Source organism: Ipomoea nil, unplaced genomic scaffold, assembly GCF_001879475.1.
Source record: "Ipomoea nil cultivar Tokyo-kokei standard unplaced genomic scaffold, Asagao_1.1 scaffold0188, whole genome shotgun sequence".
Lineage (NCBI taxonomy): Eukaryota > Viridiplantae > Streptophyta > Magnoliopsida > Solanales > Convolvulaceae > Ipomoea > Ipomoea nil.
In genome coordinates, this window is record NW_017616616.1 from 656,679 (window position 1) to 727,318 (window position 70,640).

Here is a 70,640-nt window from a genome sequence, read left to right on the forward strand (position 1 = left end):
AAAATTAAATACAATATAACTCTAAACTAAATGTCACTTAAACGCATCAATTAAATAGCAACAATTATCCAGTCTGCAAGACGGATCTAATGACAGCGACTGGTAAGTCATGTGATGCTACAGCCCAACATTATTATCCAAAAGTCGTTAGAAGAAATTGTGAAACTTAGTACGTAGACGTAGACAGCGTTTGGTTGATGCGAGATTTGTCGACGTTGGTGGTTCAGGTGGGGGGCCATTTTCAGGGGCATGCCAAACACACCAACTTGAACGACTAATAACATCAAAAGACAAATGGCCTGATTATAGGATTTTAGGTGGAGACTCGTTATTATCGAGAGTTAATTAGCACTTAACACCGCACACGTGTCTTTCTCGTATGCCATTTTGATGTTATTACTGGACAGCTGGATACTGGATACCATGAACAAATATTATCCTTTTTGACTAATTTACATTTTTGTCTTACACCACTTGTATTTTATTTAATACATGTTATATATTTACTTTATTTTCAAATTTGATTTAGATAGATAATTTTTGTTTTATAGACAAAATTTCAGACTATAGTACATAAATTTATAATATAAGATACACAATATATTGTGTGTTACTTAACTACTACTAATCTATTCTAAATATATAATTCTTACTTTTAAAGGTACATAAATCTGTAACACACAATACAAAAATTCACAACACAAGACATATATACATGTTATATATTTATTTATTTTCAAATATGATTTAGATAGATAATTTATGTTTTATAGGAATAGAATTTCACAATATAAGATATAAATTCATAACATAAAATACATAATATGTTGTGTGTTATACATCTACTAATTTGTTGTAAGTATAAAATTGATACTTATAAAGTACAAAATTTCATAACAAGACAAGAAAACTCATAATATAAGAATATAAAATACATACGCATATAAGATCATCATAATCCATAATACATTGTAAATTCTGATCTACTGTATAATGATCGGTTCATATGTCGCTCTAGTAGTCTAGTGTTATATTTCGTAAAGTAAATTGTAATACGAAAAAATATATATGCAGTAAACTTAACAAAAAATGTATTAGAAATTTCATAGGCTTTTCTAGGCCAACCCACATGTCACTTTTTTCTAGCCTAAGAAAAAATAAACACATCTAGTATACACTTAAGTTCACGAAAATCTAAAGGTTTGAAAATTAAATAAAAAAATATTGTATATATTAACTTATTGACTTAACTTTTAAATTTCTTTTGAAAAATACAATAATTATTAGTGACCACTAGGCAAGCCTACTACTTCTTTTTGAGCCTAAATTGTTTGACTTCAAACCACCTCATTGCAGGCCGTGCTTATATCGTAAATTAGAATCTACTTAACATGAAACTTTGATACAAATTTATTTTTAGTATTATTATATACTAATTTTAATTTACAAACTATTAAAAATGAATATGCATTATACTAAAAATAAACTTATATATTAATATAATGGACATACTAAAAATGAACCTATATGACTATATCAAGATTCACATTATAAAATGAACTTCAAAGTGTATGATATAATTTGTCTTATGAGCAGTTTAGTGTTAGTCCGCGAGCTATCAACCACCTTGACCTCCTACTGCCCTACATACACGAAATGCCTTAATTTCAACAAAGAACAAGCTCATGACAAAATCGCTTAAAGTTCCATCACATGATTTTAGTATTATTATAATATTTTTTTAATAACTAAAAATTACTAGTGCGGTTGATCTTTCCTGTATGATTTGTAAATTATTACACAAAAATAAAATTTACCTAGTACACACTGCACAAGTGGCTTTGGACTTTCCTCATCACCCAAAAAAAAAAAAAAAAAAAAAATATCATATGAGGTAAATCGCGAGATATATCTTAACTTGCCTACATACTCTTAAATATTTATAGATTAATGCGCACAACAAAATCAAATTCATACATCTTTTACGTTATTAAACTTATTTTAGATTAATCAAGTACTTTTTTTTTTTTTTTTGTTGAAACACGATTAATTAAGTACTTAAGTTGTATCCTAACACATATTTAGAAAGTTATTCCCAAGCATTAATGTAATGGGCATATGATGAGTAGATGCTCCGTCAGCAGGGATAACTTTAATGTGTTTGTTTCCTTTTATTAGGAATATCATTCATACTTGCCAGTACAGTACAGTATCTTAACTATCTTTTGAGAAGCACAAAAATCCTACTCCGTATATACAAAACCTTTTTTTTTTTTTTTTCTGGTTCGAAAATTCCAAACTGAACAAATAAATAAACATATATTACATATTTTATACATCACCAAAAGCCAAAAGTACCAACACTGCAAAAGTGTAAAGCATATTAAACAAAAAAAAAAAAAAAAAAAAAACTTGGGCGGTGGTTTTTGTAATGAAAAATATTTAAGTATTGTTTAATTTTCCCGCCTTTCTCTTGCTAGCATTTCAAGAATGTTTCAACTTTTTAAATTTCATTGAGAAATTGTAAAATATATTGAAGAAAATTTATACTTTTATTTATATAATAAGAATTTATTTACATGCGTAAATAATATATATATATATATATATATATATATATATAAGTTATTTTTTTTAAAAAAAAATTTATAAATCAAGAAACTAATGGGGTAATGATACCCAACTTAATTAGCATGACAATAATAATAATAATAATAATAATAATAATAATAATAATAATAATAATAATAATAATAATAATAATAATAAGTGAAAAGTCATTTTTACCCTCATATTTAACAGCCCTAACACTTACTTAACGAAGAGGGGAAAAAATAGCCACTTCAAAAATAATTGAGGGGGATAAAGTGGTTACATAAACAACACAGGGGGAAAATGTGCTATTAGTAAACAACACATAGGAAAAAAGTGTCATTTTCCCTATGTTTTTTTTTTTTTGAGAGAAATTGTTATTGTTATGTTAGGATAATAAGAAACATTTGGATTGTTATTTTAATAGAGTGGCCTAAGTCCAGAAGTCTAATATTCCTTCATTATGCGCGTTTAGACATGATCATTAATGCGTTTACACTTGAAAGTAAATTGTTGTTATTACACAAGAAGTGAGATGCCGCCTTTGTCGGGTAATAATTACTCTGTATTATTCTTTAGGCAATATATTTATATAAATATAGTAGATCTATATTGTAATAAGGATTTGATTCTTAGTATTTTGCGCTATTATTATGTTATTTTGTAATAGAACATAACTATGCTATTACACAAATATATTTGTTATTTGTTGTTTCCGAATATTAATATATTCGGTCGATTTACATACTAAAATTAGTACCGCAAGCTCACTAAATATGTTAGAAACTATTTAAAATTAAGTATTTTTCATATACAAATATAATAATGGTTATTACTTAGGTAAATAATTGTAGTTATATTTCTATAAAGTAAAATATAATCTAAAATACACAAGTAAGAATGAGTGGGTGAATACTAGGCAGGTGGGACAATGGATATATACACAGTGATAGACAAGATTGGAATGTAGTGCACAGATAAGTGGGTAAATTTAAGTAGGTGTTAGGTGGATAACGTTAAAAAATAATTTGAAAATTTTAAAATTAATTGTTTTTTTTTTTTAAATGTTATGCTTTCGAGAATTAAAAATTTTCAATTACTAAAAGGCCATTACTGTGTTATTTGTTAATACATAAATTTTAAAAAATGTAAAAATCAAATTTATCAAAAATTAAATCAAAGTTAACCACAAAAATAAATGTGATAATTAAATATGGACAGACAGATTAAAAATTATGATTAACTGTCTTGAAAAAAAAAAAAAAAGAAATGGCATGTGTAAAATTGAATTATTATACACAACTTCTATATTTGTCAGGATCATATCGATTTTTATTGGAAACAAATTTAGTCGAGTTGTTAAACAATTGACTTTTGTCACAAAGTCTCAAGTTTGACTTTTCATAAAAGTTACTTATTAACCTTTATAATTTTATTTTTTTTTTGAAAAGTTAACCTTCCTAACTTAAACCATCAACAATGGACAAATAACTCGTTTATCTTATTGTGTGTTTAGAGGATTAATTTTCGTGGTGGACAAGTAAATTAGTGAGGGATTTTCTCTTTCTTGTTAGATTATTCAGGAATCCCGACAACTTATTAAGTAAATATATAGTTCTAAACACGCATAATATGTGATTGAAAAGTGCCCAATAAAAAATACATAGTAAAATTAAATAATTGAAATAAAATTTAAAAATGCATAAATCACTACTGGAAATTATGGAATTTTCGACCACCTGAAAACGATCTTAAATTAAGTTGATACCAAAAAGTCTAAAAAATGGTCGGAAATAACAACAAAGGTTTTTCCGGATACCAAAAGTGGTCGGAACAAGGCATTTGACTTGATTTAAGATCACTTTCAGGTGATCGGAAATTTCATAATTTCCAGTAGTGAATTTTATAACTATTTAAAGATAAAAATGTTATTTTTGATGATAAGAAATATTATTATTTTACATAAATTTGTAAAAAGTGGTTTAAATTTAGTAGATATTAAATTATGTTTCAAAATGGTTAATTTTTATTAGCAAATACAAATAATTACTCGTACTCATGTAATTCTCCTTCACTTTTAAAAGTGAGCCATAATGACATATCAAGTTTACAATTCATAGTGTCATGCAATCCTTATTTTAGGGAAAAGAGTTAAATATGCTCTTAAATTTTTATTAGGGAAAAGAGTTAAATATGCTCTTAAATTTTACTAAAAAAAGTTAATTAGGCTCTCTAAATTTTTTAAAATGTGTAATTAAACCCATCAATATGTTATTTTGGTGTATTGAGGCTCAAAAATTGGTTAGTGACATGTAATAACAGGCCACTAGGGTTCTGACAACCATTTGGCGACTAAGAAGGTGACCACTGGATTGGCCGAAGGTGCAATTAAACCCATCAATATGTTATTTTGATTCGAAGGCTACCGACTACCATTGCCGATCGTTGGTTGTTTTTTTGCAAAAAATAGTGCCAATGCTGGTCGAAGGATCATTGGAAGGTTACTGAAACCCTGGTGACATGTTATACTAATTGATTTTTGAGTTTCAATGCACCAAAATAATATGTTGATAGGTTAATTTCACCTTTAAAAAAGTGTAGGGACCGAATTGACTTTCCTAATAAAGTTATGAGCCTATTTGATGATTATTATTATTATTATTATTATTATTATTATTATTATTATTATTATTATTATTATATTTTTCTTTTTCTTTTTCACATTAAATTAGTGAGGGATCCATGACAACTTCTGCCAATGATGCTTACTTATGAAGTACGGAGTAATAGATATAAATAATTGCACTTTTAGTCTCTCATCTAAATTATAAGACAAATGTAAATGTAGCTTTTAATTCTCATGAATCACAATTTTGGTCCTTAATTAGTCATAGACGTGACTATTTTCATCTTTCAAAAATACATTACGAACTAAAAATACTACAACTTTCACAAGGTGTTTTTTTTTTTTTTTTTTTTTTGGTCTTTCAAATGATAAAAATAGTCATTTTGAAGCTAATTAAGGACCAAAATTGTTATAAAAAAAATAGGACCAAAATTATAGCGGATGATAATTAGTGATTAAACTTGCACTTGATTTATATCATGTGAATTGATGTTAGTGCCTGCCTTTTCTAATATGTACAATCATATATGCTATTTAAATTGTACTAGATTTTATTAACACTTCTGTATAATAAAAGTATTAACAATGTGTGGACTTGGACCGTTAAACAGACAAAAAAAGATCCGGACCACAATGTGTGATTGTCACAAAAAAAAAAAAAAGTATCAAACATATCATGTATAATTTCATCTAAATTAAAAGTCTGAATTAATATATGTATTACCATTTACATGTATCTGATATTAAATTGAAAGATGTATGATGTTTCAACTAAAAATTATACCTTAAAAAGATTTAAAAAATTAAACTAACTTTGGTTTTAAACGGAAAAAGAAAACAGCCTGTGGTATTGAAAACGATGTACTAAGATAGCGCCTGGGGCCCCTTACGTGTTAACCGGCATGCACATTGCTTTTGTCAGCATCTACCAAATGGCGTTACTTTCTACACGTTTGCAGCGTGAGAAGCTCCACCCCTCTCCCTCCCTCCGATCCCTCCTATAAATCCACTCTTAATTCCACTCCAATGCAAACCCGCTTTGATTATATTCTCCATTGATAGCTAGCTATATCGATCAATGGCCACCCTCGTTTTCCCCGACCACCCCTCCCCCGTCGCCGATGCTGAGGCCATTTACAACGCCTGTAAAGGTACGATCATAGATTTTGTGTTTTCAGTGTGTTTTGGTTTCTGGATATATATATATATATATATATATATATATATATATATATATATATATATATATATATAATGGTGTAATTAAATAAACTGTTTAGGATGGGGGACGCATGAGAAGACGGTGATCGGAATCATCGGCCATAGAAACTGGACTCAGAGGAAGCTGATCAAGCAGGCGTACCACGATCAGTATCAGGAGGATCTGATCAGACGCTTCGAGAAGGAGCTCTCCGGCAGCTTGGAGGTTCCGATCCGATACGATATGATCTACCGTTTGATGATTTCTTTGTTTAATTTCTCTCTCTCTCGATGATGATTATTATGATTTGATTATTGGTTGATTAATTGCAGAAAGCGGTTTACCGGTTGATGCTGGATCCGGAGGACCGCGACGCCGTGCTGTTAAATGTGGCGATCAGAAAGGGCGGCGTTCCAGATTATCGTGTGATCATCGAGCAGGCATGCATCTATTGTCCTGAAGAGTTTCTGGGCGTCAAGCGGGCCTATCAGGCCCGCTACAAGCGTTCGTTTGAAGAAGATTTGGCTCAGAATTCTACTGCAGATTTCCGCAAGGCATGTTCATACATTAATTTTTTCATCACCTAATTGATCTTCACTTTAATAATCTATCCTTACTAATAATTGGTGCAAGTTGACTAGACTTATTAAGTAGTTTGATTGGATTGAAGAATAACGTTATTCAACCCGATTCGCAGCTTCTAGTTGCGTTGGTGGGTGTTTACAGGTACTCTGGAAGTGAGGTCGACGCTAAGTTAGCACAAACTGAGTCTCTGATCCTCCACAATGCCATCAAGAAAAAGGAGTATAATCATGAAGAAATCGTTAGAATTCTGAGCACAAGAAGCAAGGCTCAGCTCATAGCCACTTTCAACCGCTATAAAGATGAACATGGCACTGCTATCACCAAGGTATATATATATATATATATATATATATATATATATATATATGCGCTCCAGCCTAACCTGGTTGTGTGATCTTGGTCCAATCTCCAGCCTAACCTGGTTGTGTGATCTTGGTCCAATCTTAAATTGTTTTTTTTGCAGGATTTGAAGGAAGATACTGGAAACCAGTACCTGACAGCGCTGCGTTCGACGATCCGAGCCATGGTTGACCCACATAAGTACTATGAGAAGGTAGGTAATTAATGATTTGATTATGAGAGTGATTAGATTGAATGTGTGGCTAATGGAGTGTGTTTAGCTGATCCGACGAGCTCTGACGAAGACGGGGGCGGACGAGGATGATTTGACCCGTGTGATCGTGACGAGGGCGGAGAGGGATTTGAGGGGCATCAAGGAGGTTTATCAAAAGAGGAACAGTGTCACTCTTGAGCAGGCTGTTGCCAAGGAAACTTCTGGGCATTACGAGGCTTTACTCCTGGCTCTGCTCGGGAAGCAAGAATGAATGATTGTAGGTCTGTCTTGTTGGTGTCGTCTTCTTTGGCTTGGCTTTTGAATATGTTGGAAAGTTTCAGAGTCTTTCGTGTGTTGTTAGTTTGTCAGTTTCGTGTGTTTTGAGTAAGTCCCCTGTTGCTTCGGTAATGAGACTTTTTATTTTTTATTTTTTTATTTTTATTTTATCACCTTTCAAGATTGATCTTGTGTTTACCATTCATTGCATGCACAATGCAATCATCATATAGCAATGCAATCTTGTGGGTAAGTTTCAGACAATATATGCTCAGATTTTGCGACTAAAGTATTAATCCTATTATAATCTTAGATTGGGCTAGGTCACTTAATTGAGATAGAATGCACATGAATCAAACCAAACTAATTAAATCCAACCAATTAGCTAGTTTAATCACTCATAATCTTATAAATTTATATATATTCTCTCTTACTTTATTAATGTGGGACTCTTCGGGTCATTTAGTATCTAACCTAATAGAAAATATTTCTCTATTTTGATTTCCCGTACTCTTATTTGTAGTCAAGTCGGGATCAAACGGTTCGAATTATGATAAAAATCAACGAGTCTTATATAAATGCCCTTTATTGTATGAGGCTATCCTTATCCCTGCAAACATCTCCCACTCTCAAAAATGGATCCCACTTTCACATCATTCCATTTGCAAATAATCTACTATTCACACTACATCTCTACAAATCTAATCAACTTTCAAAAGTGGACCTAACATATTAAAATAATATTATTAATTATAATAAAATATTAAAAAGTAAAGAAAACAAAATAAAAAATAAATAAAAAGTACAAAGCGGCAGCTTTTTCAGGGGTTTGCCAATTTGCTAAACTTGCAAATTTGCAAACCCCTTTCAATTAAAAAAAAAGGAAAATAATGATGTGGCTAAGCCACATCATCTTGCCAATCTAAAATTGGCTGGAATAATCCCAGCGTGAAATTTTTTTCCCCACTTTCTCTCTACTCTCTTTCTAAACATTTAATAAAAGAAGCTTATTCTAGTCCATTGTGCTCCATCTTCTCTATACATTTTCATGCATGTTCTATACACAAACATATTTCATATATACACGGGAATACACATAAAATACGCGGATCAATTAATCGTATCATAATTGGTTGAACACTTGAAATTGGACCGAACCCTCTCCTGAAACGAGAAAGTCACCAAAGTGGACCGAACAAGCAGGCTTACAAAAGCTTGGACGCCACGAATACCCATAACTGGGTGAACACAAAGTGGACCGAATAGCCTCTGATACCATGTTATAATCTTAGATTGGACTAGGGTCACTTAATTGGACTATAATGGACATGAGTCAAAACACACTAAAAGATTGAATTCAACCAATTAGTTAGTCTAGCCACTCATGACCTTATAAATCCACATATATATTCTCTCTTATTTTATCAATGTGAGACTCTTAATTGACAAGCTCTTCAATCTTATTTGGTAAATTGAATTGATATTGCGAAGGTACTCTAATCTGATCTGCTTCATGTCTTATTCTGCTCGCGTGACAATGACTCGACTCACTGCAACTCTAGCTGTACGTGTCATTTACCTATGTTCTCAATGATGCTCCCAAAAAACATGGGATAGATGTTATAAGAATCCACTAAGATGATGTCTCAGAACAAGATTTGTTGTAACAGAACTACAAGAAATGTTATGTGTTCTTTGTGATCAATCTGACTGACCTCACTGAAGTATGCCTTGAGGTGTGCAAAGGCACTGTACTGCCCATTTTAAAGCCAAACATATTATGTATTGATACCTCATCCAAGTCCTTGCCACTAATTACTCTGTAATGCTCGTATACTGTCTTGAGATGCATCTTGCTACTTGTGGCCAGAATTCTCAAAACCTCTTTGACGCAAAGTGAAATCAAGGAAAGGATGGAGAGAAATATCTTGTTTATTCATCTGTTTGTTCAAGTTCTAAACAGAAGCATGGAGCCGGAATATCTACATGGAAGGAACGGTACCATCAAATTTTGATACCTCGAATTTTGTACTTGAACTGACCATCTCAAACAATGCTTTAATACCAAGAACAAGAAACAATAATAATGGCAGAAATGCGCTGAAGGAAAGATTTACGTGGTTCGGCAATGTACCTACGTCCACGGGAGTGAAACTATTTTTTTAATTCATAATGATGGTGATAGTGGTTATTAAGCCCCTTGTTGAACAATGCTCTGATACCAAAAATGAGCATCTAATCCATGTAAAATGTGTCTATCCGCTTCACTCCTATTCCTGGTATGAGACAAACTCAAATTCCTAATTCCTATATGAGACAAACTCAACAAATACTATGTAGATATATGTATGTAAGAAAATGCTTACTGCTGTACATGTGTGGATGATAAAAAAGTATAATAAAAAATGTGTTTCGTTATAACTAAGAATCAAAACTAATAGTTGGACAATATATTTATTTGTGGTCATTGATAATCTATATATTTTGAACTTATAATTCAACTATACATTAATTATATATGCTCAACAATTAGACACAAGGTAAAAATGCAGAGATACGGGCTTGATTAGTTTTAAATACAAGAATTAGTACCATGAACCATAAGAATTCGTGAGGAAGATGGAGCATATGACGATTATTCCACTTCTTAAATTGGCGTTCATCACCGATAAACGTTTCTGGAACACTTTTCCGGTACGCTTTCCTCTGCTCCGCGTTCCATTTTCTCATACAAATGATTTCTCATCCACACCAAACCCTAACATCACCAAAATTCCAAGAAAAGTAATCTCAAGCAGCAAAACATTGACATTCTCCAAATTTTCAATAATTGTATCGATTAGCATAAACTTCGTTGAAAAAATAATCACGTAAAGGTTAAGGAATTCGTAGAAGCATACTTGAGAAAGCCTTGGTGAGAACTCTACGCTCGTCGGAAAGCGCCAATTAAACTGCAATAGTAAAAGATTGAGACTTGTTCTAGCGCGTTTCGAAATCATACTGAAGGGAGATCCGAAATGATTAGGCTAAGGGCGTTTTAGTCATTCACAACGGTAACAATCCGTTTATTTAAACGATGGAATGACTATAATTGCCCCTAGAAGGTTGAGAATTGCATTTATGTCATTTTATAAAGGACTTTGAGTTCATGTTTTAATTTAATACAACATTTTCTTTCAAATCATGTACTCCATAATTATTAAGTTAATTGTTAAACTAACTTGGTTATGGATAACCCCCTAACGCGATGTTATTTGATATCACAAATAAATGAAGACAAAATTACTATTATCAATTAATATATAATGAAAAAAAAAAACTGCCATGCCCTTTTATTTATTGATGATGAAAAAACGTATACTTATTTAAAGAATGAGAAACATAAATCGTTCTTAATTTAACTTAATTATTAGGATTAATTATGTTCTATTTTAATAATCTCTAATCTAATATAATATTTTCTATACATTCATGCGTGATGGAATAAATTAGAAAAAATGGTCAAACTAATCCCTTAAGTATAATAGATAGTGTAATTGAGCCCCTTAAATTTTAAAAGAAAAAGAAAAACCCTCCACTAAAGCCCTCTAAATTGAAAAAAAAAAAAAAAAGTTCTATTAAGTCTTAAATGATTTGTTTAGCAGGTTATTACTCCTTGGCAGACACGTGTCCTTTTTAAAATATCATTTTTGATCCTTTGAGTATAGTACATTTATCAAATTTAATCATTAATTATTAAAATTATCAAATTAGGTGCATGATTATATAATTTGTATCACATTTGACCATTGATTATTAATATTTTTTAAAATTAGGTACATAACTTTGTAATTTGTATCACATTTGGTCTTGCAGTCAAATTAATTTTTATTTTAAAAAGTTATTTTAATATTATTATTATTTTTTTTTAAAAAAAGCAAAAGCTGGCGGCAGTTGCCGGCTACCCCACTTCCCTCTCTTTCATCTCCGCCGGGGACGAAGGACCTATCTTCGTCTCTGGTTGGAAAGTCTCCAGGCCAGAGACGAAGATGCCTAACTCTCTTCGTCTCCGGTGGAGAAAAGGAGAGGGAATTGAGCAAAAACACAAAAGTCTGGGACTACATGAGGTCACCAAAGTCGTTTGACGAAATTGAAAAAAAAATCACTATAGTCAAAGATCATTTTGAATATTATCTCTTACACTCTATTAGTGACTGTGTGGTCCGCTTTGTTCGTAGAGGTGACAACTGAGCTACTCATTCCCTACCTAAGGCGAATGGTGCATGCTTGGCTCATTCTTTTTGGTCCTAGACTCCTAGGACCCTCCGAGCTTTTTAAGCTCTCTTTTTTCTCTTAATATAATGATATTTTTTACCATAAAAAAAAGAGTCAATTTTAATAAAATTCTAATTAGAATATAAAATATGGATTCATTATAATTTCAAACGCAGCAAAAGAATGAAATTAATATTCGCCATAAAAGAGTAACAGCCACTATAGGGGTATTATCATCCAACCAAAATGCAGGGGCAGCATAGAACTCAATACTCCGTATTACGTTACAATGAAGAAACCGTTCAACTTAAAAGCAGAAACTGAAACCTCTCTATTTTCATCTCCTTTTCCATAGACAAGACAACACTACGGAAGAAGAGCAAAGAAGCAAAGAGGAAGATCAGAAGAAAGCGAAAATGGCTACACTTAGGCTACCGGAACTCATTCCTTCTCCAACACAAGACTGCGAAACGCTCATGAAAGCATTCAAAGGTCTCCTCCATTTTCCTCTGGTTTTCTTACAATTTTGCATGGATCATTGCATAAATTCTCTTTTTAATGCTTACCTTTGGTATAAAGTCTAGACACATGGAAATTAGTGTGGTGTCCTTGTTTAGGACTGGGAACTGAGGAGAAAGAAATCGTAAGGGTTTTGGGGCACAGAAATGCAAGCCAAAGGAAGCAGATCAGAGAAGCCTATCAGCAGCTTTACAACAAATCCCTTATTGATGATCTTAGCTCAGAGTTATCTGGTGATTTCATGGTATCATTGGCTCTTTTCTTATCTCGGAAATGCTATTTGGACTAACATTTTTCTCTGTATATTGAATTTTGGTTGACTAGAGTTATTCATTTTTAGGCACAATCAATTTTGATTCTAAAGCTCCAATCTAAGGACATTAACTTACTAGGGTGCTGATTGTATAGGTTTTGAATAGTTTTGCGATGCATTTTTTATGCACACATTTGAAAGAGTAGAAATGAGGAATTACAATTTTATGAAAATGGATGGACTAGTTTAGATATGTATTAGGTTCTAGCTGCTTGTCTTCTTGTCAGTTGAATGGTATGTTTTGTAAGTTCTTATGGGAATTTGTAGTTGTATGCTTACACTTCTTGCTTGAGGTTCATCCTCTTGTATGTTATAAGACTCCGATCCTTTCTCTAGTTTTCCTTTTTCCGGATTTTGCTATTCAAATTGGAGAAATTAGAAATGTACAAGTGAACTTATTCTTTGTTTTTCTTTCCCCAAATTCCCGTTTCTCCATAAAATAGAAAACTTCTCCGGTTAGTAACCGTACCCTAGCTTTTTGAAAGAAGAATAAAAGTGTAAGATATAATGTACTTATAAGAGGATGCTATTCCCCGACTTTTTAAATTTTTTGCTGAGTAACAGGAAGCTGTGATTCTGTGGACATATGATCCTCCTGAAAGAGATGCAAGGCTGGTAAATAAGGCTTTGAAGTCGACGAAGGAAGGCATAGAAGGATTACAAGTAATTGTCGAGATAGCCTGTGCTTCATCCCCTGAGCATCTGGCTGCTGTAAAGCGTGCATACTGCTCTCTTTTTGATTGTTCAATCGAAGAAGACATCACGGAAAGCATCTCTTTGCCCTTGAAGAAGGTAAACCCATAAAAAACACTCAATTTTTGTTATGTAGAATATAATTTTCTTGAAAACAATGTTCTTCATTGCATGTTACCGAATGCCATATTTTGAAATATCATCAAAGCTTTTAAGGACTATTTATGTATCTAGTGAGGAACATATATGACATATTGACATTTCCCGGCACCAAATTTTCAAATGTACCACAATCTTCTGATAATATATACTCTTGTCCTGCAGATCCTTGAGAAAAACCTTTGATCTGTACTAGAACATCTAACGATGTGTTCCTCTTTTTTATTATATTCGTTTAGCTTTATGTGACGAGCTGTGCCTATGTTGGACAGGTTCTGGTTGGTTTGGTAAGTTCCTACAGGTATGACAAAGAGGTGGTGGATATTCCTACTGCAAATCTAGATGCTGCTAAGCTTCACGAAGCCATCCAAACACAACAACTGGACAATGATGATGTTGTTTTTATACTCTGTGCGAGGAATGTTTTTCAGCTTCGTGCATCTTTTTTGTGCTACGAACAAAACTATCAATATTCCATTGATCACGTTAGTTTTTTGAACCACCAATTATTTAACGAGTTCTCTCAGGAGCTAGGATTGTTTCTTGCTTCTCTCTATATATATCTCTATAGATTTGTCTTTTAATCCTTACCTAATATTGCAGCATATTAAGAGTTGCGGCGAAGGCCCTTTGGAATCTATCTTGAAGTTAGCCATCTGGTGCATTGACTCCCCAGCGAAACATTTTGCTGAGGTAACAAAAAGCTGTCTTGAACTGAATTCTTTGTCTCAAAGTCCCCCACCAATTGTGACTTTTTGGCTGAATTCTTTCTGCTGTGTTGAAGTGAACTTGTACCATATTTTTGCACATCTGTATGAACATAGAAACAAGGGTGGTTCGTGTCCAGTCACTTTTTATTCTCGTTTGCTGAGTCGAATAGACTTTGCTGTTTCGTTTTCCAGGTTTTGAGAGCCTCGGTGCTTGGGCTAGGAACGGACGAGGATTCCCTCACCCGAACCATTGTAACTCGCGCCGAGATTGATCTGGCAAAAGTTAGAGGGGAATATGACAAGATAACCACATCTTCTGGTCTTGATCAAGCTGTTGCAGATGACACATCAGGGGACTACAAAGATTTCTTGATGACCCTCCTTGGTGCCGAAGTCTAGTTTTCTGCATTTAATTTGCCACTTTGAAGATGGTAGTTGACTCTGATAGTTTATAAACATTTCTTAAACTACAATATCCTCTTTCTTGCATTTCTTACTAGCTATTCTGACCTAATTCTATACTGCCTAGAGCAAAAACAAAATTTCTGGGGAAGACACTTCTCTTTTTCTTGTGCACTTTCTTAATGCATTGCAACAGTATTTTCTTCAAAGTATACACAGATATTTTTAGGACTTGAATGAGTTGGGAGTCTTGGGCACATCCCAAATCTCGCCACATATCTAGACCACCGTCATTGGCCTTAGTATAACCCAAACATGGCCAAATACTTTGTGACTTGGCATTATTGTTGCTTTCCATAAGGAAGGTCTCATGTTCGAATTTTATTCCAATCAAGGATTAACATAATATGTTGAGCAACTACTATAGTTAGGTTAGAATGTACTAAAAAAAAAAAATTATAAACCATGAATAAATGTTCACTTTTAATGTATTGAAAGTTATTTTTTTAATAGTATGTTTTGTTTATATGACATACACTTACCGGTTACCACTATAATAGTCTCCATATCAAGGAGTTAATTCCAGCAATGGTCCTCCGATTATATTGATTTTTCACAATTAGTCCTAGACTTTTAATTTGGACAATTTAAGTCTTTTGACTTTTGAGTTCTTTCCAATGTTAGTCCTTCCGTCAAATGAAGGTTAGTGAAGGTTAAATGAAGGGATAAAATAGTCTTTTCACTTGTTTAGTGTATAATTATTTGTATTTCTCCCATTCTCCTTCGCCACCTTCTCCCACGTCTGCTTCAAGCTCAGTCTTCTTCTTCATCGTCGCCCTTATCTCTCCCTCCTTGTATTTCAGTAAAACTTGTGTTTTTTGCTTTGTATGTTCTCAGGATCAAACCCACTTGTTCCTTCGTCTGTTCTTTAACAACAAATCTCAACCTTTCGTTCTGTTTCACAACGTATAGTAACCATACAAATTAAAAAATCCATTCCCCAGGCCAATAAATAAATACATGATATGATGGAGAAAAAATAAAGAAAAACATAGATAGATTTTTACTTGGAGACAGATAAAGAGATCCAAATCCAGTTTCTGTTTCTCAAACTCGGCCGCAAGATTGAGGGGAAAATCCGGCATGAGTTGTTGGGATGCATTGGAGCCATAATATCCCAAAATTATTCTGATTGGAATTCAAGAATTCACAAGCATCATTCGAGTGAACCCCATAACGCAAGGATATGCATTTCTTCAAACTGGAAACTACCCCCATGATCTAAACATTTCAAATTATGGAAACAATATCCAGAAAAAAATCAACTGTATAGAGAAAACAAATAATATTACTACAATTTCTTATCCAGAATTAGAATGTTGAAAATAAGAATTTAAAAGAAGAAATCACTTTGGGAAAATGCGTTACTCACTGGGTCGGACAGCAGTAATGCGTTACTCAGTTTGTATACGTTTCTTCGGGTGTTGTTTGGTCCGGAAGTATTTGTTTAAGCAATTAAACCATGAACCTCCTCCTGCTGCTGCTGGTGTGGCGGATGAGGATGGAAACACATCAACAACATCACAACAACTGGACTACGAAATCCTTGAAATACGAATCTAATGTCGCTTATACAAGAAAAGGAGAGATGAGATACTAGTAATTATACACTAATTAGGTTAAAATATTATTTGGTCTAATGGTATCTGGGTTGGACTTTCATTTGGGAGATTGTGTTTTCGAGAGATTGTGATTTCGAGCCTCAGTGGAGGCGTTATTGGCTCTTTGTATATGAACAGATACTACATTCTAATAGAGCTAGTAGCATTCAAAAAAAGGTTAAAAGATTATTTTACCCCTTCATTTAATGTCCACTTAACCTTCATTCTACTACATTCTAATAGAGCTAGTAGCATTCAAAAAAAGGTTAAAAGATTATTTTACCCCTTCATTTAATGTCCACTTAACCTTCATTTGACGGAATGACCAACATTGGAAAGAATTCAAAAGTCAAAGGACTTAAATTGTCCAAATTAAAAGTCAAGGACTAATTGTGAAAAATCAATATAGTCGGAGGACCATTGCTGGAATTTACTCCCATATCAAGTTAACTAAATTATTTATAGGTTAAAACCTATCTTTTGTTATGAATATTTTAATTTATGGTCATTATCCACTCTTATTATATTTATATAAGTTTATGTACGGTTGGACTCAGTTAGTTATATATATATATATATATATATATATATATATATATATATATATATATATATATATATATATATATGGGGTGAGATTTGAGTTGTTGATCTAATCTAGATCAATGGCTCAAACTGAATTTTTTTTTTAAACGCGCTTCCTGCAAACATGCATATCAACTATTTCAAACTGGTGCACCTTAAACTAGAAAAGTGACACACCTTAAGTTTTAAACGTACACACCTTAAGCTATAAAACTATGCACCTTAACCTTAAAATTTCAGCACCTTATACTGGAAAGTGACGCACCTTAAGCTATAAAACTACGCACATTAAGCTATAAAACTACGCACCTTAAATTTTAGACTTAAGCAGTTTAAGCTTTAAACTTAGGCACCTACAACTATAAACTTACTCACTTTAAGCTATAAATTTACGCACCTTAAGTTTTCAACTTATGCAAAATTATCATAATGCCACCGCATTTTTTAAAAAGTTTTCTTCAATTTGTACTGTTAATTTTAGCTAGATCAAAGATTAATAACCTCATCTTTCACTTGCAACCTATTGATTTGGGAATATTGCCCGAATATACGTATTACACACGTGCTCGGTACCCGACTTGGTCACCATGAAGAACCGGTCCCGACCTTGATTGCCCTTATGCTAGACCGACCCGAGCGCAATACAAAGACCGAACAAGTGACTTATTAGCATATACCTTTCACTTCACCTTGAGATTGGAAGTGACCCCATGGGCTTGGGATGATCAACCCGACCGGGGCCACACGAGCCTTATTCCTCTATTTCTACCCAACTGCGGAAGGAGCAAGGACATTAGGAACCTTCACACACATGGGGGAGTCAGCAACGCCTCCGACCCTCCACCCCCTCCTTATGCATGAGTCACACGTGTTGCACAACCCGACCCCCAATATGTGTTCCCTTCACAATCCAATAAATAGCACATTTAATACCTTGTGGTGGAACTTTTGACATTTCTGACTTGTACCATCCTACGGATTAAAACCGTATACATACACTTATCTACATAGCCCAGTTTTTTTTTACTACATCAAGCATGTTCTAACAATTGTGAATTGTATTACCCATCCATATTATCGCTATAGAGGACGTTTCTATGTCAGATTGCGAAAAGTAACATGTCACTCCTCCAAATTTAAACAAATGCATAGAAAATAATAAAAACCATTTAAAGTAAAATAAATCTCGACCCTCTTAAAAAGTGTGCCTTTACAAATTCCTTTTAAGAAAAGCATCATATCTCAGTTCGATTAACTACAAATAAACATGCCCTTGACTCAATGTACCTTCACCCCTTTGGTTTAAACTAAGACTCAATTCATCTGAATATTTACAGGAATACTCAATCAACAAAATATGTATATTTACAAGTATATTGCTGAATTGACTAGCAGCATGGTTTTTATTAATGAAGCTCCCTGTCGGTGTTTTTGCAGGTAAGCTACATTCTCAGATGATCCTTTTGGGGCTACCTGCCATCCATTGTGATGATGATTACATAAATATGAAGCAAACTTTGCAAGTACTAATCACTCAAAACACAGAAAATCCTCCAAAAACTGCAGCCGTCGCCGTATTTTTCTAGACCCCATGGCAGAATATTGGGACAGGAAAGTGTAAACAGTGTATATAGGCATGCTGTTTTCATGGTAGTAATGGCTGTGTTGAGCCTGACAGTGCCATCGAGCCCGATTCTGGCACTTCAAACCCCATGGGCAGCAGACATGGAGGAGAATACGCGTCAAGTGCATTTCTTACATTTTCCTCCATCACACCATCCTTCTGGTCGAGTTCATCATTCGTCGTGGCATCCTGACAATTGAAGCACAAGAATATCAAAGTTGAACAAAAACTCATCTTATCTGAAACAACTGAACAGTCACGCAGATTTATTTTTTGGACGAGGGAAACCCATAGCAACTACCCTAAGATGTGCATTGGGTAAAACCTGCCTTGTGACTTGTGACCCTAACTGGCAAAGGATCACAAAGAGGCAAATCAGTGGAAATTACCCATAACTGACCAGCTCAAACCAAGAAGACCAATAAGCCACTCCCACGAGGAGTCGAACTTGTAACCTTGTAGTTACTATGTTAACAGCCTGACCAACTTGACTAAAGCTGGCCTCACAGTCATGCAAATTTAACACCTTTTTTGGGGGTAATGAGGAAAATCTGCGGTCTCTACCCGAGGGTGTGCATTGGGGAAACCCTGCCTTGTGACCCTAACCGACAAAGGACCACAAGGAGATAAACCAGTCTAGATTATCCATAACTAACCGGCTCAAACCAGAAGGCCGTGGTTATTACAAGTTTGTATCCTTAGGCATCTTGACTGGGAGTCTGGGATTACCCCCAAATTTAACACCCTTTATTGCCAGTAAGGCCAAATAATCGACTGCGTTTTTGTTTTGTCTCATGTTCTGCAGTTAAAGCCAAAATTCCATGTAAAAATGGAGAACATGTACAAGGATGAATGCAGGTATCATTTACATGCCATTTAACTATATTTGCTAATTGGTTAATATACTATTCTCCATCTTGTCAACCAAAAAGGGCAAGAAAAGGAAAATGTAATTTTACCTGTACAGAGAGATGGCGAAAGCTAGGATAGAACCGAATCTTACAGTACTCATTAAAGAGCAAAGTGAGAATCATGAGCGGTATTGTGGCAAAGGAAGCTGAAGGCTTCGATTTGAGTCCAAAAAGACCGATCATAGTAATTTGCATGATGACGAGTGCAACAATAATGTAGTGATGAATGCATGGCCAGAACTGTCCGTGTGTTTCATATGAAGTTATATACACGTCTTCAATCTGTAACACGCATATATACCACCATCTATTTATCACATCCGTTGCTGCTCGTAGAAGCATTAACGTTGAACAAAAAGTTCATATCGAAGTATTTGTAATCACGGGATGTTTAGGGCAGATTACTATGGCCCTGTTTGGTAAAATAGTTAGCCAATCAGCCAATTTTGGCTATTTTGACCACTATTAGCTGTTTGACTTGGTTAAACAATCAATATGAGTGTTTGATTAATTAGCTTTTTGTAACAGCTTATTGCTCCAAAAAGTTAAAATTCAAAAAGCTGCTCAAAGTAGCTTTTTTCGACTAGCTTTTTGAGAAAGTCATTTTATATGTAATCAACTATTAGCTAATAGCTAACAGCTAACAGCTAATTTACCAAACACTTTTCCACAATAAGCTAATGCTATCAACTAGTCAAAGTCACTTACCCAATCAGCTAACAGCTAGTCAGTTATCAGCTAACAGCCATTTACCAAACAGTACACCCCCTATGTCTATTTAAGAAGAAAAGTCTTTAATGGAAGCCCCAAACCGTTAGAGAACAAAGTAAAAAACATGAAAAGCTGGTGTGTTTAAACTAGATTTAAAGAATCGGAACTTCACCTGGTTGGTGACCACAACATAGCCAAGAAGAAAGTAGCCGACCAGAAATGGAAGAAGCAGCGGTGAGACGACTGCATATACAATGCCAATAAGTGTACAGAGAGCAACAAAAGGAATTATCCGGTAATAAGGTAAAGAATAGAGATATGGATTTCTTTCCTTCCCGCGATCCCATGTGGATGGTTTTATAGCATCCCAAATAAGTAATCCGGGCTGAAGAATCTCCAAAGAAAATCCCGACAGGCCATTGGTCAAGATATATGTCATAAAGAAGTCTGCCTGAAGGAAAGACATATTGCTTATTGCTTAGGCAGAACAACATTATTGCCAGCAAAAATAAATCGGTCCATGCAAAATCAGTTCGACTCTAAAGTCTCCATATAAAAAGTAGCCATTCGTTTAATATTCTTCATGTACTAGCTAGCATGCCCTATAGCACAAAGACGATGTACCAATGATGCGCCAAAAGAAAAGCGGGCAAAAATGTAAAAATTTATTTAGAATTCTACTTACTTGGGCAGAGACAGCGCTAGCAAGACGACTAGGAATATTCTTGGGTTGAGAGAAAGATTGTCCGATCTGATCAAGTAAAGACCCCGATAACAAGCTTAAAAAGAATACATTTGCCACGAGAAAATAAAACACCATCTTGCACGCTTTCATTTCCTTTTTACTTCTCGTGATATAGCCCGCTAATCTTGACAGCCCGATCATGGCAAATGGAATAATGTAAATGAACCCATTGAGAATGGCACTCGGAAGGTATCCCGTAACCACAGACTTTAATCCTGGACTGCAAAAACACACAAAGGGTTACGAAACCATTGAAAATCAGCCACAAAAGTACACGTTATCAGTTATCACTGACATTTAAACAACTCTAATAATGTTCAAAAAGAACATTTCAAGTGATTAATAGAAGAAGTTTCTTACATTAACTCCAGAGCCTTTACGGGTGGAAACCATTTGCTCAGTCTTTCATATTTGGCGATTCCTTGAACTGCTGTAACTGGTATGGCAAAGAAAAGAGTGAGAAACACCACCGCAACAAGTATTCCAATCTCATAAATTGGCAAGATCCTATACGGAGTTGCTAAATTTCGCCAAAGCACATCCCTTGGTTCTGGAGCCATTTCAGTGATCCAAAGTAGGGGATTTGAATGCTGCTGAGATTGAGCGGCTATAACAGCACCCCATCGTGACTTGAATGTGACAAATGCAACCGGCAATTCCTATACAAATGAAAATTAGCAGGCCTGTTAAAATTTACGAACGAACTCTTAACATTCAAAAGAGCTATCATTATATACTAAGGTTGGGCTAAGGTCACTCAACTGGGCTATAATGCACATGGACCAAACCACACTAAAAATTGAATCTAACCAATTAGCTAGTCTAACCCATGGCCTTATAAACCCATATGTTCTTTCTTATTTTATCAATGTGGGACTCTTGAATAAAGCAGAAACTGGGCGTAAAAGGGGAAGAATCAACCTTCTCTTGAAGCATCATTTCACGTCTTACGTGCCTTATTTTGCAATGAAGTTCTTGAAGCTTTTCCTCGAGTTTCTCAATCTTATCTTTCTTTCTATATGCACCAGAAAGAAAAGACTTTCCACTGCATTTGTTAGTTGATTGTTTCACTTTTAGGTCCTCAATCCTCTTTGCAGCAGACTTTGCCTTGTTCTACATGAAAAGCACCCGCCAGTCAATTACCAACCAAAGTACGACAGAAAAGAGCATAAAAGATAAAGCTTAAAACTCCATGTTTTACCAAACAGAGCTAATAACTTATTTGCAACTTAAACTAAGATATAAGCTCTAAAATAAGGTCTACCAAACATAGCCATCATGTCTGAACCGTGGATTATACACTCACCACCAGATTTTCAAGTTCCTTCCCATCATAAAGAATCTGATAAGACTGATATGAATATGGATGATACTTGGTGAAAAAGTGGTCTATGCAGCATCCTCGAACCTTGTGTTCTTGGCAAAATGGAATTTGTCGAACGAGAATGGTGAACTGGTTGGGGTATTTCCTTTTGTTACGCAGTTGTTCAATCCTTTTCAGTAAAATATAAGCACATTCCTGGCAATAGATGAGGCAGCATGTTTCTTGTTATAATAACTTACCAGATTTTTATTTCCAAAAGAAAAGCAGGAAAGACAAATCTTTGGAGGAAACACAACAAAATAAATCAACTTGACATAATTTTGGTTACGGGAGCTAATTGAAGACAAATAATTTAAGATCAATGGCTTAAACAACTTTCAGTTTTGGAAAGATTATCAAATTTGTTGATTTCAAATGGTACATTTAATGCATTGTTTCAAATTGCCTTTTTGTGACATGCAGTGTGAGAAGTTTATAGATATGATTCCTTATGCTCGTTTTTCTCAACTAAATCTGCAGATTTATTCTCATAACTAAATGATTGAAGTATTCAAAAGCAAAATAAGCGTGCAATGAATCCACTTGCAGATATGTGAATTACCAATGCAGCACAAATGAGAAGAAGCACAATCAACAATAAGCACAAAGTATATAAGCCAAAAAGAGAAAGTTTATACCTAAACTTTGCAATCTGAGCAAGAGGTTACCTTGTACAGCAAGTATAATGCATAACAAGAAACAAAACATAGGACTGAAAAATGCACCCAAAGCCTGTGAAATGGCACCAAAAAGTATCAAATCAGGACTTCATTTTTGAACCGGCACTAAATTGTGACCTTTTCCACATGACACTCTAAACCTTCACTAAAATTGAGATCAAAGCTCCAAATAATGCAAATCCTATATGGCTATATATATAACTACTCCAAATCATATTTCCTCTCATTCTTAACCAATCAAAACAATTCTCAAGCAGTTAAAAGAACTGTGCTGAAATTACTCCACAGTCCACAGGACACATTGGCTGTGAATCTTTGAACAATAAACAAGTTGAGTGCAATATATCGAGTCACTGCTTACCAGCAGATAGCCAAACATATGAATCAAAGAGCATTAGACCAGTACGTGTAATCCAACTGAAACAAGAGTGAAATTCATCACAAGATTTTGCGAACCCAATATGGAAAGTAAAGTCGATATGCAGTACCTGTTAGAGCCACTACTGATATTAGATATTGCAAAAGCATCCATGGAATGATAGCTCTTTGGCTTCACACTACTACCCGTGTAATTTAGTGGGAGAAGAACTACCATACCAATGAGAGAGCAAACCACAAAGAAGTTGATCCTGCAATAAAAGGTTCATCTTCAAATACCCTTCAACTACTACTATAACATATTAACATCACACTAAATTATGAGTTTCACTGGGCAGACAGAGTAGGGGGCAGCCTATACAACATTCAATGCTCAACTTTTTTTCCTTTCTTTTTTAGTATACCCTAACCTAGTATCTATTCAACAATTATGTAAACCCAAACTGAGATAGGACTCAAACCTGAAAATTATGAAATGGAACAGTATATGTTCAACAATTATGTTGAACCTAATTGAAATGAGACTCGAACCTGAAACCTTCCTTTCCTTATGTAAATTTTGGTCAGACCACGAGGTTTCCTGAGCAGAGTAGGAGGCACTTTTAAACCCTACCATACTCATACTGATCCTCGTTCGCACATTTGTATAATTAAGGGCCAATGTTCAACTTATTATAACCATAATTTTGAAGAAAAATCTTTAGAATTCCTAGAATGTTGAGGATGATGGGAGTTTCAATTGGGTATACCAAAAAAGCAAGAACCTTTGAAATTCTAATGGAAGCAACATACCCGAATTTGAAGAATCTGATGAAGACGAGGACGTCGAGGCCGTGGGTCTCAAAAATCTCGTCCTCGGAAACACGGACGGCGCGGCGAATCCAATCGACGGAGGGGAGCAAGCGGTGGAGAGCGGAAGGCCTGGGGGGAGCAAAAGGGTTCTGTCGGAGGTGAAGGCGGCGAGCATAGTAGACGGAGGCGTAGAAAGGTTGGTTCTTGAGTATGGAGAAGAGTGAGAGAATCAAGATGGCCAAGCCTATGTTAATGGCGGCCGAAACCAGCAAGCTCTCTGCTTTCATATCTGCTGCTGCTGCGGCGTCGTCGACGACAGCAAGATCATATCATGAGGAAGAGAAGAAGCGAGACGACATCATAACGCTAAATTTTGTTTGTTTTGGAGGATTTGGATACGATATTGTACGTGTTCAGAGAAGAACCTGCATGCGTTGATTGGAAGAAGGGGTACGTGGCGGGCGGATAGACTGGGAGTGGGATGAAACATCGTTGCTTAACTGCAATTTTGACTGCGTACTGTCTGTTATTACAAAGTTACAATTTTTTTTTTTTCTTTAGGTTTCTATACACCCAGAAAGGAAAAAAAAAATGTCAAATAGAAGCCTAAATTTTATTTGAAAAATTAATTAGACCTTTAAACTTTTAATGTTATTGATTGCCTTTTCTAAAGGGAAAAAGACTAAAATATATAAAATGGGGTGAGAAATTGCCAAAATGTGTGCTGACTTTTTTTTTGACAGAAATATGCAAAACTCTATTGCCAGTTGTGTTTTTGAAGGTATTTAATCTGTATTTTTTTTTCGTTAAATACGTAAAACGACCAGTTGCGTTTTTCGTATTGAATACGTAAAACGCATCTCCCAGTTGCGTTTTCACAATACGTATTGAATACGTTAAAACGCAATTGGGAGATGAATTATACTTTTAAATACGTAAAACACAAGACCCAAATGCATTGTCTTTACCAAATTGTGTACAAGGTTTTATACAAATCGCGTGCTCAACCGACAAGGATAGCAAAGTTTAATTTGATCTCCATAGCAATATCTTTCTGTGGCTCCCCAAGCCCATGGCTCTGTCGGATAACGTAGCCCCCAGAGTTATCCCGTATTATGCTCACCTCGCCGACCACCTTCAAAGTTCGGACTTGAAGAATCAGTAAAGCAGCAGGAGATGTTGATGATGATGTGGAACATGTTCATAGAAGAGGGGAAGAGGGAATTCTGGATTCTGCCACAGATAGGACAGGGATTTGCCATGATTTGGATTTAGATACACAGCAAACTCCATGGATAAAGTGGTTGAGTACTTAATTGCAAATGAGCTATCAACATAGCCAAATCTAATATCTGTCAACAGAAATTCCTTGCACATATCAGGATGGCACTATGGAAATCACCCCAATCACCCATTGCTGGGCAAATTATTTACAACTTGCGTTTTACCTATTCGAACCAAAAACTCAAATGCGAATTGCGTTTTGTGGTTCACGCCGGCCTTCAACTTCGCCGGAGACGGCTGGTACAAAAAAAATGACAAAAACGCAACTTGGTTTTGCGTTTTACGTATAATACGTAAAACGCAAATGTAAGTTGCGTTTTGGGGGATACCGTATGCGTTGAAAAACGCAAGAGCGTATTGCGTTTTACGTATACGAATACGTAAACGCAACTGCCTCTTGCGTTTTACACAAATACATGAAAAATACAAAATACACCAAAAACGCAACTCCGAAAGGAGTTTTGCATATTGTTGTCAAAAAAAAAATACTACACATTTTGAGAATTTGGGCTTGTTGACCGCACATTCTAGTCTTTTTCCCTTCTCTAAATGTAATCGGACAGTTAGATGGATAAATGATTGAAATATGCGGTCAAAGGCCGCTATTTCCACAAATGTGTGGCCTTTTTTTTTTTTTTTGACATGAATGTGCAAAACTCAGTTGTGAGTTGCGCTTTTGCTTGTGTCCTGCCCTTTTTTTATTTTCCGCATTTACGTAAAACGCAACTCGTAGTTGTGTTTACGAAATCGTATTGCGTTTTTACGCAATACGGGAACGCGTTTTTGAAGGAGATACGGTATCGTGGAAAACGCAAGTTAAATTTGCGTTTTACGTATTATACGTAAAACGCAAAAGTGGGTTGCGTTTACTGGTTTTGTACACTGTCTCTACGCTCTGCTCTCTCCTTCTTCATCAATGGCGGCCTCCCCGTCGTCGTCATCGTCGATCGGTAAGCCAGAAGTTCCGCCGAGTTCGATTGAATTCTTGTGTCTAGACCCCGTTTCGTCGAAGTGGAGCCAGCTCCCAAGCCCGCCGCCGGAACCCCCTTTGCGAATCCTCCACCGCCACCCTTCCTTTATTTCTAGAACCCTCCCTGTCCAATCACTTTCTTCTAACACTTCTTAGCTCATCACCAAATCTTAATCGCTATTCTTTCATGTTGTATGTATCTAATACATTAGAAAATCCATAAGCATTCCACATTAACACTTGTTTTTTCACGTTAATTCTTCTGTTAAAACCCAAATAGCTTCGCACAGAGCTTGTTTCTGGATGAACAACTGCATGGCTAGGCTGTTGCAATTTAGCCCTTGTTCTTGCTCCGCATTCCACCGCGAGACGTTTTGTTATTCAAAAAAGTTCGCTATTTCGCCGCGCAGACTCCATTCCTTGAATTGGGTCTCGGGAATTTGTGGTCAAATCCAACCAAGGAAGCATTTTAAGCTCATGTCCTCCCATGGCTACCCTCTCAATGCCGTTTCCGTGTCTCTGCAAGATGGTGAGCTTTGTTTCCTTGCACTCTTTACACCTATCTTATCATTATCTCGTCTGTTTTTGTTATTTGCTCAAATTGGGTATCGTTTAATTGGTTTTATATAGCTTTATTTGATTTGGGAATTGAAGTACCATCTTTGAGTAGTTGCATAAATACTTAAAAACCATAACTTTACTAATTGACTTAATATGGTGCAAATATACTTAGTGCCCCAAAATTTTTTAAAAAGAATGTCTGATGTTTGAAAAAGGCTCAGCTGCAATGTTGCCAGAAGTGGAGCCAGCTCCCAAGCCCGCCGCCGGAATCCCCTCTACGAATCCTCCACCGCCACCCTTCCTTTATTTCTAGAACCCTCCCTGTCCAGTCATTAGCCGTCTCCGGCAGGCTTCTCCTCGTCGCCGGCACCACGCACAACTTCCTTCCCGCTCTCGAAGAATACCGAGTTGCGTTTTTCGTATTTTAAAGTATTATACGTAAAACGCATCTCCCAAATGCATTTTAACATATGCTATACGTATCATGAAAACACATTTGACATATGCGTTTTACGTATACAATACGAAAAACGCAACTCCTTCTTGCGTTTTAAGTAAATTATGAAAAAAAAAAAAATACACCCTGGACAACAGCAAAAACGCAAGTCGGAAGTTAGTTTTACACATTTATGTCAAAAAAAAAAGTCAGCACACATTTACGGAATTTCGACTTCCCCCTACACATTCCAGTCTTTTATCCCAGTTAGATGGACTATCGCCGTTGTTTGACTCCAAAATCTCGCTGGAAATTTGTCCAAAATTCATCGAAAATTTGTCCAAAATTCATCGGAACTTTAATAACTTGCAATTATAGATCACTAAATAGTTTTTGGACTACAATACTCTAAAATAACATGTCTATGAGTTTAATTACAACTTTTGAAAGTTTAAGGACCTAATTGACTTTTCAAGTAAAGTTCAGAACCTACTTAATCATTTCCCCCCCTCCCCCCACCCAAAAAACATAAATAATATATTAAACTCTCAATCGACTTGCGTTTGATAATAAATCACTATTCAATTTGTATAAATATTTATTTTCTCAACATACATGAGTTTCGCCATGCTAAAATGGTAAACTCTTATTTTTTGAAGGATTAAATTGGGCCAAGCAAAATCATAAGAAAAGAGAAATTAATGTATCCTTTTCTGAACCTGCATTCATTTTTGCCTTTTTACATTTGGGGGGAGGGGGGGAGGGGAGGGGGGGGGTGGTGATGAGGCTTCATTTTGCAGGAAATGTTCTTGAGAGCCAACTCAAATATAGTTTGCCATATGAATGGCATGTATACAGGGCAACAACATGCATATGTTGTTATGAAACTGTGCATACATGTCTATAGTTCTATACACACATCTGCAAATATATATTCAAGAAGAGAAAGATTAGTCTTGCAAAATTAAGGGCCACCTTTTATGGATAATAGATAATTGGCAACATTTCTTCTTGTAAGTGTAGAATTTTACAAAGAAAGATCTTACTGTTTTCTAAGAGTAATAAAGGTTTACTGCTCTGAATCTGAACTCAATTTTACCAAAGGCAATTTGCTGATAAGTGATTCGAACTCACTTTGGTAATTTTGGAAACCATCTTCAGATCTTTGGTTCTGCGACTCAATCACACAAGAACTAGATTCAACGGTCTCCCCTTGATTGGCCAATCTTTTTGACAGGGATTCATGAAACGTTTTCAATGCATCTGCTGTAGAAACAGACTGCACAGATTCATGCAATTTCTGGAACTTATTTCTGTTTTCCTCAGTTGTTATCAACCTTTCTTGCAATTCAGGGGGTAGGCAAGCCAAAGTACTTCATCAAAGAGAAAAAAATAATGCTTCTTGGTAACATGAAATAAATTTGAAATTTACACATTCAACAGGTGAAAAGTAACTCTTATACTAACCCAATTACACCTTTGATGACACCCCAGTTGTATCCAGCATATACGGATTCCACAAAACCAGCATTAAACCCTTTCTGTGCAGAAGATTCTTTTCCTGCTAAAAGACCGTCACGATACCCAATCTAATAACTCATCAAGATTTAACAATTACTTTGGCTTGCAGAGCTAACACAATCAGGAAAAAAAAAAAATTTATTCTGTTATATCGACAATCACGCCCAACTTAATAGGATACTGTATGGAATTGGTCATGCCTCCTCTGCCACTCCCTGTCCAAATCAGATGACCCGTCTGCTGCCTTTGAAGGAACACCACATGATGAACCATCATCATCATACCATAAGTCATCCTCATCATCAACTGGCATCAACAAAGAGTCAGGAGATTTATGAATTGGACTTGTAATCAATCATTCAGTAGTCAAATTCAATGTCTTTGAGTGATGTAAACTAAGCTGCATTCTAGTGAAGTAAATCTATTGTCAAGAGCCAATGATATTTGATAGTAAGGTTACTAGTTTTAGTGTATTTTGTGTGTGTGTGTAAAAGAGGGACAAAGAGAACAGATTAAACCAAATGGTAAACTATGAACCTTTTTCACCAGGATATATGAGCCCCAAAGAATATTTGCTTCTAAAGAACTGAACATTACTAACTTCATGAACAATTACTTTTAAGACAACATTTGGCCTGAGTCTTAGTGAAGCTAATGACACAACTTGTGTAAGTTATACCCTTTAATCCAAATATTCAATCTCCATTTTCCATCTTAGATAACATGAATTATCCTATTGAGAATTAACTGAACTAACAAAAAAATTCTCAAAGCTGCACTTTTTACCATGGGCATTGTGGTTTCCATTGTTGGTGTCTGGCCTCACACCTAAATCAAGATCAGAAAAGTGCAAAGCCTCCGAGTAGAGCTCCTCCTTTATAGTTCCTTCCATCTGCATATCAATTACAAATGATTGCAAAATCAAGAAAATGGAAAACAAACAGAACTCAAATCAATACCAAATAAGTAATAAACCCATGATAACAAATCTCTAATTCAACGAAAAAGTTTAAACTTTTTCAGCCTAGCTTTCAATGGAAACAAACAGTGGCAGAGCCAGGATTATGCTTGAGTGGGGGCAAAACTAAGCGCAATTCAAAACACCATTAATTAGATAAAACAGTTTGAATACAAAATACAATATTCATGACAAACTACAAGATAAAACTCCTCTAGGCTCTCTCATATTCTGTATCGCTCTAAGATTGTTTCATTCAAAATGCAATGCTCACAATTCACAATTCTTAACCACAATTAAACAATTGATCAATTATGAATAAATCTCTCAAATTAATTTTCATATAGAAATTTTTTTTCCAGCAAATCACAATTCTCTAGAAATTGGTTATGAGTACAAATTACAAATCTTTATCTGTTGGCATGAAAAAAATCAGTTTATTAGATGACAAGCTATTGAGCTAAACTACTGTAGACAATGGATAAGCTGGAACAAAAAATAGATTTAACAGAAGTAGAATTGTACAAAGTATAAACCCATAGGCCATAACTGCTATGAATCAGAATTCGTGCTAGTGTGCTTAGGAACACATTCAACAGAAAACTGAGATCAGACCAAATGATAATCCTTTTTCCTTATTGTTTATATTTATTTTTTATTTCGTGGCTTATATATATACATATAATATTACTCCGTAATAAACTATTCTCTCAAAGCATCAAAATAGTATACTTGCAGCAACAAATCAATAATGCTTCAAAGAAATGATAGAATATTATCAGAGTTTGGGGATTTAAGAATTAGGGATTTAGGGTTTTATATTATTAGAATTAGGGATTTAGGGTTTTATATTATTAGAATTTGGGGATTTAGGAATTAGGGTTTCGGACCTGCTGCCGCTTTCCGGACGAGTGGACGACGGGAATCGCTGACTGCTGAGTGCTAACAACAGCCTGCTGAAGGAGCACGGCTGCGGGTGTGGGGGCTGCTTGCTTGCTTGCTGGGACTCTGGGAGAATTCCGGCGGGTGCGGTAGAAGCCGGAGGGCGGAGGCGGTAGAAATGCAAAAAGGCCGAAGTATATCAATATGGGGCACCAACAATTTTCCGGGAGAAAACTAAGAAAAAAAAATCTAACAATTAATAGAGTGAATAGAACCAAGTGGCTTATAGTTCGTTGGTATTGGATTGCTCTCACCTAGAGTTTGGGTTCAAACCTCAATATACTAGTTATAACCATCGGCGTACTCCTTTTAACAATGTCTGCTGAAAAGTCTGTTGGTGAATGAACCCAGGCTTCTCGCGCTCTTGGTCCGGAAGTCAATCTCGTCAATTGCGGGGACAAGGCTTGGATCTTAGTAAGTGGGCAGGCTTAGAAAGAAGGATTCTCCAAATCAATCCCACGTATGAAGACCACCCGTCGCCTATGACTAGTAAGAAGGGAATGCCATTGATTCTAGCACAAGCGATTCGATGTCAAAGGACAAAGGAAAGGCGACAAAAGCTCTTATTCCAACAAGCCCAGAAAGAGGAGAAATTGGCTTAATTCTGACCGATGATATTACTAGTTATTCCGACAACTGCTTATGATATCACCCTCGGGTGACTTCACTGCAGGGATTTCTATTCACTCTTCTTTCAGCGCAGCTCTTGTGAAATTCTTTCTGTACTTCCTTTTCTTTTTAGTTGGAAGGGTATAGTTTATTTAATTGAGTGAAACTCCGCCAGTAGTCTTTCTGAATGTGATAGTTTAGAACTGTGCTTATTCGCTCGATCAACTCTTTGCCATCACGCTCTGGCTTTAGCATCTGCCGAGCACATCTAAGCGCAAAATAGAAAACAGTGCCTGGATTTCAATTTGATACCTGTATTCTCTGTTCCAGGTACAAGTCAAGTTCAATTTACAAATTTTAATTCAGTCTTAGAATTAGAATTCTTCAAATCCAAAAATTCACTACGAAAGAAGGCCGGAACCAAGCCCTAAATTTGAGACTTTGGAAAACTGCAAACAAATAGTAAACTTAAACTATCAATTATATTACATCCATCTCCACATAGAAGTGTTGGAAAAGAAAGCCATCTGAGAGGCAGAGGTTTACTATCAATTTCATCTCTCTATGAGCTAGAGCTGAATTGCGCGTGCACTTCTGTCAGAGCGGAATCACGTGTGTACTTGGTGTATAATCTCTGCAGTATCTTCCATCAGAACCCCAAATCGGCAACGAATATGTCCTTTAGACTTTAAAAAAAATGGACGAATACTCATTAATAGGTGGAAACCCGGCTTAAGCGCAATTAGTGTATATATGTAAGGTATTCCCTCTCTTATAAAAAAAAAAAAAAAAAAAAAAAATAGAGTGAATAGATTGACAAAGTATAAAATATACTTTAAAATTTTTTTAAAAAGAGCAAATTACACTTTTGGTCCTATGACTATAGGGGGCATGTTAATTTTAGTACATGACTTTTAAAACTAACAATTTAGTCATTTAACTATGTTTTTTTTTTTTTGCAGATTTGGTCCTTCTGGCCAAATCACAGATGGAAATTGGCCGGAAAAACATTTGCCATTTTAAATTAAATATTAGGAGGGGTAAATTAGTCATTTTAATTGTTAAAGAACGGCGTTAATGATCGCTGGGGATATTCCGGAGAAGTTTACCTGCGGGTTCCAGTGCGATGTTGTTGTTTCCTCGGCCGCGCGTGTCACCGAGGTTGTTCTTGATCGCTGGGGATACTCCGGTTCACTCCCGCCTGTTTATTGGAACCTCCCGTACCTTCAAATGCTTGATCTCTCTGGGAATTACTTCGACGGCCGGATTCCGGCGTCGCTCGTGAACCTGTCGCATAATTTCTTGTCGGGGATCCATGCCCAGAGTGGAGTTAAACCCTAATAAAGCCATTGCGAGAAGCCAGTCGATGAACTCCATGGATCCTCTGAGGGAGATGAAGTCCACGAAGGAGAAGAAACTGCGAGCTTGCAGCTTTCGCGAATTTCCCACCTACTTGGAGCTTGAAGATGAGAATTTCTTCATCCTGAGCTTCGAGTATGAAGGCAAAATTTCCACTCATCTACGCCGTTGCACATGCTGGATTTGCAGAGTTGTGTGAAAGGGAGGGTGTTTGTCGATCAATGCCATTTGCTAGAAGGCCATCAACTGGTGTCGGAGTCGCCACCGTCAACCGATCTCGAGAAGCCAAGTTCGTCGTCGGACAGGCTTTACGTAAAATGACCGTTTTTGCCCCTATGAATAACTTTTTTAAAAAAGTTTACGTTTTTCCGACCAATTTCCACTGGTGATTTGCCCGAAGGACCAAATCTGCTAAAAAAACATAGTTAAAGGACTAAATTGTTAGTTTTAAAAGTCACGTACCAAAATTAACACGCCCCCTATAGTCATAGGACCAAAAGTGTAATTTGCTCTTTTAAAAAGTATAAAACATATACTATCATTTAAGATAAAATGGTCAAATATGCCCTAAACATTACCCTAAAGATCAATAAGCCATTAAATTTTAAAAAAGTTCAATTAAACACTCAAACATGTCAAATTGGGTCAATGAAGCCCAAAACTCGGTAAATGACCTATTATTACAGGTCATTTTAATTTCGGCGACGGATTCCGGCCACCGGCGACATTTCCCGGCAACCAGATCTGGTCGTCTTCTCCACTGGAGAAGGCGGGGAAGACGACCAGACGGCCGAAATATGTTGTCGGTGGCCGGAATCCGTCGCCGGAATTAAAATGACCTGTAATAACAGATCATTTACCTGTTTTTGTGCTTCATTGACCCAATTTGACATGTTTAAGTGTTTAATTGAACTTTTTTAAAGTTTAGGGGCCTGATTGACCTTTGGGGTAAAGTTTAGGGGCCTATTTGACAATTTTTCTCATCATTTAATAAAGTCAATAGTATTCAAAAAAAAAATATATCATTAAGTCCCGTTTGGTTTAGAAAATATTTAGAGGGAAATGGAAATAAAATTTAATGCAAAAAGAAATTACTAAGAAGATTCTATTGTTTTGTTGGTGGAAAAAATATTATCAAAAATATTAATTCTGTTATTTGGTTGGGATTGAAATAGTAAAGAATAATGATTATACAGATTAAAATGCCACTACAAAATAATAATGATAATAAAAGTAATAAGGGCAAAATCGAAAAAGTTTTCCATGAACTAAACAGGGAAAATTTTCATTTTTCTGAAATTCAAATAAAAAACTTTTTTCCTTGGAACACTTTTTCCATCCAACGAATATGCTCTTAATGTAATTTGAGAAAAAAATGTAACAAAATTTTTTGTATTTTTTAAAAATGTGTGTAATTGTTAACATTATATAGTGTTGATGCGTAGTATATTTGCAAACAAATAATTCTCGGAGTACGAGTTATCGATCCACAGGGAAGTGGTTGTATCAAGCATTAATTACTAACTTATTCATTAGAGCTAATCCTAACAATTACTTAGATGATTGATTGGCATAAAATAAATAAAATAAAACAGAGATTCAGGATTTTGAAAACAATTAGAGAGAAGTTGAGATTCATGGGATTCAAGTATATAATCACCTAGTGCCAATTATCGTTTGCAATATTTAGTTTGGAATTAAGATTTGTGTGGGAATGCAAAGTGGAATCGAATTACTCCCGTAATCTCTATTCTTAGTGAATTTCCACTCCCATGGCTTAAACACCCAATAAGATCAAAGATCAGCATTCAATTATTCCTAATTACTACCATCTCCCGATTGGCAACAATCTAGAATAAACTTCCTCTAATAAGTTTCCCTTTCCCAAGGACCAACCATTAGGTGCAATCGTGTGTGCCCTAATTTATGCCCCAACTCCCATTGGTGACACAAACATGGCTATGAAGCTAGTAACTATGGCCATTAATTACAAGCATCAAACAATATTATCACGATTGCAACACAAGTATTAAACCCAAATAATAATATATTAAAGAAACTGAGAGCTCAGGCACATAGGTTCATAAACACTTTTACCCAAGAATCTCTAAAGAATTTAGCCAAGCATGACTAAATTATACATAGCAAATACAAATCATCAAAAGAGTACAAGAATTAACCAGACGATTTTCCCAAATCTCCCTAGTCTTCTTCTTGCTTCCCAAGACAACTTGTGGCTCTTGATTTCTCTCCTTCTTGTCTCCAAGAATCTCTGAATTCTCTCGGTCCCCGTCCTCCCATTAGGGTTGAGGAAGGAGGGATTTTATAGTGGGTACAAAGTTGAGATGAAATAGGAATCTTGTACCAAATTGGACTCAAATTATAATTCCTATATTTAAATAAAGAAATTGTCGTCTTTAATGATATGTAGAATTTGGAAGATTCCTTGAATTGCTAACTTTTAATATGGAGATATGAGCCTTGAAATCCGCGCAATTGATATTAGGAAAAGAGATCTCGCGCTTGTATTGAATTTTGCCCAGCTGCGCCACTTTAAGCGTCTGTTTTTTTATCCGCGCCACTTTAGGCGTCTGTTTTTATCCCAGAAACAGACGCATATTCGACGCGTCGAGAATTTTCTCGACGCGTCGAGACTTCCTGTGCGCGAATTAATTAGCTACTGGAAAATTTCGACCACTGGGCCCCGAACTCATCCAAAATTGCTCCAAACTCATCCTTGAACTCCCCTTGGTCATATCTTTGACCTAAAATGGTTCAAAAACACTAACAAACACCGTAAAATATTCAAAACAAGTGCGAACCATAATTAAATGATAATAGCAAGGAAAACATGTATTAAATAAGCAAAATTAAAGAGCTTAATTACTGTGATGATTCAAAATAACCATAAAAACAAGCACAGATGTGATAACATCAAGTGTAACATTTTTTTTTTTTTAATGTTGAATAAAACTCGTAGCCATTATTAGAATGTATACATAGTGTAAATCCTGTCATGTAATCTTAACTAACAAATGACTACAAGAAGGTAAAATAACTTAAGTTTGATTGACTCAAAACAAAAAAGGTTAATAGCGGAGTCAAACTAATAACATTGTAATTACCAATCAAGTCAACAATTTGACTACTCTCTGAATATAAGGTCAATATACTGCTCCCACAAAAAATTGAACTTATAACATTTTGGTCACGGAATAGGTGAATACCGATCGACAATTTGATTAACATAACTGAGATTGCTTCCTAAATATTAAATACATAATTATATAATATCTCGTAAGAAAACCTGTGCAACGAGCTCATGAGGGCGCTATTCTATTTCTTGAATGAACAAGCTCTTCTAGCAATCTTCTTCCATTCCACTCTTGTTACTATGAATGCGGAAACATATTGCACAAGAATGCATGTGTTCCTGAGGTTAACCTGCATGCATCTTGCTATCTAGCTACATTATATTGCTGCGTGGAGTAGCACGAAGAATAGCTTGTTCCATTCCATGGCTGGATCAGGATTTGCACAAGTTTCTATTCCTGGTTTAATTTGTTCATTGTTACATGTTTTTTTCTGGCTTTAATTTCCCCCCTTCAATTCATTTTTGGCTACTGCTGGAATGTGCTATCCTATCTGCTCATCATCATCACTTGCAGTTGCTTGCTTCCACTTGCTTGGATGGATCTGATCTGCTCACCATGGGCCCCTGCCTTTTTGTATCTATTCTCTCATCTATTCCTTTAATTTGTATGTATGGTTCTGATGTTACCCATTTTTTTGGCTAGCCTATAGTGCCTTACAGAGTCTCTTCCATTAAAAAAAAAAAAAGAAGTGCTCGTTCAAGTGAAAATGACTTGAGACTTGTGTATATACAACAATACTACGAGAGAACTGCAATAGTGAAGGGAAGAAGCTAAGGATTAGGGGTACGGTCATTTGATCCCCTCTCGCAATTTTTTTATTAATTATGTTATATGGTTTATTGATATTCGTTAGGTTGTATTGAAACTATTTTGCTTAATTGCTTTTCAATTCTTTAAAATTGAATAACAATCTCAAATGGAATCTGACCAAGATTCAACTGAATTAGTTTCATTCCCCAGAATGCGAATACTATAGTTAAAAAAAAAAAAAAAGGTTTAATTTATGTGTGTATGTTCTCTCCTTGTGCTCTAGAGGTTGGAATAATCTCCTTAGCCACCATAAGCCTCCCCACTCCAATGGTGGGTGGGTGATCTTTAATTTCTAAAATAAAGAAGGAAAGACTAAACACTACAAAGTACAAACAAATAGTTTTTCAAAAAAAAAGAAAAAAAGAAAGAAGAGTACAAACAAATAAGAGTAGTACGTTTTTGTCGTGTACCCAAAGTTCATATGATGTGAAGAGCATATCTAGGACAAAAGATTAAAATAATAAGAGAAAGCAATAAAAATAATTAATGCCACTATAATGACAACATTTTAAAGGTCATACAATCCAGGCAGTAGCATCCAAGGACCCATCACACCAAAAGTTGAGTGCTTCATCAACTTTTGGTGTTTTCTCTCCACAACCACCTTGTATTTTTTTGTCTTTGTTGTCTTGATGCAACAAAATGGGTACTAAGTGGATGGTCTATGCCTGAGACAAGTGGACAAAAACATGGGTTTCTTGGATGTTTTTTTCCCCTTGCAATACCCACTATCACCCACTAACCAACAACCCAAGATGTTGTTTTCTTTTGGTTACACATCCTTGGACTTGTGTTGCTCTGCAGAATAACACCAAGCCTGGCCAGCTCTTATTCCCATCCACTTCATGTACTGACAAGGCCATTTCTGGGGAGATAGATAGATGGGCTCTGGTTTTCACAAAATTCCATTTTCCTCTGAAGCCCCCAAAGGACACCCCAATTCACTAAGGACAACAAATCTTAGCATATAGCCCCTTGTTTACTTACACAAACCAAGCACCCATGGAAAATGTCCTGTCCCGTCCCGTCCCGTGGGACTAGCTCAGTTGGTTCGACTTAACACCATAAAGTCTCGTTCCAGCAGTAGTGTGGGATCGAGACTAACATCAGAGGTGATGAAGACCCCTTATGTGCTGAGTGTACAGAAAAGGGGTGACTAGACAAGAGTTCTAGAGACTTAGAATTAGTCTGGTATAAGTTGTAAACTTAATATATTAAAAAAAAAAAAATGTCCCCATGACCTGTTGTGTTTTCCACTCTTTTTTGACCCACTTCTCCATTTCCTCAGCCCAGACAAACTCCTTTCCTTAGGTTGAGTGCTCCTGGGTGCTTGAGTATATTCCTGGTTGGGATATATCTGTCTCAAACACTCTCTTGGGACATTTCAGGATTCTGGGTTTTCAACTGCTCTTCATTTGCTTCAAAGGTATTTTAACTAATTGGAGTAAGTATTTCCCCCCACCCATCCCCAGTTCCTTCTCAGTTATGCATTCAAGAAAACAAGTCAAGTTCACTTTATCCCTGTTAATTCTTGGTTTTGTCTGTTATGTCATCTTAAATTCTGCAAATTTTACAAAACTCTTTATCTATCCAAGCTTTAATGTTTCTTTTCTGCAAAATCATACCCTATGAAGCTTTGGGAATGTTAGAAAAAGTTGAGTCACCAGGAAAACTAGCCTTTTTTTGCCTGCCAAACCCCAGTTGTTAACTTGGTAACCAAAAGGTTACAAGTTCGACTCCCAGCCGGAACAGCCTATTAGCCTTCTTGGCTGGGCTAGGGTCACAAGGCGGGATTTACTAGTGCACACCCTCGGGCACGGGCCCCGGGTGAACTTTGTTGAGTCGTGATGTAGTTGGTTGTCATGCTTGTTTGTAGAATGTTATGATGCATTAGGTGGAAACAAGTTGAAATTTGAAGTGATGAGAACTGAAACAATTGAAGCATGTGCTCCATCCCAACTAAAAGCCTAAGCTGATAGTTGGATTTCACATTAATGGTTAAATGCTCAACATAAACAAGTATGCTAGTGAAGTTTTCACCATTTGGACAGTAAAAATGCTTAGCTATATATGTTGTGAAAACCCAGGTGGTTCAATTCATGGTAGCTATGGTCCAAGAGGAGGGTTCATCTTCGATTGGTTCGTCGCCACTTCAGTACTTCTCCATGATGTCGCTCTCGCCTGGAATAGGGTCCCCGTATCCCTGGCTCGGAGAGATGAGGTCCGAGCGACGGGGATTGTTCCTAGTCCATCTTCTGGTCACATGTGTGAACCATGTTGCTGCTGGGAACATTGAGAATGCTAACATTGTCCTGGAGCACATCTCGCATCTCGCTGCTTCTGATGGCGATTCGATGCAGAGAGTTGCTGCCTACTTCAACGAGGCGCTTGCTGACCGCATCCTTAAAGGCTGGGCGGGGCTGTACAAGGCCTTAAACTCGACCCGAGTAACATCTGCAGCTGATGAAAATGTTGTGCAGAGGATGTTTTTTGAGGTTTGTCCTTTCCTAAGACTGTCGTATGTGATCACGAATGAGGCTATCATGGAGGCGATGGAAGGGGAGAAAGTTGTGCACATTATTGATCTTAACGCCTTCGAGCCTGCACAGTGGATTAGTCTTCTGCAGGCGATGAGTGTTCGCCCCGAAGGTCCACCACATTTGAGGATAACGGGGATTAACGAGCATAAAGAGGTTCTGGAGCAGATGGCACACCAGTTAAACGAGGCAGCAGAGAAGCTGGATATCCCGTTTCAGTTTAATCCTGTAGTTAGCAGATTGGAGAGCCTCAGCATCGAGAGTTTGCCCGTGAAGATGGGCGAAGCGATTGCAATAAGCTCGGTGTTTCAGCTGCATCGTTTTTTAGCATTCGAGGATGAAATGCTGCAGAGGAACACCCCCCCGGTGGTGTCAAGGCACTCGAATTCTCTCCATCTGCATAGAATCCTGCAGGTGAATCCTCGTACTTTAGGCGATTTCCTCGAGAAAGAAGTGGCTAATCCATACGGTGCCAGCCCGGATTCCACTTCCTCCTCGCCTTTAGCCACTGCACCAAAGATGACGAGTTTCCTAAACTCCCTCTGGAGCCTCTCCCCCAAGATAATGGTCATAACCGAGCAAGAAGCAAACCACAACGGCTTAACTCTCATGGACAGAACCATGGAGGCCTTAAACTTCTACGCAGCCCTTTTCGACTGCTTGGAATCCACCATCCCACGAGCATCACCCGAGCGCCAGAAGATCGAGAAGATGGTGTACGGGGAGGAGATCAAGAACATCATATCCTGCGAGGGACTAGAACGAAAGGAGAGACACGAAAAGCTCGAGAAATGGATCCCAAGACTCGAGCTCGCTGGTTTCAGGAAGGTGGGATTGAGCTATCATATCATGATGCAAGGGAGGAGATTGTTACACAGCCATAACTACGACGGATACAACCTTAAAGATCACGATGGGTGTTTCCTCATTTGCTGGCAAGATCAACCCCTCTTTTCAGTCTCGGCCTGGAGATTTCAGAGGTACAGCTAATGTTAATACCAGAATAATTAAAACACATTGTTGTTCTTTTTCATCCTGTTCTTTTACCTGTACAAAGGATTGGATTATTGCAATTCTTCCATTGTAGGCCTATGAAAGAATCATGCATTTTAGACTGCAAACCATATATAGGAATTGTATTATATATATTCAAAAACTACAAATTATCTTATGATACTATAACAAAATCAGGCTGTAATGCACATGGGCCAAACCAGACTAAAAAACTGAACACAACCAATTAGCTAGTCTAATTCATGGTCTTATAAACCCATATGTTCTCTCTTATTTTTCAACGTGGGACTCTTTAACACACTCCATATCATTTCCCTCGTCTTGAAACCAAATGTGCATAGAGAATTTGAGCCCAGGTATCGGGAACACCAGCAAGGCACCAGTGTGTGCAATCCATGGTGTTTAATCCACTGTAAATTGCAGGGTGGCCATCTTTTCTGAGCTGAGAAAGTCTGGTTATGTTAAGCAAGTAAAATGGTTTGGTCATCTTTTTCTGGGTTTGTTTCACAATCTTTTCTGCCACTGGCAACCCAACTGCATAAGTTGAACCCTTTACAGGCCTGGTTTCTTTCAAACAGTTCTTCACTCCCGCCTCGCCCCAATCCGCTCCCCTGTCGAAGAATATAATGTCAGAGTTCGAACTCACATGTATGCAGTAAGGCCATTAGGCGAGCCCGCTGAACTCGACCAGATTAATCTCGTCCCGAAAATTATTCTTACTTGTAATGTGAGGGAGTTACACCTTGGAAGATTACATGGGTTTTGGTGTGATTCACTTCAGTTTCAACCCATTTTGCCCAGGTATCCAAAGCTGCACTGAAAGCTTCAACTCGGTTCATGTCCTTTACAACCTTGCCATCATGTTGTTCAATATAGTCCCACCTGCAAAAAACAATAATGTTGAGAACTATACTAGTTTAATTACCTTAATCTCCCAGAAAGAGGTTGTCAAGATTAAAGCATGCAGATCCTACGGCTGTCCCTGCCCTCTCCTCCCCCACCACTGCCACGTGTTGAAGATCAGAACGTCTGCTTGCTTCCATTCTGGACCATGTTTAAGGGAGTGCAGCTTTAGTACACGTCCAATGTCCTTTCTTTCGATGTCTACTAGGAAATTAGTGTGAAACATTTTAACTTCCACTCCATAATCCTGCAAAGAGGAGCACCTATTTATACATAGCAACAGAATCTATGGGTTATAAGTATTAAGGTTGTAACAAATAGCCTTGGGAGCGCTCTATTGCCCTTCTTAGTTTGAGCAACCTAGACTGAATTTATTTTTAGCTAAAATCTCAAGATGAGGTTTATCCCGTGTATACCTTTAGATAGTTGCTGTGAGTTTCTCTTGTCCCCAATTTTGACTTTGACTCATCGGAGACTGCAGCGTTGAGCAAACATTTAAGAGATTCATAGAAATTTAAGCTTATGGAATCCCCAATGAACATGATCCTCTTGCCCTTGAATCTCGTCAAGAAATCTCTTCCGTCAAATCTACAAATGATTAAACAAAAAGTAAAAAAGAATTACCTTAATTCTTCCAAAAAGGTTGAACCCCAATCCTAAGGCCCCCACACCCCGACTCAATAGAGCATTTGTGAGGATGTAAATCATGGTAACTCAACTGAACATGAACCACAGAAGCTAGACTTTTGCTTACTGCGCACAAGGAACCACCCCTCACTTTGAGAGGTTGGTCCCACACTACCGCTGGTGAGACTCGATTCCTGATTATTTTTCCAACTTTTCACCTCTATGAGTAGTTGAGCTGTCCATGCGGGTAAAGAATTACCTTAATTGTTTTTATTAGTTCGTTATATCTATCTATCTCACACGTTCTAATGTTAATATCTTAAAAAATTGTTGACATTTCAACTACATATGGTTTAGTTTGGTGAGATTTTCATTGTATTTTTTGCATACGACATTTGATTTTACCATCACTATCAGACCAATCAGAATTTGACCTACGTCGTGATCACTAAGTGAGTAGAGTATGAGTTTGATTCTTATTTACACCTCTTAGTCAATCTTGTCAAACTATCACACGTGATATTTCTAGTACGTGCAATTTACATATATGTAATTTACGAATTATTACATAAGAATGAGGTTTACCACGCGCATCTAGACAAATAAGAAGGTACCTGGGCAAGTCACAATCTTTAGGTTGCCATCTGTACTTAAGGTATTGGAGATTGGTTCGTCCATATTTGAGGCAGTTGAAGTCGTCGCGAATGAAGGGACAGGCTGCGGAGTTATACAGAGGATATGAATCGTCAAAAACCCAGCTTCCCTCGAACATGTTACAAGAACTACTGTGGCTCATCCTCTTCCTCGTACGCTTATTATTGTCGCCATGTGCTTCCGACAAGAAACATGCATATGTAGAAACCATGAAAATGGCTGCGCCAACCAAACTGCACACCCTTTTTCTCATATTGGATGTGTTTAATTTTGAGGACGATGGCATTGGCTACAAGAGGATTACGCTGTATTATTTAAGGTTTTAAGGCAAGGAAAAGGCTTACATGCAGGACGAATGATAGTATTAAATAAAACATCAAAATTTGTCATCTTCTTTTTCTTTTTCATTTTGAGATAAAATAATGTGGAAAGACGCACCAAGTTGTGTATTGGGTAAATCAAATAATAATAATAAAAAAAAGATCATAAGTCACTGTTGAGAGTTGAACTTGTAACTCAAAAAGTTCAATACAAACTAGGCGCATTTCGGCCAACTGTTATGCTAGGAACATGCATGCTGGACACGGTAACGGTGTCATTAGTGGCACTGTTCTCTTCCACTTTTTTTTTTTTTTTTTTTTTTTAATAAAAATAAAAAAATTCAGACTACTTTGTTATAAGAGTATATGTTCATAATTTTATTACTATATGTTCATAATTGTAAGTTTATAATGTCAAAGCTCTGTGTTCATAATTGTATAACTGTACATTCATAATTGCATAACTGTACATTCATAATTCCGTAACTGTACATTCATAATTCAATAACTGTAAATTCATAATTTTCGAAACTCTATGTTCACAATTTTAGAGCTGTATGTTCATAATTTTATCATTATATGTTCATAATTGTAAGTTCATAATGTCAGAGCTCTGTGTTCATAATATCATAATTTACATTCATAATTTCATAACTGTACATTCATAATTGCATAACTGTATATTCATAATTCCATAAATGTACATTCATAATGCCACAAACGAATAACGCCGTTAATGCCGTTAACGGCAAGACAAAATTAATTAATTTTTTTTTAACTGAAAGGCCACGTTTTTTCTTAAAATGACGTTGTTTTGGACTCGTGTCCACAATGCATTGTGGACACGAGTCCACAACATAATTTTTCGGCCAGATTGGACTCGTCCGTTTGCTACAATATGATAGATGGGTTAGGGCAAGCCTGTTTTATACTACAAGCAGAATTTGACTAATAATTTTTGTTCGTGGACCAGGCCAACCTGTTTAGCAAATCATGTTGTGGACTCGGACCTCGTCCAAAACGAAACGGTATCGTTTTGCTTCAAAACAATCCCGTCTAAATTTAAAAATAAAAAAAAATAAAAATTACTTTCTTCTTTGTAGTTTGTCTTCAGAATTCGTTCTTCTATATTCACAATTTTTGAATTCTATATTCACAATTTTAGAACTGAATATTCATAATTTTAGATCTCAATATACAAAATTACATAACTCAATATTCACAATTGTATAACTCTATATCACAATTGCAGAACTCTATATTCACAATTTTAGAATTGAATATTCACACTTTTAGATTTCAATAAAAAAGAGGTTAATTGACTTTTTTTTTTTTCAAGTTTAATGGTTTATTAATTTTAAATTTTATGATTTTTTTCTAATATAAAATTAATTTAAGTGCTTATTTAATTTGAACATTATTAATTCCTTTTTTTTTTTAAATATTTTTTTTGATTGAATAGCTAGTAGGAGTAAAAGTAAGATAAATTATTTTTAGGGAAAATGATACTTTTTACCTCTGAGTTATATACTTATAGCACTTTTTCTCACTCAATTATTTAGGTAAGCACATTAGCCCCCTCAATTATTCTAAAAGTGGTGCTTTCCTCCCCCCCCCCCCTCCTGATATATTAAATTGACATTTATACCCTTAAAGTAAACATTTTATTTATTTTACTACTCTAACAAATTATTGCGTATACGTAGGGATGACCACGGTTCGGTTTGAATTGAACCGGATACTAAAGCAATCGAATTAATAGTTTACGGTTATAATTCAGATCTAGAACCCAATATTTAAATGTCAATTTATTAAAATTATGTATCAAAAAAATTGAATCTTGAATCGTGAACCGGCGGTTCCGGATCTGATTCGCGATTTTGAACCGTCTTTATTTTAAATTTGTATTTTTTATTTTAAAATAGTCTAAATTCAACAATAAATGTATTTTATTTTTTCAATTCGGAACATGAACCGTCCGTTCCGGTTCACGATTTTAACAAACTCTAAATATCGAATTTCGATTCTAAATTGTAATTGGAATATTTCGGTTTAGTTGCTATAGTGTTTGTTTAGTTTGAACCAAATTATGGTCATAATTTGTTGGAGAAAAAAAATAAATTAAATATTTAGTTTAAGGGTAAATATGTCCAATTAACATTTCAGGGGGAAAAACAGCCACTTCAATCATTTAGGGGGAAAAAATGCTATAGGTATATAACTCAGGGGGAAAAAGTGCAATTTTCCTTATTTTTAATTGCTAGGCTTTTATAGCATAGTGGTAGTGCGTTTGCAAGGTTTTCTAAAATTAATTTGAGAGAAAATTACACTTTTGGTCCTATGAATATAGGGGTCGTGTTGATTTCAGTACTTGACTTTAAAAACTAACAATTTTGGTCATGTAATTATGCAATTTTTAACACATTTGGTCCTTCCGGCCAAATCACCGGCGAAAATTCGGCGAAAAAATGTTACTCATTTTAAATTAAATATAAGTGTGGGCAAAATGGTCAATTTAACTTAAAAAAAAAAGGGGGGGAAGTTATTTGCTTCCTTCTTCATTCTTCTTCGCGTTCTTCCTTTTTCTCCGCGTACCAGTGCCCTCTTGGACGATTGGTTTGCGACTCCAACTCCGACTCTGCTTCTCCGCCGGACTACCTCGCTGCCTGAAGGGGAGGGGAAGAAACTCCATGGAAGCAGCATAGCAGACAAGAAGCTCTAAAAAAGAACAAGAAAAAGTCAAAGAATTCTGGGGCTAAGGTTGTTTGAAACAAGGAAGCAACCATGATTCTGGATATTTGAAGGCGTTTCTGGGAATTCAAAACAGAAGCTGGGGGGAAAGAATAAACTCGACAAATCCAAGAGTTCTTCATCACGAGTATCATTTGTGATGGAGAAATTGAAGAAGATCGAAAACCCAATATAATGCTTTTGTTGTTGTTCCTCTTTCTTCATCTGCAGGGGAGCTGCCATGGTGTCTGAGGTTTCACGGGATGTTTTCGCCACGTTTATTATACATACAGCATGCAGAGAAGGGTCTTCCCTACTTTTAAAACATATATAGCCGTTGGAATCCATTAAAAAAAATAAACATCCTCAAAACTTTTTGCTTCATTTCAGTTTCGAAAAACAATCTGTATTGCGGAATTCTGGATAACCACTCTGTTCATGGCTTCTCCATTTGGGCTGATACTGCTGGCAAGATCATTACCTGTAAAGCTGTCGTGGTGTACAGTCTTGGCCAGCCCCTGATCATCGAGGATGTGCTGGTGGATCCGCCTCAGAAGCTGGAGGTGCGAATCAAGATCCTTTTCTCTTCAGTATGCGACACAGATCTCAATGCTTGGAATGGGGAGGTACATACTATCGATGCTCTGTTCTGTTCTTGGATAGTTTGTGAAAGTGTGAAACAAAGTTAGTGAATTTATTTGAGTTTTGCAGAACCAAGCTCGACGTGTTTTTCCTCAAATTCTTGGCCAGAAGCCTTTGGGTAAATTCCGTTTAGTAATGTTGTTGTGATATATATATATATATATATATATATATATATATATATATATATATATATATATATATATATATATATATATATATATATATATATATATATATATATATATATATATATATATATATATATATATATATATATATATATATATATATATATATATATATATATTGAAAGTTGGACGACATGAGGGGTAGCGTGGTTGAAAGCGTGGGAGAAGGCATGACGGAAATAGAGGCCGGAGACCTGGTGGTGTCGATCTTCAACGGGGAATGTGGCGACTGCGCCTACTGCAAATCCAGCAAGACCAATCTGTGCAAGAATGAGCATGGCGATGACTATGACGAGAAGCTTCACCGTTGATTTCCGTCGACTTGATTTGGCCTCATTTGATTGGCCGTCTTGCAAAATTTTTAAATGGTAAAATGACCATTTTACTCCATGAATAAATAATTTAAGATGGGTAATGTTTTTCAGGTGAATTTTCGCTGGTGATTTGGCCGAATGGACCAAATGTGCTAAAAATTGCATAGTTACAGGACTAAATTATTAATTTTTAAAGTCAAGTACTAAAATTAACACGATCCATATAGTCGTAGGACCAAAAATGTAATTTTCTCATTAATTTGATTAGTTGATAAGGTAGTAAAACATTTGGCCACCCAACACTTAACAATTGGTACTGTTCACGTGCTGTGTAGCTGAGATTAACAAGTGCTAGGCAGGGATTATTAGGCAAAAACTTGGAGGGTGAGAACAATATCTTATTATTTAAACATGATGTTGACTCTTATACAAGTATAAGAAAATAAGTCATATATTTGCTACTAACTACGTTTCTTATATAGTAGTAAGTGTTTGATATGATAATTGATAATATCTTAATTTTAACCATTAAGAGAACATTTCAATTAAGTAGTGCATTTTGCATTATCTATTCCATGATCTCCCATTTGGGAGAGCCATTGCGTGCCACTAGACCACAAGATCATTGGCTAGTGCGTTGTTAATAGTAAAAGAACAAGTAATCAATTGATAGTTACGTTGTGTAAAATCTTCCCTGTTCGTACTGTGCCATTGAGTGAGGTAGAAGTCAAGAGAGAGAAAGAGCTAACGATGAAAGAGAGAGAAAGAGCTAATGATGATGGTTTGAACGACACCTCCATTATGAATTTTAATTTGTATATTAATTTTAGAATTTTGTTAATATTTGGATTGAAATTATTAATTTGTCCATATAGTAATATTGTATTGTTTTATAATAATATTTTTATACCTTAGTCATGTATAATAATGAGATTAGTTTGTAGTTGATAAATTCTCACAACTATAAGTGAGTAGAAAGCCCCTAGTGAGGATTGAACTCACGACCTTTTGCTTACAAAGTAAATGCACTACCATTACGCTATAGAGGCTAGGTTATTTAAAATAATTTATTTTGCTTTTAAAAGAATAATTGTGAAATAAGTATTCAAATTTTTTGGTAGAACAATGCAATTTGTCTATTGAATCCCAGAAAACTTTAAATTAATAAACCATTAAACTTGAAAAAAGAAAAAAAGAGGCAAATTACCCCCTTGTTACCCGTAATCAAGTTGTGGACATGATGACCAAACTTGCGTGCCACAGGGAAGATAGATGGGGTTATCTTTGCTATCCTCAATAAATATTATGAGACAAATGAACGAGGATGTCTTGGGCATCCCCGTTGGGAGGCTAGCGAATGATGAGTTTCCTAGACCCTAAGTTCACCCCTCTTTTTGTTGATTTAAAAACATATTGGTCCAGTTTGGTAAAATAGTTGGCCTATAGGTTAATTTTAGTTTATTTGATCACTATTAGTTTTCTGATTTGGTTAAATAAATTAATATAAGCATTTGGTTAATTAGATTTTTGTAACTCTAAAATGTTAAAATTCAAAAAACTGCTCAAAACAACTTTTTCAATTAACTTTTGAGAAAGAAAATATAATTATACCAAACAGTACAGCTATCAGGTAACAGTTAATTTACCAAATACCTTTCTATACTCAACTAATGTTATCAACTAGTAATACCCTTTAATTAACACAATCAACTAACAGCTATCAATTAATAGTCATTTGCCTTCTAAATTGATGAAGTGAAATACTTTTATTGACTTGACATGCACATGTAATCCAATTCCTTACCTAGAATCGAAGGACGAAGGAGGATTATTATTGGTTCAGACAAACAAACATATAGAGGTTTGGAAGAAAAAGCCTTCTCCATATGAGTTTCGTATACGAACATATACGTATGAGGATTATTATTGTTTTTTTGTTTTTTTTTTTTTTTTTGTTTTTTTTTTTTTTTTTGTTTTTGTTTTAAGCACTGTGACAGTGCTGATTGGTTCAAACAAACAAATATATACGTATGAGTAATTATTCCCTTTACTAATACTATTTTTATGAATAAAAAAAGTTACTCCGTAGCAAATAATTATTCTAAAAAAAATGATATAGAAAACTTGTTGGTCATCTCAGTAAATTTTTCTAGGAGACTAGAGAAGAAATCCTTTACTTGATGGCATTCTTCATTTAGGAGGGTCCATATAGGTCGCTTTCACATGGAGTCAAACTTATAATATTGTGGTTAATTACACTCCCGTCCCCTCTTTTTTTTTTAAAAAAAAAAAAAAATCATATAATAGAACTTTGTTTATATTTGTTGGAATTATTAATTTGTCCATATAGTTATATTTTTTAATACCTTATTAGGTTAATTTCCAAAATCGCCCTTTGACTATGATCTTTACTCAAATTGGTTCATTGACTTTTAATTGCACCCAAAGTGATCCTCTGATTATTGAATTTTAAGTCAAAATGGTTTTCTGTTAGTTTAGGTGTTAAGTGAGTGTTAAAATGAGGGGTAAAACTGATAATTCAGGATTTTCACTATAGTCAAAGGACTATTTTGGATACAATTAAAAGCCAAATGGCCAATTTGAGAAAATGACATAGTCGGCGGACCATTTTGAGAATTTTATCTTTATAGTTCAAAAATAATTTTGTACTCATTTAGATTAAAAGGGGTTAATCTTGTACTTATTTTCATTTTCTAAATAAACAATTTTTATTTTTATTTTTTACTTTAATTGTTAACAAGAAAATTATTCTTTTAAAAATAACTTAGAATAATAATTTTGATTATTAGCCTAGTACTTATATATAGTTGCACAAACACATTTGTAAAGTTTTATATTGATTTTATCTTTCCCTAGTGCACTTTAATTTAAATAACTTAGAATAATAATTTTGATTATTAGCCTAGTACTTATATATAGTTGCACAAACACATTTGTAACGTTTTATATTGATTTTATCTTTCCCTAGTGCACTTTAATTTAATATGTTACACGTGGTGAAAATTATTCAAATTGATTAATTAATTGATATAATATATGTTTTGTAATTCAATTATGAAAAATATTTTAAAAGAAAATTCCATTTTTATGAACTATCTAGTTAATATAATCTAAAAGTTTTAATTGTGTATTATCATATTTAAATTAATATAAAATACTTAGAGTTGATCTAATTAAATTAAAAAGTATTTATGAATATATAATATTAATAACGATGATATACAATTTATTTCAACCATTTCATATTTTATTATAAATACTTTTATCACATTTTGAAGTTTTTTTATTTTATTTTATTTTTCACCTCCACTGACCGACATTTTTTGTTCTGCCCCTATAAACCAATATTGTCTTTTCGTAGTAGACAATGATTTTGTTTTTATTATCTTTCTTATCCGTTTGTATTTAACTGTTGTCTCTCTTTTTTTTTTCCTTTTTTTTTTAAGCAATGGTTTATGTCTGTTGTCTATTTGATTGTAATTTTTCATAATAGATTTGTCATTATATGTATGCCTATTTATGCTCATAGAAAATCAAAATCCAAATACATAATGTCAAGCATTCCTGAATAATAAAGAATTAATCCAAAGTTAATGTTAGTTTGTACAACTATATATAAGTACTAGGCTAATAATCAAAATTATTATTCTAAGCTATTTTTTTTTTTTTAAAACTCTAGCTAACAATTAAAGTAAACAGATTGTTTATTTAGAAAATGAAAATAAGTACAAGATACAACTCTTTTAATCAAAATGAGTACAAAATCATGTTTGAACTATAAAGAGAAAATTCTCAAAATGATCTTCCGACTATGACATTTTCTTAAATTAGTCCTTTGACTTTCAATTGCACTTAAAGTAGTTCTCTAACTATAGTGAAAATCTTGAATTACCAGTTTTACCCCCTATTTTAATTAACACCCACTTAACACCAAAACTAACGGGGAGGACCATTTTGACTTAAAATTCAACTAGTATTTGTCCCGTACGATGCACGGTATAAAATTTAAGTATTTTTATTGTTGATAAAATTCAAACATCAATCATTAAAATTAATTATGAAATGTTACTTTTTTTTTTATAATACTAAATTGGTTGTTATATTAAAACATCACAACATACTATTAGCGTATATTATAAAGCATTGTGTTATTAGATATCACATGATATTTTAAAATTTTACATTTAAATAAATAAATAAATAAATAAATAAATAAATATATATATATATATATATATATATATATATACACATACATAATTTAAAATTAATAAATTAAACTATATACAGTAAATAAATAATTTTTTATTTTTTTCCCAAAACATTTAAAACTCATTGTGATTAATAATTCAGCCATCCACAATTAATCTAGCAATTAAGGTTATACCATGGAATGATGCCATTTCATTTAGGCGGGAAAATGACATGGAAAAAACATTTTGCTATTATATAAAGTAAGATAAGATAGCCGAATGACTACTTTGAGTGCAATTAAAATTCAAGAAACCAATTTGAGTAAAGGTCAATTGGCAAAGCCTCTAGTGAGGATTGAACTCACGACCTTTCACTTACGAAGCGAATGCACTACCACTATGCTATAGAGGCTAGGTCATTAAAAATAATTTATTTTACTTTTACACTTACTATGCTCACCTCCACTTTCTTAATTGGATTCCCTTGGTCAAGTCCCGTGTCTACCTTTTACTTTAACTAGTATTTTCACCCGTGCGATGCACGGAATGAAATTGTTGTAATATATTAAGAATATTTAAATCGATATATAATTATTTAAGAGTTAATTTCACCAGAGGTCGTTTATCTTTCCTGACAATTCCAAATTTAATCCTAGACTATAGTTATTAATTATTACAATTTATTCTATGTTACAACTCTTACGTTACTATTCTTACTATTATTATTAACACTTAATTACTTTTAGATATTATTATTACCACTTATATTATTATTATTATTAGTTTCTTTTCAAGTACTGTTAGTATATAATGGTCGTGAGGCACAATAATAATATAACCATAATTAAAAATTCTTGTATTGTATTCCGGAGTTAATGCCATTTTTGGTCCTAGACTTATTGAGACATTGACACTTTTCATCTTCAATAATAAAAATTGCCACTTTGTAGACACTGTTATTGGTCGTTGGACAATTTTGATCCTCCGTCAATGAAGCCGTTTGTTGACCGTGCATTAGAAGGGCTTTTCTGTCTTTTTATGTCTTATTCTTCTAATCTTGTTTAGACCAGCGCTGCTGTGACTCCTGTGAGGCGAGATGGCGAGACTTGGCGGCTAAGTAGTAACCGTCGGTAGTGAGTAGCAGCGAGGTTCTTCTCCGGCGAGTTGTGGGTACGGTGGCGAGCATACGAGGCAGTAACTCCTTCCAGCGACGGACCAGTAAGGCAGATCTGGCGGTGCAGCAACAGATCCGGCGAGGTTGGGGCCTTCACCAGTGGTTTTTGGTTCCGGCGAAGCAGAGAAGGCAGCAGGTCGGCGAACCCTCCTATGGTAAATAGCAGTTGTAGTTGTAGATGGCGTGATGTAGAATTTGCACCTATAAGTCCTCCCTTCCATATTGACCACAAATATCCTTCCCATCTCTCTCTCTCTCTCTCTCTCTCTCTCTCTCTCTCTCTCTCTCTCTCTCTTTGACCACAACTACTTGGTGCACAACATCAAAAACTCTACTCTGTTATTCTACCTGAAATTCATTGAAGTTTCAAGCTGAAAATGTGGAATCCGCCGCTCCCAAAAAATCGCATTGTCTGAGGTGTTGGAATGGCCGGTGTTGACTTCCTGGCTGCTGTAGCTTCATTCCCCAACCCGGATGACAAAATTCGGAGCACCAGCTTTGAGGTTCAAGGAGGTGGTAACACTGGCAATGCTTTGATAAAACCTGGATGATAAAATTCGTCTTGGTCTAAATCCAAGGATCATATCTAAGGTTGCTGATGACTCGCATGGCAAAAGAATACTTGATGAGCTTGAAAGGGATGGTGTTGATACATCTTTTATGGTGGTGTCCAAAAGAGGAAACTCAGCATTCACATATGTCATTGTTGACAACCAAAAAAAAAAAAAAAAACTCGCACGTGCATTTTCACTCCAGGATATCCACCCATGATATCTGAGGGTCTACAAACCCAAATCAAAATTGTCTTTAGCGCTTGGAGTAAATATTGTCTACTTAGATGGAAGGCTGCATGAGACTACTTTGATTGTAGTGCAGGAGGCAAAGAGTAGGGGCATACCTATTATAGTTGATGCAGAAAGGTTAGGGGAGGGGTTGGGTGATATTCCTGATTTTGCTAGTTATGTTGTATGCTCGACAAAATTTCCACAGGCATGGACTAACGCCCTTTTCTATTCCAACTGCACTTGTTTCCATTATCTTGAGATTGATGTCAAATGTAAAATTCGTGATTGTTAGTTGGGTGAAGATGGTTTCTTAATGTTAGAAAGGACTGAAGCGGATAACCTCAGTTTGAAGAAATGGATGTAGCAGTGACCAATGGATGGAGAAATACCATGATTAGATCATAAAAAGACAGAAAAACCCTTCTAATTCACGGTCAACAAACGGCGTCATTGACGGAGGATCAAAACTGTCCAACGATCAATAACAGTGGCTACTAAGTGGCAATTTTTATTATGGAGGATGAAAAGTGTCAATGCCCCAATAAGTCTAGGACCAAAAATGGCATTAACTCTTGTATTCCGTGAGTCACAATAATAATATAACAATAATTAAATATTGTTCAATTCTATATTCTTGTAGGATTTCTATTACCATCATTAATTATTCCCAAATTTACCATAATTAAATAATTTGACCAATTATAAAGAAAGATTATTAAATAATGCACGGGACAATTGTTTAATTAAAAATTTTAAAAATTCATTAATAAAACATAAGGTTCTCATAGTTTTTTTTTTAGAAACTCTTTAATAAAGTATTTTTTTTAGAAATTGGTGGGCCAAACCGCCTACGGCAGTTTGCGGTGGATAGATCTCGAAAAAATACGTGATTTCAAAAAAAACATTTGTCCAAAACGGACAACGGAGTCAAAAGTTATGCCTTGCCGAACTTTTGACACTTTACAACTTTAAAAATAAAAATTAAAAATTAAAGGCCGGTTCAGCCGGCGAGGCGGCCGCTGAGGAGGCCGATTCCGGCCTTCCTCGCCGCGGCCAGCGACACGATTTTTGCAACACTGATATATAAAATAGATATAGATTAGAATAGGAATAGTATTACACAATTTTATAATATTACAATAAAATTTTAACCCATAATTATTGTAGAAATCAATATATTTTATTAGGAAGAGAGATTTTTTAGAAATGGGCGGGAAGTTAAAATTCCAGGATTTTGTTTTTATATATAGTATAGATTGTATTACACTATTTTATAATATTAGAATAGAATTTTAACGCAGAATTATTGTACGAATGGGAAAAGAGAAATTAATATATTTTATAAGGAAGAGAGATTTTTTAGAAATTGGGCGGGAAGTTAAAATTCTAGGATTTTGTTTTTATATATAGTATAGATTGTATTACACTATTTTATAATATTAGAATAGAATTTTATCGCAGAATTATTGTACGAATGGGAAAGTAGAAATCAATATATTTTATTAGGAAGAGAGATGTTTTAGGAATTGGGCGGGAAGTTAAAATTTCAGGATTTTGTTTTTTCTTTTTTATTTTTTTGTTTTTTGTTTTGTTTTTTGTTTTTTTTTTTTTGTTTTGTTTTTGTTTTTTTGTTTTTATATATATATATATATATATATATATATATATATATATATATATATATATATAGTATAGATTGTATTACACTATTTTATAATATTAGAATAGAATTTTAACGCAGAATTATTGTACGAATGAGAAAGTAGAAATCAATATATTTTATTAGGAAGAGAGATGTTTTAGGAATTGGGCGTGAAGTTAAAATTTCAGGATTTTGTTTTTTATATATAGTATAGATATAGATTATATTACACTATTTTATAATATTAGAATAGAATTTTAAGGCAGAATTATTGTACGAATGAGAAAGTAGAAATCAATATATTTTATTAGGAAGAGAGATGTTTTAGGAATTGGGCTGGAAGTTAAAATTCGAGGATTTTGTTTTTATATATAGTATAGATTGTATTACACTATTTTATAATATTAGAATAGAATTTTAACGCAGAATTATTGTACGAATGCGAAAAGAGAAGTAAATATATTTTATTAGGAAGAGAGATTTTTTAGGAATTGGGCGGGAAGTTAAAATTCCAGGATTTTGTTTTTATATATAGTATAGATTGTATTACACTATTTTATAATATTAGAATAGAATTTTAACGCAGAATTATTGTACGAATGGGAAAAAGAGAAATCAATATATTTTATTAGGGAGAGAGATTTTTTAGGAATTGGGCGGAAGTTAAAATTCCAGGATTTTGTTTTTATATATAGTATAGATTATTGTACGAATGGGAAGGATCAATATATTTTATAGGGAAGAGAGATTTTTTAGGAATTGGGCGGAAAGTTAAAATTTCAGGATTTTGTTTTTATATATAGTATAGATTAGATGTGCAAAGGGAATTGTATTACACTATTTTATAATTTTAGAATATAATTTTTACCCAGAATTATTGTATGAATGGGAAAGTAGAAGTTAATATATTTTATTGGGAATATAGATTTTTTAAGAATTGGCGGGAAGTTAAAATTTCAGGATTTTGTTTTTTATATATAGTATAGATTATATGTGCAAAGTTAATTGTATTACACTATTTTATAATTTCAGAATAGAATTTTTACCCAGAATTATTGTATGAATGGGAAAGATCAATATATTTTATTGGGAGGAGAGATTTTTTAGGAATTGGGCGGAAAGTTAAAATTTCAGGATTTTGTTTTTATATATAGTATAGATATATATTAGATGTGCAAGGAGATTTGTATTACACTATTTTATAATTTTAGAATAGAAATTTTACCCAGAATTATTGTACTATTGGGAAAGTAGAAGTTAATATATTTTATTGGGAAGAGAGATTTTTTAGGAATTGGGCGGAAAGTTAAAATTTCAGGATTTTGTTTTTATATATAGCATAAATTATATGTGCAAAGTGAATTGTATTACACTATTTTATAATTTAAGAATAGAATTTTTACCCAGAGTTATTGTACGAATGGGAAAGATCAATATATTTTATTGGGAAGAGAGGTTTTTTAGGAATTGGGCGGAAAGTTAAAATTTCAAGATTTTGTTTTTATATATAGTATAGATTAGATGTGCAAAGGGAATTGTATTACACTATTTTATAATTTTAGAACAGAATTTTTACCCATAATTATTGTAAGAATGGGAAAGTAGAAGTTAATATATTTTATTGGGAAGAGTAAATACCCAAAATGGTCCATCGACTATAGCTAAATTCACAAATTGGTCCTCAACTCTCAATTTCACCCAATTAAGTCCTTAACTTTGTAATTTTAACACAATTTAGTCCTCTGTCTATTTGACCGTTTGTTGACTGTGATTTTTGAGGATATATATGTAATTTCATGGTCCATCGTCGGTTTTTTAAGGTTCCGGTTGCATTTCCAGACCGTACTGTTACATTTGAATCCACTATCGAAAGCAATCTACCAAACCCGGTCACCTTCTTCATCCTCCCTTTGGATTCAATGTAGTTGAATTCGTACCAGAACAAAGAAGATGACGTGTTTCCGAACCGGTGCAACGTCATCCTGGAGGCCTCCATGTGCTCCGATAAGAGCTGAAGGTTCTTTTGGAGATCGTCGATCACGGTTAACAAACGGTCAATTAGATGGAGGACCAAATCGTGTCAAAATTGCAAACTTAAGGACTTAATTGGGTGAAATTGAAAGTTGAGGACCCATTTGTGAATTTAGCTATAGTCGAGGGACCATTTTGGGTATTTACTCTATTGGGAAGATAGATTTTTTAGGAATTGGGCGGGAAGTTAAAATTTTAGGATTTTATTTTTATATATAGTATAGATTATATGTGCAAAGTGAATTGTATTACACTATTTTATAATTTCAGAATAGAATTTTTACCTAGAATTATTGTACGAATGGGAAAGATCAATATATTTTATTGTGAGGAGAGATTTTTTTAGAATTAGGCGGGAAGTTAAAATTTCAGGATTTTGTTTTTATATATAGTATAGATTAGATGTGCAAAGGGAATTGTATTGCACTATTTTATAATTTTAGAATAGAATTTTTACCCAGAATTATTGTACGAATGGAAAAGTAGAAGTTAATATATTTTATTGGGAAGAGAGATTTTTTAGGAATTGGGTGGGAAGTTAAAATTTCAGGATTTTGTTTTTATATATAGTATAGATTATTCTTTGGGCTTGACTTTAGGGCCCATCAATTTAAGAAAGGGTTAGATATCATATTTGTATTAGTTTAAATTTTGTTATGAATTATGTATTTCAATTTGTATATTAATTTATTAATTTTAGAACTTTGTTAATATTTGATTTGAAATTATTAATTTGTCCAATATAGTTGTATTGTTTTATACATACCCGGCCTTATTAAGCATATATAATAATGAGATAGTGTAATCACTAAGTTGGTAAAAACCTCTAGTGAGGAATAGGATTGAACTTACAACCTTTCGCTTACAAAGCGAATGCATTACTACTATGCTATAAAGGCTAGGCTATTAAAAATAATTTATTTTACTTTTACACTTACTATCCACTCAATCGAAGAATACTTAAAAAATAAAAAGAATAAGGGTGAAATAATCCCTCAAAATTTTTATTAGAACCATGCAATTTGTGTATTAACTCCAAAAAACTTCAAACTAATAAATCATTAAATTTGAAAAAGAAAAAAAGACAATTGACCACCTTGTTACCCGTAATCAACATGTTACACTTCTAAATTGATGAAGTGCTTCCTAGCTTTGACGAAGGATGAAGGAGGATTGGTCCTCCATTGTCCAACTTATAGGTCTAGAAAGGAAGACATGCATACGTTATTTTTTTAAATTCATGGCACTATTGTTGGTAGTGCTTATTTTCTTCATCCGAATAGACAAAGAGATAATGGTAAGTTTCCTATTAATAATTATTCCCTTTGCGAATACTATTTTCATGAATAAAAAATGATATAAAATATTTACTAGGAGACTAGAGAAGAAATCCTTCACTTGACTAGCATTCTTCGTTTGGCAGGGTGCATATAGTTACCATTGATTTCAAAAGAAAACAAAATTTTAGAAATTACTTGTTTAAATCCTTATTTAATTTGTGTGAAAATGTTATAAAAATCAATAGAAAAATTACACTTTTGGTTCATGAGTTATAAAGTAATAATGGATTTAATGCATATGTTATATGTGTCACTATTTTTGAGTAAATCAAGACGGCCAATATTTAACTCCCACACTTATCTGGGGTTGCCCGACCTGAATTACAGTTATTTTTTCGAAACATAGTTGACTAGAGTTAGTAATATCATATCCCATCCAAATTACGAATACAAAAATGTAAATCACTAAACATTTACTCCCTTTACCCATTTTACATCTTGATTACTATATATTCTTGGTCAAACTAATAACTACTCTAACTCTTTTTTCTATCCTTATTTTCTTTAGTATTATCTCTTATTATTTTTAAATTTATATATTTTTTTGTTTAATAATACTTTTAATTTAGTTTCTAAATAAGCAATGCTACAAACACATCATGTACTAATACTAAACTTATAAAAATAAGATCAATTAAACCTTGTTAATGGAACAAGACACAAGACAGGGAGAATTGAAGTAAATTAAACTTTTGAAAAGCATGTGACAACAACTTTTGGTAGATCAAAACTATCAAAACTATCCCTCCCATAACACATACACTAACACATGAATTAAATATGTTATTATCTTACAACTCAAAATTTTTTTTAAAAAAATATTAAAATATTAAAATATTTTTTTTGGTACATATCTCCATCACTTTTTATTCTGAGAAAAACATTTTTTTATGTAAGACACTTTAAGCAAAACAAAAGTTGCTTTCATTAATTTTGTCAACAAAAGCTCCTTGTTCCAACACTATTTTACTTATATTATTATTGCTAGTGTTGTACACTAGTACAGAAACAGTCATTCGCGTCCAAAGTAAAGCCTCATTCGCGTCCAAAGTAGCTGGGACGCAGATGTCGGGGACGCGAATTGTATATATACAATTCGCGTCCAAAGTTTTGGACGCGAAAAATGATAAATCGCGTCCAAAGTTCTTCAACTTTGGACGCGATTTATCCGATCTGACTGTTGACTGCTGACTTTGCGCGTCCAAAGTTGGTCAACTTTGGACGCGCAAAGTCATTAAATCGCGTCCAAAGTTCTCCGACTTTGGACGCGATTTATCATTTTGTTTTAATAAAATGATAATTCGCGTCCAAAGTTGAAGAACTTTGGACGCGAATTATTGTTTTTTTTTTTAAATTTATTTTAATTTATTAATAAATCCAGTTTTTTTCCTGTACAAAAAATTATATTTTTCATCCTGTACATGCAGTCACAACCACTACCACTTCAAAGCTTTCAACTAAAGTTCAATACATCATCAATACGCTAACAATTTAACACTAAATAATTAAACTACACTACTTCGATCAACACATGTGTAATAAGCTAGATAAGTACACTACTTCAACTAAGTTCAATACATCATCAATACGCCAACACTTTAACACTAAATAATTAAACTACACTACTTCAACACATATGTAATAAGCTAGATAAGTACCAACGACGTAACAATACATCATTACAACTAACTAATATAATTAAATCACACTTCAAAAATTTATATACATTCTTGAGTGAAATATTTAGACCAAATCTCACGAACCTCATCAATTTGCGCTTCTGAATAAGGCTTTCTATTAAAGAATAATTTCTACAAAAATTTAAAATAATCAAATAATTAGTTTTAACATTACTAAAGTGTAATTTAAAACTATTTACTTTTAATAAATTTTACATACCATATCTAAATCATTAGAATCCCAACATTGAGTGCATATTTCATACATGAATCTCATCACATAATACCCGCACTCCACACCACCCGGTTGTTGAGGACACTAGAAAATATGTATATATATTAATATGTTAAACAATAAAAATATTAATATGAAATATGAAAGATATATATACCTCAATGTGAACCCAATCAACGTTGTTTTTAGATCTTCTCCCTCCTAAAGTTTCAACCGATCGAAATGCCCTATAATATACAATCATAAATAATTTATAAACAATAATGGTTAATAATTCTCAAAATATAATATATATAAATATAAATATAAATATAAATATAAATATATATGTGTGTGTGTGTGTGTGTGTGTGTGTACTTACACATTCAATGTGGCCTTAATCTCAAACTCGCGATCACTTGATGCAATGGAGTCTAATACATAGACTTTTCTTAATGGAACAGAAATAACTAGAAGCATCCAATGATTTCTAAGGCATTTAAATGAATATGTTAAGTGTTATTCACAAATAATGCAATTAAGTTAAATAAATAATTAAAAATATAAATATAGTTTTCTTACTTTTCATGGTATGGAGCTAAAATGAAGTGTCGATTCGTCTGTTCAACCATGGCATTCACAAGATATTTTGAGACCTTATCAATATCCGCAAGTACAGATGCAGCACAAATAGTCCTTGGGCAGAGGAATCCAATTGTATGAACTCCAATTTTGGAGCACATCCGACTAAGACATCTACAACATATATATAGATAATTAATAAAAATGAACAACTAAAGACAAGTTTTTAAATATAAAAACATTATAAAAAATACTTACATTATAAATATTTGTAATATGGTCACATCAAGCCATCGCATCGTCAACAAGTCTTTAATATCTTGAAACAACACGTGAATGAAATCCACATCTTGATGATGGAAGATTGCCTCATCTAGATCCACGTTAATGTAATCTAAATCAAAAGGCAGGTTCTTAATAAGTCTGACTAATTTCTTAGATTCATCTCCCAATTGCTGCAGTGTATCATCATCAACAAGAAGTGGTCGTACTTGGACAGCAGATTGATCACCACTTTCAAAATTCATCATTCGGGTTTGTTTTGGATTTTCTTATGAATCAAAAGTAAAAGACATAATAACAAGTAGATCGAATATCAAATATTCAAAATATTAAAGATACTCAATATTACCTTAAGTTTGTTGACTTGATCAATAGAATGACAACTGCTCCGAGTTGGTGTGCCAACTTTTGGACTTGCTTGTACATTCTTCATCAAATATTCCAGTTGGACATGCATGGATCCTTTCAATCTCCATACTCAACGGACATAACATTTTCTTTGCCTCATAAGTTGAACAAGGAAGTTCATTCTCATTTGGAAGCATGCCCTTTAAAAGCTCTAATAACTCCGTGAAACTCTTATCACTCCACCTATGTTTTGCTTTTACGGTATACAATTTAAGCACTGCTGATAACTTTGTAAATTTACTACATCCAGAAAACAAAGGTTTTCCAGAACTCTCAAAAAAACTTTCAAACTCTTGAGGCATTTCATTCAAATCCCCTTGCATATCCCGCATCAATTCATCTAGCCGATCATTGTCTCCATCATTTCTAACATTATCTTCATTACTTTGATCTTTCTCTACATTTTTTCTACATTCTCTTTGATTTGTACTGTTACTAGTAAGGACAGTTTCACCATGCCATATCCACCGGTCATATCCTATCTTAAAACCACGACGTATCAAATGTTCCTTAATTTGTTCAGAACTACGAAACTTTTTTAGATTTCTACAATCATAACAAGGACACACTATATAATTTTCACCAATTTTACTTGCATATTCCTCGGCAATTTTAACAAACTCTTGAACCCCATGAACATATTCAAGTGTATTGCGTTTTTTATACATCCAACTCCGATCCATATCTCCTATATATTGTCACACAACATTTAAGAAATGATAAATGAGTTAGTTTCTTAAGTTATAACTTAAAGGTTCAAATTAAAGCTTTAACTAAATAATTTTAAATTTACTAATTCATAAGGTAATGGTTGGTCAAATATGATTCCAAAAAAAAGAGCGAAGTACTTTAGTAATTACAAGTTCATATCATATTTTACTTTTCCAAAAATAAACATCATATTTTACAATAATACACAACAAATTTGTCAACAATGCCTAACATATATAATAATACACAACAAATTTGTCAACAATGCCTAACATGTACAATAATACACAACAAATTTGTCAACAATACCTAACATATACAATAATACACAACAAATTTGTATATACAATAAACCCCCACGTTTCGCATCCTTAATACTTGCTTTTATACTTAATTAATAATTCACAATTAACCTAATCCAATCTTAAAACCACTTTAGAGATGTCATCAAACCAAAACAATAAACAACAATAACAAATAATACACAATAAACAACAATAACAAATATACAATAATACACAATAGACAACAATAACAAATAAAAAAAAATTAAAATAAAATTAAAATATACAATAATCTAGTAAAGAATATCATATTTATTTGATTATTCTCTTTATTTTTATGTGTATCTTTATTATTTAAAATAAAATTTGTGTATATTTTTATGTGTAAAGAATATACAATTATTAATATTCTGGTTTTTAAAATAAAATAAAAAACCAGATCGAAAGTGTGTAAAATATTAATATACAGTAAAGAATATACAATTATTAATATATTTTTATGTGTATATTTTTATGTGTAAAATAAAATTCTGGTTTTTAATATTTTCAAAAAAAAAAAAAAATTAAAAACAGATCAAAAACTCACCTGCGTCGATTATTGGAGGCGGCGCCGGCGTTCGTAGCAGAGGCGGTGGTTGGCGTCGAGGCAGCAGCGGCGACCGGCGGTGGTTGGTGTGCGACCAGCAGCGGCGAGCGGCGGTGGTTGGCGTGCGAGGCAGCAGCGGTCGGCGTCGGTGCGAGGCAGCGGAGACCGGCGAGCGAGGAATGGAGGAGCGGCGATGGGCGATGAAGGGCGAGGAGTGGGTGATGGAGAGCGGCGAACGGCGGACGGCGGATTGGGCGGGCGGATTGAACGGTTAGGGTTGAACAATGAAGAACTGATCGATGGATTTGGGGGAGGAAGGGGATTAGAAAGCTTTTTCGCGTCCAAAGTACTCAACTTTGGACGCGAATTAAAGCCTCTTTTAATTATTCGCGTCCAAAGTTCGAAACTTTGGACGCGAATTTAGCCAGTATTTAATTATTCGCGTCCAAAGTGTGCAACTTTGGACGCGACTAATTTAAAAAAAAAAAATAGAGTGGCAATTTAATTACAAAATTGCCACCGCACTACACATTTGGCGCCCAAAGTTCAAACTTTGGACGCGAATTATTAGATTTTATTGATATTTTTTGTACTAGTGGTATGTAGTGCTGTTGTTGGTCATCAGGCCATCTCCAACCCATTACACCAAATTATGCACTAAATTTTACACTAAAAGGAATATTTCCAGTATATTCTTACACCAAATTTTATTCATCTCCAACCCATTACACCAAATTCTATTTCTACACTAAAATAATTTGTTTCCTCCTAAATTAAAAGTTTAATTTTTTACTTTAATTTTGTTATTATAAAATTTAATTTTTATTCAAATAATATTTTTATTCCACAATAATATTAACATATAACAACTATTACATTTAATTTTCAAAATTAACATATCGTTTCCATAAATGCTCAACGAGCAAACATATCGACGGCGTGGTCTTGGAGACCATTAATTCTACGTATATTTTGTTTAATTTCAAATGTATTTCAGTTTAATATTATGAAAATTATGTTTTATGTACTTTAATTTTTAATTAATATATATATAATATTTGGCTTGTTTTAATTGTCTTGATGAGATCTTTCAAATGATATAATTTATTTTTAATTATTCAAATTTTATGTTTATGTATTTAATAAAACATGTAAATTCATAAAATCAAAACAAGAATACAAAAGAAATTAATAAAAAAGACCAGGAACAAAAGTGGAATGCAATGACTTACACCATTTTGGCGTAAAGCTACAGTGCTGCACTATAGCTTCATGACAAAATGGCACCCAATTTGGCGCCTCATTGGAGACAATCCAGCGCCAAATTGGGCGCCATTTTGGCGTTGGTGGCCAAAATGGCGTGCGGTTGGAGTTGGCCTCAACTAGTCAAACTGCTGCCACTGTAATAAGTTATTGTCACAAATACCTTTAATTAATTAATAATTAAATATAAAAAAATAAAACATTGATTTTACAATTCAGGTAATGTTACATCTCTTAAAAATGTCTCGTACAGATATTAATTAAGGATGCATGCCCCATAAAGATATTAATTAAGGTAAGAGTTCGAGAATGACGTAATATCCAATCAACACGGGTAAAGAAAGGATGGTACCAATGATAATCCTGCACAAGTTAAAACAAAGAAAAATATACATTAAAATCTAATTCACCACATGTATACTATTTTATTATAAATTTTGAAATAAAAATTAAATATTTTTATTTAATGACAAATCTTACGCTGTGCTGAGAACGTCGGCATGCAGTCCATATTCTTTGGCGTAAATAAATGTCGTCACAGCTTGCGGTAACGCAGACTGTACATGCACACACATATATATAGAAGAATATCAATCATATTAATTAATAACAAAAATTTTGGGCCGAAAAATGTATTCTATTTTTGACTGAATTAATATTATGTTGTTGTCTATTAATTACCTGGACTATAACTATTTTCAAAACATCACTGTGTAGACGTAACAATCCGGCACCTATCGCCGAGGTAGCCGGTCCTATTAGGAACCGGAGAACTAAACCGTACACGGTTAAAGTCCAACCGCAAGATATTATCCTGTCTTGCAACGCCATGAAAAGCCCTATAAAACATGCAAAATTTTTTTAAAGATTATTAATGGGGGAAAAAGCAGCTAATTAACAACATTGGTGAACAGGTTGGCAATGACAGTAAATATATTCTTCTTTTTTTTTTTTTTTTTTTTTTTGGTTAATGTTAGAAATCTATCGTCATTATCTGCGAGTATGTGAAGAATTAACATTTTATATAAATCACACTACAAAGACCTGAGAGTATGTGTGAAGAATTAATATTCTATATAAATCACACTACAAAGACTGACATATTTAGTAGGGAGAATCGAATCTTTTACTGACCATTCAATGGTATGCACGTAATAAACACTAACTTAATAAAAAAAATAAAAGAATTAATTCCACCAGAGGTCCTTTGTCTTTGGTAGCAATTCCAAATTTAGTCCCAGACTATCATTTTTACCATATCCCTAGACTATTGATTTTTAGTAAAGTCCTAAACCAATTCAACCAGTAACCAGTTGAAACCATAAAAATAACAAAAGAAAAATATGAAGAGACAAAAATACCCTTACTAAAAATAAAAAAAGTCATGAAAATGACTAAAAGTGTCCAAAAAACAATAATCTATGGATTTTAAATGACAAAAATGACAAAAACGATAGTCTGGGACTAAATTTGAAATTTCCAGCAAAGACAATGAACTTCTGGTGAAATTAATTGAAAATAAAACTTAAATTACCTATAGTTGACCGGTGGTCTGTCTCGAATTTGAAATGTTACAATTACCCAGCTAATAGGTTAACCAAGAAGGAATATATTCTTGATTTGATAAAGTCTTGAAGAAGTTAATTAACAGATATTCCCCGGTCAAGGGCACAAAACAAGGAGTACATATACGCAGAAAATGGAAACCTAGTAAATCTGTCACAACTGAAACATTATTGGTATGATGTGATTAATTACCTGTACTGAACATGGCAACACCACTGCCTGCCTTTGCCATGATCATGATTGAGTCATCTACAATGCTAGGCATAGTCAAATGCCACCTGACATTAAAATTCAACAATTTAATCACATCAAAATGTATACATAAAAAAAAAAAATTGAAGTATCAATATAATTATTACCAGTATCATTTATACAGAGTATTATATATATATATATATATATATATATATATATATTTTAAGTTATATGGGTATTGAATAACATCAGATTCACAAATAAAATAAAATTGATCAGCATCAAGAGATCGAGAATACCTATTTGCTATGAGGGCCCAAATCAGACCAAGAAAACATGCATAAGTATTAGGGTTCTTGGAAAGTTTGAGACAAACAGCTTTCATCATCGCCGTGTACGACGGCCCAATATTAGTCGGAGCCGCCGGCGTTTCGGCGGCGGTGGCGGTGGCGGTGGTTTCAGTTTCACCACCCTCCGCATTTCCCTCGAGATCTCTCTCAATCTCCGGCCGCGCATTATCCGCCGCGGCCGAAATCTGCCCCAACCGCGTCCGCCGGAACTCGAGCCCGAAAAGCAGCAGCGTGAACCACAGCAACGCCTGAATCGCCGCCGCCTGGAGGACGAGGTCGTAGCCCAGCTTGCCGTACATGGCCTGCATGAGCGGCACGCCGACGACGAGGGTGTTGTTGAGGGTGGACAAGGAGAAAGTGGTAATTGACCAATCTAACCCTCCGTTCTTGACAAAATTGGCCCATATCACCAGCGCCACCACCACCATTGCCTTGGCCACCACATCGGAGGCGACGAACAGATAGTTCATGGTGTAGGGGTCGACTTGGGCCATGAAATGGAAGTTGAAGAAAGGGAGGACGAAGAAACAGTTTAAGCGGTTAATGGCGTCGCAGTGGTCGGGTTTAAACATGTGCCACCACCGAATTGAGCCGTAACCTAAGATCATCGCTACGTAGAGCGGCGCCATGGCCACCACCACCTTGTATATGTCGTCCCACCCTATCATTTTTTTTTTGGTTTTTTTTTTTTTTTTTTTTAATAATACTAATAATAATAATAATTTTGCTGTAATCGTAGGTTGTTGTGTGGGTGGGTGAATGAGGATGGTTATATACTGTTACGCCACTCGAGTTTATTGACTTTTAATTATATTTTAATTGTGTAGTTATATATAGGGTTTTAAGTTTTAACACCTTTCTCCTGTTTTCCAGTGCCGTTTTCGGAAGCAGACAACCTTAGTGGCATTCTCAAACCTAAGAAACTTCTAACTAATATGGTATTATGGATTGATGGTATTTTTATTTATTTATTAATCAAATCACCCGGTCCGGAAAGAAATAAGGTTTATGTACCACTGCATAGGCATTGAAATTTTGATAAAATTATTTTTTTTAAATTAAAATATTTGAATATAATTTGGATAACATTGATATTATCTAATTTGTTTAATTAGATAATATCAAAAAAAAATTAAAATTTTAAACCTGTCAAACAAGTTTTCTTATCCTACATACAACTCCAACTATTTGAACCTGTCTTTGCTATCCTCAATAAATATTATGAGACAAATGAACGAGGACGCCTTGGGCATCCCCACTGTGCATTGGGAAGCTAGCAAATGATGAGTTTCCTAGACCCTAAATTCACCCTTCCTTTTTTTTTTTTTAATCTAAAAACATATTGCCTTCTAAATTGATGAAGTAGAATGCTTTTATTGACTTGATATGACACATGTAATCCAATCCCTTTCCTAGCTTTGATGAATGACGAAGGCGGATTATTATTGGTTCAAACAAACAAACATATAGAAGTTTGGAAGAAGAAGCCTTCTCTATATGAGTTTCGTATCGTATACGAACATATAGTATGAGGATTATTATTGGTTCAAACAAACAAACATATACGTATGAGTAATTATTTCCTTTACTAATACTATTTTCATGAATAAAAAAAATTACTCTGTAGCAAATAATTATTCTAAAAAAATGATATAGAAAACTTGTTGGTCATTTGACTTAACTTTTCTAGAAGACTAGAGAAGAAATCCTTTACTTGAACGGCGTTCTTCATTTAGCAAGATCCATATAAGCCGCTTCTATATGGAGTCAAACTTGAAATATTGTGGTTAATTACTTCTCCTGCCCCCTCCCCCCTCCCCTTTTTTTTTAATTCATATATTAGAACTTTGTTAATATTTGAATTGAAATTATTAATTTGTCCATATAGTTATATTGTTTAATACCTTATTGAGTTAATTTCCAAAATGGTCATCTGACTATGACCTTTTCTCAAATTGGTTTCTTGACTTTTAATTGCACCTAAAGTGATCCTCCGACTATTGAATTTTAAGTCAAAATGGTCCTCTGTTAATTTTGGTGTTAAGTGGGTGTGAAAATGATGAGTAAAACTGGTAATTCAGAATTTTCACTATAGTCAGATGACTACTTTGAGTGCAATTAAAAGTCAAAGGACCAATTTGAGAAAATGCCATAGTCGAATGACCATTTTAGGAATTTTTTCTTTATAGTTCAAACATGATTTTGTACTCAATTAGATTAAAAGGGGTTGATCTTGTACTTATTTTCATTTTTTAAATAAACAATTTTTTTACTTTAATTGTTAGCAAGAAAATTATTTTTTGTAAAATAACTTAGAATAATAATTTTGATTATTAGCCTAGTACTTATATATAGTTGTACAAACTAAAAAAATTATTCATTATTAATAAATTATCATTTTCATTATTCCATGCAATTTATATGGTAATTTTATGCTAATTAACTAATAATTATTATGGTAATTAATTGCACAGATATTGTTGTGAATATTGCTTCCTGTGGAATATCATCTTTGCTCCTACCTGGAGGCAGGATAGCGCATTCCATATTTGCTATACCACTCTTTTTGAACGAAGATTCCACGTGCAATATATCGCAAGGCATTGGCCTTGCTGAGTTTATAATAATGAGCAAATTGATAATATGAGATGAAGCACTAATGGCGCACAAACACTGTTTTGAGGCTTTGGACAAAACCATGAGGACTCTATTGAGGTTCACCATACTGGGTAGTGCTGAAAAGACTTTTGGTGGAAAGACAATAGTTTTGGGCTGCAATTTTAGACATATCCTACTTGTTATTCCGAAAGAAACAAGACCAGTAGTTGTCGGAGCAACTTATAATTCTTCATACATGTGGACAAATTGCAAGGTATTAAGGCTCACAAAGAACTTGAGACTATGGACCTTAGCTTCAGAGGAAGATACACAGACGGTTGATTGGTTTTCAAAATGGATTGCAGACATCGGAAATGAGATTGCAGGGGTTGTAAACGGCGGTTCATTTGAGAACGATATTCTGGCACGTTTTTTGTTGAAGTGTGGACACGATCGCATAGCAACTATAGTGGAAAGCACATTCCCAAGCTCGAGATATAACATGCTTGATGAATCATAACTAGAGGGCCGAGCGATCCTCTCGCTAACTTTAGATGTCGTTGATCAAATTAACCAATACATATGCGACATGAATGCTGCAGAAGGACAAACATATTTAAGTTGTGACTCTTTGTGTATGGCATAATCAGACAATGAAAATCTATCAGAAGTACACACTTCTAAATTCTTAAATAGTTCTAGATTGTCGGGTCTTCCTGATGATTCATTGACATTAAAGGTCGGTGCACCTATTATGTTATTGCGGAACATAGTCCACTCTCTTGGTATTTGTAACGGGACGCGGCTCATCATCACAAGATTGACAGATCACATTGTTGAAGCAAGAATAGTTAATGAGACACATGAAGAAACCAAAGTTCTTATCCCCCAATTGTCTCTCATTTTTCTGATATGAGATTGCCCTTCAAGTTCCAGCGTAAACAATTCTCGTTGATGCTTACATATGGCATGACTATCAACAAAAGCCAATGTCAAACACTAAATCACGTTGGGTTATTGCTAAAAAAACCGGTCTTTAATCACGGACAATTGTACGTAACTTTCTCCCGAGTCACCCATTCTAATGGCCTAAAGGTGTTAGCTCTAGACGAGGATGGAAAAGATTGTGTTGCGACTACCAATTTCGTCTACAAAGAGGTTTTCAATAATGTGTAAATACAATCGTTGATATTATTTTTTTTTTTTTTTCAAAATGACAAAATTGCTATATATCTAGACAAAAATATATTCTCTATGCAAATGAATTAGGATAACAATTGATTACTATAACTAAGTTGCTAGAGAACAAGCACATTTGTCTAATTTATAAAAATCTTAAATAATGATATATAAAATGCATCAACAAACATAAACGATCCAGACCATATCTTCCCAAATATAATAACGAGATAGTTTTTGTAGTTGATAGATAGTTTTTGTAGTTGATAAGTTCTCACAATAATTTATTTTAGAACTTCGTTAATATTTGAATTAAATTATTAAATTGTCCATATAGTATTGTTGTTTCATAATATTTTTATACCTTATTCAAATATAATAATAATGAGATAGTTTGTAGTTGATAAGTTCTCACAATTGTAACAGGGCGTTTGGTTGGAAGGAGGGAATTACGTGGGAAAAGAATTGCAATTTCATGGAGATGAATTACTAGGAATAAAGTGGGAATTTAAATTCCAGTGTTTGGTTTATAGGAATAAAATTACTGGAAATTTTAATTCCAATATTTGGTATACATAGGAATTGAAAGGGCATTGTTGTTGTGAGGCATCAATTTTAGGTTAAAAAATGTGAGGGTAAAGGAATTGCAATTCCTTTCAACCAAAGTAAGGAATTTAGTGGCCTTTG

At 34.3% G+C, this 70,640-nt stretch overlaps 9 protein-coding genes and 2 non-coding genes across 16 annotated transcripts in view; 4 read left to right on the forward strand and 7 right to left on the reverse strand.

Moving 5' to 3' along the window:
* The first annotated feature begins 6,230 nt into the window (after positions 1-6,230).
* Positions 6,231-7,986, forward strand: LOC109180467 (annexin-like protein RJ4). The gene is made up of 6 exons (XM_019330076.1): positions 6,231-6,369; positions 6,499-6,644; positions 6,752-6,973; positions 7,117-7,329; positions 7,468-7,557; positions 7,625-7,986. Exons 1-6 carry the CDS (start codon positions 6,297-6,299, stop codon positions 7,826-7,828), a joined length of 948 nt encoding a protein of 315 aa, XP_019185621.1. The 5' UTR covers positions 6,231-6,296; the 3' UTR covers positions 7,829-7,986.
* Positions 7,987-12,353: 4,367 nt separating this feature from the next.
* LOC109186876 (annexin D3-like) lies at positions 12,354-15,057 on the forward strand. Its single transcript, XM_019337059.1, has 6 exons — positions 12,354-12,579; positions 12,705-12,850; positions 13,484-13,711; positions 14,044-14,256; positions 14,375-14,464; positions 14,674-15,057. The coding sequence occupies exons 1-6, from the start codon at positions 12,504-12,506 to the stop codon at positions 14,878-14,880; spliced, it is 960 nt and encodes a 319-aa protein (XP_019192604.1). The 5' UTR covers positions 12,354-12,503; the 3' UTR covers positions 14,881-15,057.
* A 3,368-nt stretch (positions 15,058-18,425) lies between these two features.
* On the reverse strand, positions 18,426-24,864 carry LOC109180476 (CSC1-like protein At3g54510). Of its 4 annotated transcripts, XM_019330096.1 has the most exons (11): positions 24,334-24,864; positions 23,652-23,792; positions 23,152-23,215; positions 22,427-22,639; positions 22,042-22,233; positions 21,481-21,779; positions 21,061-21,340; positions 20,548-20,826; positions 19,713-19,946; positions 19,483-19,552; positions 19,360-19,450 (listed from the first exon to the last, which is right to left on the reverse strand). In XM_019330096.1, the coding sequence occupies exons 1-11, from the start codon at positions 24,618-24,620 to the stop codon at positions 19,395-19,397; spliced, it is 2,115 nt and encodes a 704-aa protein (XP_019185641.1). In that variant the 5' UTR covers positions 24,621-24,864; the 3' UTR covers positions 19,360-19,394. The 4 variants fall into 4 exon arrangements, with proteins under 4 accessions (XP_019185633.1, XP_019185658.1, XP_019185641.1 ...); XM_019330088.1 differs by lacking the exons at positions 19,360-19,450; positions 19,483-19,552 and adding an exon at positions 18,426-18,942; XM_019330105.1 differs by having other exon boundaries at positions 19,362-19,552.
* A 3,600-nt stretch (positions 24,865-28,464) lies between these two features.
* On the reverse strand, positions 28,465-31,187 carry LOC109180531 (uncharacterized protein YAE1-like). Its single transcript, XM_019330163.1, has 5 exons — positions 30,954-31,187; positions 29,892-29,997; positions 29,287-29,411; positions 29,052-29,173; positions 28,465-28,957 (listed from the first exon to the last, which is right to left on the reverse strand). The coding sequence occupies exons 2-5, from the start codon at positions 29,995-29,997 to the stop codon at positions 28,654-28,656; spliced, it is 657 nt and encodes a 218-aa protein (XP_019185708.1). The 5' UTR covers positions 30,954-31,187; the 3' UTR covers positions 28,465-28,653.
* Positions 31,188-38,123: 6,936 nt separating this feature from the next.
* Positions 38,124-40,644, forward strand: LOC109180499 (scarecrow-like protein 3). 3 transcript variants are annotated; one of them, XM_019330125.1, is made up of 2 exons: positions 38,124-38,382; positions 39,026-40,644. In XM_019330125.1, exon 2 carries the CDS (start codon positions 39,038-39,040, stop codon positions 40,463-40,465), a length of 1,428 nt encoding a protein of 475 aa, XP_019185670.1. In that variant the 5' UTR covers positions 38,124-38,382; positions 39,026-39,037; the 3' UTR covers positions 40,466-40,644. The 3 variants fall into 3 exon arrangements, with proteins under 3 accessions (XP_019185670.1, XP_019185679.1, XP_019185686.1); XM_019330134.1 differs by having other exon boundaries at positions 38,124-38,362; positions 39,028-40,644; XM_019330141.1 differs by having other exon boundaries at positions 38,124-38,361; positions 39,024-40,644.
* A 34-nt stretch (positions 40,645-40,678) lies between these two features.
* LOC109180522 (protein trichome birefringence-like 41) lies at positions 40,679-42,970 on the reverse strand. Its single transcript, XM_019330152.1, has 5 exons — positions 42,634-42,970; positions 41,809-41,980; positions 41,464-41,639; positions 41,210-41,371; positions 40,679-41,100 (listed from the first exon to the last, which is right to left on the reverse strand). Exons 1-5 carry the CDS (start codon positions 42,957-42,959, stop codon positions 40,797-40,799), a joined length of 1,140 nt encoding a protein of 379 aa, XP_019185697.1. The 5' UTR covers positions 42,960-42,970; the 3' UTR covers positions 40,679-40,796.
* Positions 42,971-47,847: 4,877 nt separating this feature from the next.
* TRNAT-UGU lies at positions 47,848-47,919 on the reverse strand. Its single transcript has one exon. It is a non-coding gene; the product is annotated as a tRNA-Thr (tRNA).
* A 3,505-nt stretch (positions 47,920-51,424) lies between these two features.
* TRNAT-CGU lies at positions 51,425-51,496 on the reverse strand. Its single transcript has one exon. It is a non-coding gene; the product is annotated as a tRNA-Thr (tRNA).
* Positions 51,497-64,234: 12,738 nt separating this feature from the next.
* Positions 64,235-66,878, reverse strand: LOC109180670 (auxin efflux carrier component 5-like). Its single transcript, XM_019330358.1, has 5 exons — positions 66,126-66,878; positions 65,824-65,909; positions 64,747-64,904; positions 64,546-64,622; positions 64,235-64,428 (listed from the first exon to the last, which is right to left on the reverse strand). Exons 1-5 carry the CDS (start codon positions 66,842-66,844, stop codon positions 64,356-64,358), a joined length of 1,113 nt encoding a protein of 370 aa, XP_019185903.1. The 5' UTR covers positions 66,845-66,878; the 3' UTR covers positions 64,235-64,355.
* Positions 64,354-70,640, reverse strand: part of LOC109180621 (auxin efflux carrier component 5-like) — an 11,859-nt gene continuing 5,572 nt past the window's right edge. The window contains exon 6 of the mRNA XM_019330322.1: positions 64,354-64,408. The gene's annotated coding sequence lies outside the window, so the exon portion shown is untranslated. The remainder of the gene's footprint in view (positions 64,409-70,640) is intronic.
* Positions 68,836-69,294, forward strand: LOC109186228. The gene has a single exon (XM_019336155.1). It carries the CDS (start codon positions 68,836-68,838, stop codon positions 69,292-69,294), a length of 459 nt encoding a protein of 152 aa, XP_019191700.1.

Excerpts from the sequence above, each read along its gene's own strand:
- LOC109180522 (XM_019330152.1), bottom strand. The coding sequence starts at position 42,959 with ATGCCATCGTCCTCAAAATTAAACACATCCAATATGAGAAAAAGGGTG. Across the intron at positions 41,372-41,463 it reads AGGAGAGGGCAGGGACAGCC|GTGGGACTATATTGAACAAC; the intron begins GTAGGATCTGCA and ends TGTTTTTTGCAG. Across the intron at positions 41,101-41,209 it reads GTAACTCCCTCACATTACAA|GGGAGCGGATTGGGGCGAGG; the intron begins GTAAGAATAATT and ends ATTCTTCGACAG.
- LOC109180670 (XM_019330358.1), bottom strand. The coding sequence starts at position 66,844 with ATGATAGGGTGGGACGACATATACAAGGTGGTGGTGGCCATGGCGCCG. Across the intron at positions 65,910-66,125 it reads TGGGCCCTCATAGCAAATAG|GTGGCATTTGACTATGCCTA; the intron begins GTATTCTCGATC and ends TTTTAATGTCAG. Across the intron at positions 64,429-64,545 it reads GCCGACGTTCTCAGCACAGC|GATTATCATTGGTACCATCC; the intron begins GTAAGATTTGTC and ends TAACTTGTGCAG.
- LOC109186228 (XM_019336155.1), top strand. The coding sequence starts at position 68,836 with ATGGCGCACAAACACTGTTTTGAGGCTTTGGACAAAACCATGAGGACT.
- LOC109180499 (XM_019330125.1), top strand. The coding sequence starts at position 39,038 with ATGGTAGCTATGGTCCAAGAGGAGGGTTCATCTTCGATTGGTTCGTCG.
- LOC109186876 (XM_019337059.1), top strand. The coding sequence starts at position 12,504 with ATGGCTACACTTAGGCTACCGGAACTCATTCCTTCTCCAACACAAGAC. Across the intron at positions 13,712-14,043 it reads TCTCTTTGCCCTTGAAGAAG|GTTCTGGTTGGTTTGGTAAG; the intron begins GTAAACCCATAA and ends TATGTTGGACAG. Across the intron at positions 14,257-14,374 it reads ATCAATATTCCATTGATCAC|CATATTAAGAGTTGCGGCGA; the intron begins GTTAGTTTTTTG and ends CTAATATTGCAG.
- LOC109180467 (XM_019330076.1), top strand. The coding sequence starts at position 6,297 with ATGGCCACCCTCGTTTTCCCCGACCACCCCTCCCCCGTCGCCGATGCT. Across the intron at positions 6,370-6,498 it reads CATTTACAACGCCTGTAAAG|GATGGGGGACGCATGAGAAG; the intron begins GTACGATCATAG and ends TAAACTGTTTAG. Across the intron at positions 7,330-7,467 it reads ATGGCACTGCTATCACCAAG|GATTTGAAGGAAGATACTGG; the intron begins GTATATATATAT and ends TTTTTTTTGCAG.
- LOC109180531 (XM_019330163.1), bottom strand. The coding sequence starts at position 29,997 with ATGGAAGGAACTATAAAGGAGGAGCTCTACTCGGAGGCTTTGCACTTT. Across the intron at positions 29,412-29,891 it reads TGGAAACCACAATGCCCATG|TTGATGATGAGGATGACTTA; the intron begins GTAAAAAGTGCA and ends TGTTGATGCCAG. Across the intron at positions 29,174-29,286 it reads GGCATGACCAATTCCATACA|ATTGGGTATCGTGACGGTCT; the intron begins GTATCCTATTAA and ends ATGAGTTATTAG.
- LOC109180476 (XM_019330088.1), bottom strand. The coding sequence starts at position 24,620 with ATGAAAGCAGAGAGCTTGCTGGTTTCGGCCGCCATTAACATAGGCTTG. Across the intron at positions 22,234-22,426 it reads AGGAACTTGAAAATCTGGTG|AACAAGGCAAAGTCTGCTGC; the intron begins GTGAGTGTATAA and ends CTTTTCATGTAG. Across the intron at positions 20,827-21,060 it reads CTAGCGCTGTCTCTGCCCAA|GCAGACTTCTTTATGACATA; the intron begins GTAAGTAGAATT and ends TCTTTCCTTCAG.